At 41.6% G+C, this 72089-nt stretch overlaps 1 protein-coding gene across 1 annotated transcript; it reads left to right on the plus strand.

Moving 5' to 3' along the window:
- Positions 1–2015: 2015 nt before the first annotated feature.
- On the plus strand, positions 2016–58068 carry SLC7A11 (solute carrier family 7 member 11). The gene is made up of 12 exons (XM_081876125.1): positions 2016–2812; positions 5905–6031; positions 9749–9864; positions 17350–17475; positions 20529–20628; positions 26718–26762; positions 49307–49430; positions 49602–49705; positions 50540–50636; positions 52138–52287; positions 53918–54095; positions 57565–58068. The coding sequence occupies exons 1-12, from the start codon at positions 2536–2538 to the stop codon at positions 57630–57632; spliced, it is 1512 nt and encodes a 503-aa protein (XP_081732251.1). The 5' UTR covers positions 2016–2535; the 3' UTR covers positions 57633–58068.
- The last annotated feature ends 14021 nt before the right edge of the window (positions 58069–72089 follow it).

Raw genomic sequence — 72089 nt, forward strand, 5'->3', positions numbered from 1 at the left:
AAATATTTTGCGGGGAACTGTTTGTTCTTCATTATGGATTAGGTGCTTTAGGAATTGTTCCTGCTAACTTTTCAGCTAGCAACCATGAATTCCTTGCTTCAGAAGCAGACTGGAACACAGAATTACATATTACATCAATGCAAATGTTAAAGGAACACTTTAAACCAGGGCAATAGTCATCCCTACCTTTGAGGTTATATGACTCACAGAGTTCACAAACAATGACTTATTTGTGATCGCATCAAAGATAAAATGTTTTGTAGATGATGCAACACAAGACGCAGGAAATCAAGTGATCGTAATTCATGTCTGGGCTTGAGCTAATTTCTAGATACTGTACAAGAAAACCAAACTTAGTCTCACCTCCTACTTCTAGGCTAAGTATAGGTAACAACTACACTGAATTCTAAGGCAGTAATGTGAACCTGCCCAAGTACTCTCTCTATACAAACACATACACTTTTACTTTCTCCACAGTTAAGATATGCACTTTTAAAAACTGCTTCTTCCCAGTGTTAGGAGTAGTAGATGCTCTGTGACTTTAACAACTGGAAGCACTTTTATAAAATCAGATGTGGAAAGTTTTGAAGCAAACTATAGAAACTGTTCAACCATTGTCTTCCCGTTTCTACCAGTGGGCTAAAATCCTATTGTCAAACCCTAGTCATAATAGAAGCTAGGCTGTCTTATGATTCTTGTGGGTCCTGGTGCAGTGCAGCTGTGGGTGGTGGGGTCAAGGTGTGATACGGTTGCAATAACCACAGGACAACCAACTGGGATTTTAAGCAGGCCACAACTTTATTGATGATAGATGTCAGTGAACTTTGGCGAAGATATTGGGTGTGTATCCTGAATCAACTGTCCCATCTGCTGGCTGATTATATTGGCAGGGATAACCAAGGTTAAGGATCACACCTATGAAGCATGGACATAGCCAGAATTTTTGCTGGGGGGGGGGGGTAGAACCTCAGATTTGTATTGATTTGTATTTTTTTTTATTGATGGGGGGCAGCTGCCCATGCTATGAAGTACATCAAATTGGGGTGACTGCCCCAAGATCATCATTGGGGTGCCATGGCCCCTTCTGGGGTGTCTGGACAGATGCAACCCCTCGAACCCTTAAACGGGATACCCTGATTTTTTGGAGTGGGGCCCCCCAACCCCCATCCACTTAGACTAAGAATCCAGCCCAACTCCTTGCCTACCGGCACCAAACCACTTACATCTGCAGCCAGTCCTTAAGGCCATTTCAAATGTTCAGGAACCAAATGTCATTGACCATTGGTGACAAATGCACCGTGCAGGGTTCTGTTATCAAATGTGATGCCTGGGTGCTGAGTCACCCTGCCCTCAAGTCATAGTACCATGATAGCAAAGCTGTGTTCATTTTCTTTTGTGTGCTGTTCTTTTGTGTGCTCCATGGCCCCTCTTCAATTCTGCCTTTCTAGCAGCTCAGACCACAGGATTGTTATTATGCTTGGGACAAATATGCTTGAGAGAGCACAAGGATCCTGCTTCCACTTCATTCAGGAATGCTGTCTCCACTCTGACAATACTTACAAGAAGAGACTATAATTGCCAACAGCCACTGGTGTGAGATCAACAACAACTTAGTCTTTTCATTATTGAAGGATCGGGGGGAGGGATTAATTCCAGGAAGAAAATTAATGTTAAAATCATGGAATTATAGGAGCATAGACACAACTTGCTGGAACTGACTGCGTTGCTAGGCAACATGGGGCAACCAAAGAGGCCAGCATGTGCTCTTGAATGTGAATGTACATGCTCTTTATGCAAAATGTTGAATTGGGTCCAAACAAAAATACAATTGAATTAGGTCCAAACCAAAAATAGTAAAGAATGCATACAATCTATGTTGCCATATGATAGCTGGGGTGGGGGAAAAAAAGTATTTGGAAAGAAACAAAAACTGCCACATTATCTTTGCTCTGTTTCTTCCCCGCTCTGTATTTTGAAAACAGGCATTTGCTTCTCATTAGGAGTCTCTTTAAATATTTGGGCGTGTGCTGATATAGTAAGTTGCTTACTAGAAATCACTTAGGACTCCTGCCTTTGTTGAATGGGACTCATGTGAGTTGTGCAACATCCTGCTACCGTGACGGGGAAAAGTGCTGAGTAATGCCAGAAGCAGAGCCCTCTCCTATGGCTGATGCAAACCTGGAGAATTTGCATCATCATCACTCAGCAAGAGTAACTTGGTATGACAGGAGCTTATATACAAGACCATGCGGAAGCTGAGCTGGCTTCCAGTGAAAGAACAGCACCAAGGTAGTAGCTGTGTGTGAAAGGGCAGGTGTTCCTGTAGCACTGAGATAGCAGTGAAAAGTAAAAGACACCTGAAGAATTTTATACCTGTTGGCACAGGTGGGTTGAAAGGCTACAGGCAGTGAATGTCTCTCTCTCTCTCTGTGTGTAGAAGCAATTAGCTAGACAAAGGCAGAGAGAGGAACGAAAGTGCCTGCTGGAGAGTTTTACAAAACATTCATTCTTGGAGAGTGCTGGTAGCACTGAAGCATGTTTAGGAAGCCTCCCGGACCAGTAGTCTGTAATGGCAGCTACCTGCAGGAGCAATCTAACGGCAAGTTGCCCTCCAAGTGCAAGACCAAGGCAGCCGAGGGAGACAAAGTGGTTTTGAAGAAGAAAGTAACTTTACTGAGAGGGATTTCTATTATAATTGGCACTATCATTGGAGCAGGAATCTTCATCTCTCCCAAAGGAATTCTCCAGAACACAGGCAGCGTGGGAATGTCATTGACTCTCTGGACTTTCTGTGGCATCCTTTCACTCTTTGGTAAGTTTGTGAAAGTTTATAATTGATCCTTGGGGGGCGGCAGGTGGATTTAAAAAATCACAAAAGAGACAAAAGTTTGATACTGGAGATCAAAAGCCTGATTTGAGACCCAGAACTAACACTGCTTCGGTATTTTGGGGGTTATTTTGCCGCTTGGCAACCACTGTAAGTTGCAAAGATTGCCATGCGAAACTCAGTACAGCAGGACTTTAAGACCAAAATTGTATTTCTTACGACTCCCTGAAGGAATTGCAGAGAGAAGTCTCCTTTATCACATCATAAAGTTTGCTGTTTGTGTTGGTTTTCAGTTTAAGCTTCGAAGAACAGGTAGCAGCACACTCACAGAGGGGCTAGCAGCTGGGGGAGGTGAACCGCTTGGTTGGAAGAAAACCTGCGAAATGTACACCTAGATTGACCTAGTTCCCCATTGGTTAGATTCTACTTTTGCATGAACTAAACTTCTTTTGAACTCTCAAACAGGAGCACTCTAACTCAGTGATTCCTAATTAGCTAAGTACTGTGGACCACCTGTTTTTCAAAAGCCAAGCCATGGACCCCCTACTTTTGAAAATTTTGATATCTCTATGGTGTTTTTTTGTTCTGTGAAAATGCCATGGACCCCCTTGGGTCAGTTGTGCAGACTACCAGTTGGGAACCACTGCTCTAGCTAATTTGATTTTTTTTCTTTAAAAAATACTAAATCAAAATCTCATTTGAATGATGACTTGGAACCCCTCACTTCTAACCCTTAATCTTAAAGCCAGACATTCTGCTAATGTTTAGAAAAGCTATTATCTTGATAATGGCATCTGTAGTTTGAGCATGGATATTAAAATTGAAATTCTATACTTATTTACCAGGGATCTTGCTGGAGCTTACTTTAAAGTAGACATATATAGGATTGCAGAGTGAAAATAGATTCTGGAGATCTCCGTTTAAGACTAAATGGCCAATGTATATACCAGGTTTTTAAAACTTTTTTAAAAAAATGATATTCCCATTTTTAAAAAGAATTTATAACATTTATCATCTATATAGATGAAGAAATAGCCTGGTCATATCCAGAACCTCTAAATCTATCAAAGAATGGGCCTCTTGATTGCCTTAATAAGTTAATCTCAAAGAAGCTGAAGTCCCGCATGACCTTAGGTATTACTATTAGCCCAGACGACTTATTTTCTGGTATTAGGAACAGTGGGCAAATGAGAGGGGAGTAAAAAAATCTCTGCTCAAGAAGTGCAGTATGTGAATGTTGCCCTGTGTCAACTTACTGTGCACTTGAAAGATCAGAGACAAGGCTTTATCCACCCTTGCAAAACATTTTGATCAGAATCAGAACGTATAGCTGTTGGACCAGCAATAATTTACAGGGTCAGCATAAGGGTCAACCTCAAAATAATTTCATTTTAATTAGGATTTTGTTTCTGTTTATGCTATGTTCTAATTGAGCATCAGTGTCCAGGAGTGATGTGATTTGAACAGAAGAAATAAAATGCATCCTTCTTGCGTTTGTAACGCATAAATTTACATTTTTGTGCTAAATTCTCTTAAAAGTATTTGGCCAGTAAAGGTCCTCTTAGTGTTCTCTGCACAGCTTTGACAACAATTTGATAGACACTGCCTTCATACTGTTTCATCTTCCACTCTTCTTCCTCATGGATTATGCAATAAGAGATCCAGTTACAGAATTCTTTAAAAAAAACAAAAAAACAAAGCACAGGTAGCTGTGTAACCCTTAAATGCAATTCTTTGAAGTTAATTTTAGAGGAGAACTTTCAGATAGCACTGACTTTTTCCTCAGAAAAGGAGCTTAAGTTGATTGGCATATGTTAAATAATTCCACTATCTGTATATACAAAATTGGTCTGCTAACCGTTATGTAGATTGAAGTGAAAAGAAGTAAAATTTGAGATGCAAGTGACTTTATCAGGTCTATTGAAATGCTCTGGTGGCCCTTAGATGTGATGCTTTAATAAATACATTTAAATGTAAAAAGAGAGAGACTGAAATGCTCAAGAGTAGCCATCAGAATATTCAGTGAAATTATGAAATAATGTTAATGCAACCCATTGATAAAAATCTCCAGTAAAAGGAAAGATGATTCCTTGTGACAATTTTACAACTGATTTATATTGATTATGGATTGCATGGGTTATGAATGGAACTCTCTTCAAAAAAATAATAGCACCCAAATTAATATAATACAGTGCTACCTCGGGTTACATATGCTTCAGGTTACATATGCTTCAGGTTATAGACTCCGCTAATCCAGAAATAGTACCTTGGGTTAAGAACTTCGCTTCAGGATGAGAACAGAAATCCCACGGTGGCAGTGGGAGGCCCCATTAGCTAAAGTGGTGCTTCAGGGTAAGAACAGTTTCAGGTTAAGAACGGACCTCCGGAATGAATTAAGTTCTTAACCCAAGGTACCCCTGTATTGTTGACTGTATTTTGTCTCCTAATCACAAGTCTTCCCTTTTTCAAGACAATTTTAATAATGACCAACTGTCTGCAGAGGCTCAGGGCACCCACAATTAATTGAATGAAGTAACACAATCAACTGCAGGACTTCTAGTCCTGGTTGGAAAGGGATGTTTGCACACTGAAAGTTGCTGGATTGTGATTCAAAATAAACTGGGCAATCCTAACCCCACTTATCTGGAAGTAAGCCCTGTTGAATTCAACAGGACTTACTTCAGTGTAGACTTGGTTAGGATTGTGCTGTTTAGTCATATCCAGAAAAGGCCAATTGGGAAAAAAAATATCATAGAATTGGAAGGGGATCCGTGGATCATCTAGTCCAACCAATGGACTTAAGTCCATGAATCTCAGTGGATCTACTCTGATTGTGCCTTAGTTGGATGCCACCCATTGTCAGAAGATAAGTCAATAAATAAGTTTTTTTAAAAAATAATCTCCTGAAGCATTTGCATGAATAGGCCTTGTGTAGTTTTCATGGGGCGTGGAGCATGAATGTAAGCAAATGCTATTGGGCTACATGCATGCTAATAAAATGTATGAGGCTGACTATTCATTATAGATAGGCATGGCTATCTTTCAGAAATGATGCCTTAATATTTATAATTTTGCAGGTGCGCTCTGTTATGCTGAACTGGGCACAAGCATAAAGAAATCTGGTGGGCATTATACATACATTCTGGAAGCTTTTGGCCCTCTACCTGCTTTTGTAAGAGTGTGGGTGGAGCTGCTCATTATACGGTAAGTCAATTCTGTCTGCATTTGTTTTGTTGTCTTGTACTCCCAGTATGCTTTTGAAAGTCAAAAATCAATTAAAAATATGGTGTGCGTGGACATAGTCCAGCTGTGTTCTGTCCCTTAGTTTGTGCTTCCTGTTCTTGCTTCCCAAGATTTTCCTTTGTGACATAGTTGGACCACTAATTGTTAATTTGTAAAAATTAAGAAACTCTAAAAAGCAATATTTTTTAAAATAAAAAAATGCTTAATTTTGTTTGCTCTAAAAAGCTGAAGCAGAACATTAATAATACCCAGACCTCATGTTGCATCATAATGTTGGTTTAAAACTATCCAAGCCTTGTAATTTCCCCCCAATAAATCACAGTGTCTGCTGGCTTTTATGAAACTTACTTGCAGGTAGTAATCATCATTTTCCAGCAACTCCCCTGGTGCATCCATGAGACATGCACACCTGCGCTTGATTCAGATTTGGTCATATGGGGCTATACAATATGAAAGAACCCTCCCATGTGTCTATTGCACATGGAATTGTATGCATGCAGAGTCTGGCTTTGTGGCAAATATGGCTAGGGCTAACATTTCAGTATGCTTCGTGCCTCCGTTCTACTTCAGTATAGTATTGACTATGTAGTATTATTTCTAAACCTTTGGTAGAAAAGAAGCTGTAAATCAATGCCCTGCTTTCTCTTATAAAAGGGAGCCCCACTGGAATTTCCAGTGGGTTGGGCATGGCAGGTGTGGGAACTTTGTGAGGGGGCACAGTGTTTTAGACCACAATATGCACCAAAAGTTGACAAGGAAGAGGGTGACTGATGGGTGTTCAGGAGCAAGATCTGGAGTGGTACCGAACAAATTTAAAGCTTCACTTGTAGGTGTCTTTTAGTAAAATGTGAAATTCTATGTGAGGCTGAAATTGTGTTCTGTTGCCCCAGGGTGATCTGAGAATATTGCATTACCTCTAACACTTTAGTCCCTGCGTGAAAAAGAAGTAGAGCTGGCTAAACTGGTTTCAACCTACAAGTTCTCCGGCCCCCTAGCCCAAGAGATTCCATTTTTATAGTCTTAGTGGCCCATTTACAACACTGTTGATCTACAATTTACACTGCCAGTTGGCTTAGTAAATAAGCACAATGCCTTGTTATGTTATGTGAATTGCTCAGTGTTTACTATGCTGTTTAAAATAGCTCTCATATCACAACAAATACAGTTTGAGCACCTGTGGGAACTAACAGGTTTATCTGTAGGCAGTTTAGCTTGTGGATGTAGTTACTCTAATTCTGCATCTGAGGAGCTTGTGTTACTAAAGATAATCCATACAAGTGAAACAAATATGCGTTCTCATTTCCTCTCCCTCTCCCGCCCCATGCCACATGTATTTACGTAGCTTATTTTAGTTGTTCTTATTGCTTCATATGCCTACGTAACAAGCTGTAGCAATAAAGGATTTGGTTAACAACAATTGTGCTCAGTCACTCTGAATGGGATATATATTTGAGGTGCGTCACTCTCCTGGGAACACACTGAATTGATTAGCAAGTGTTAATCCACACCCAACACAAAACAAATAAAGGCAAGATCCTTTCAAGCCACGATATGGCATGCATCCTGGGATACATGCTTGTCCAGATCTGTAGTTATCAAGAGTGCCTCCCCTGCCAAAATAATGCTTTAAGTTTCTGCTATAAATTGATTGGCGTTGTGTCAATAAATTTGGCATCTATTTATTTTTTTAAAGGATGAGTCAAGTACTTTAGCATAGTATGCAATGTATATAACAGAGCCCCAATCCTGGCTTTGCTTTCATAAAGAAAAGCAGTTTTGTGAGCCTGGAATTTGGAGCAAAGAAGTGGGCAGGGACTGAGGTGCTTAACTCTTTCTCCGCTTCTACATTCATAATAGCCTTAGTGGGGAATCATTTTCAGCCTGAATGCAACTCTCCAGGTGTCATTTTGACCCTGAGGACCCTGCCCAGCAGAGCCGTCTTTCCCAGTGGTGTTAGTGGTTCGTTGCGCCAGGGCGCGGGCCTCTCAGGGGTGTCCTAGCGAGTGGGGGAGCTGCGCGGCTTTGCCGGCAGCCTCCCCTTTACCTGCATGCCCACCAGCTGCGCCTCACCAACTATATGGCTGGCAGGCATGCAGCTTCCTTCCCAAGCCTCCGCAGGAGGAGAGCGATGTGATGCCCGCAGAAGCTGTGTGCAGCTTCCCTCCCAAGCCTCTGCATCTGCTAAAGGCGGCCCTGCTCCCGGCCGTTGTTCTCCTCCTGCTTCTTAGCGAAAGGCAGCACACAGCCTTCCTGGGCTGCCTTCCTGGGCGCCCCGATGCCAGAGAGCATGTCCGCCAGCATGTTTTCCTGCTTGATCGCTGCCACCACACTGGGGATCGGGGTGTTGGGGGAGGCAGAGGACATTTTCCACCACCCCCTCCCTTGTTTTGGAGTTGCCGAGGGGGGGCACCGGAGGGATCTTTGCACCATGGCACCGGATATGCTTAAGACAGCCCCGCTGCCCAGTTCCCTTATTGGACGATAAGGCCACCAGTGGCTACTAGCCACAATGCCTATCCTCTGCCTTCAAGGTCCTGGGAGCCATGCATGTGCATGAGCCCTGCTTGAAGGTTTCCCATGAGCATCTGAGTGTCCACTGTGACAACATGATGCTGGACTAGATGGGCCATTGACCCGATTCTCCTGTTCTTCATACAGTTCTTGAGCACCTTTGCCTGGCTGGAATTTGTCCTTGGACTGTAATATTACCTCTCACTTGCCTGTCTCAGCTTCCACCTAGCCAAATCAGTTTACTAGTTATGGTTTCTAGTTTCTCAAGACACTTGACACACTTCCTCCACCGAATGTAGCTGGGTTAGTCAATATGCCGCCCTACAGATGTTGGACTACAACTGCTATCTTGACCATTGGCTAGGGATGTTGATTAGGGATTTTGGGAGCTGGATTCCACAACATCTGTTCTTGCTTTGTTTAAGAAAAGGGTCTAAACCAGAATTGGTTTAGAGCAGGAACCAATTCTAACATCACACCAAGCCACGGTTATGAAACACCATGCCCTATAGTGTTGGCATATGTTCTATGTATTTGAATTCTACGTATTTGAATTCCAGCAATTATTTATAGCAATCGGTTTCGTCTGCTTGTAGATTTTTGTGCAAAGTAAGTTTCTTTAGGGATAGTTCCTCATTTTAATAAGGCCTGGTGACTGTGACCGTCACAAAATGTAGAAATGACGCTTATGAAAACCTCAAGATTATGAGCCAAGAAAAAGTCCCAAAATCACAGGAATCGCAGCCACCAAGAGCACAAAAGGGAGAACAAAAGAACTTGTTCCTGTTTAAATGAATTTCATATATATATATAAAATCATTTTTATATATAGTTCACGTGACTAGACTGTTCACACAAGCAATTCATAATTGCAAATGTTATCCAGCCTTCATAGGATGAATACTTTAATGACAATGTCCTAAAACTCTGGAAGTAGGGATGGGCAAATCTATTAATTTCTGTTTTTCTCAGCTTCACATATTTTAAATGTTGTTCAGTTCTCTACATTTCCACATCAGTTTGCATTCATGAAAATTCACCAGCAATTTGGCATGTGTAATATATTTGACACAGCCTGACATGTCATGTAGGCATGTATACTGTAAATAATCTCCATATCTACCTGTAAACTGACCAACCTTTCCCCCCTTTCTTTCTCTATTGCAGCCCTGCTGCCACAGCAGTGATTTCCCTGGCATTTGGACGTTACATGTTGGAACCATTTTTTATCCAGTGTGAAATCCCAGACCTTGCTATTAAACTGATTACAGCTATGGGAATCAGTAAGTATCAGTTTTTAGGAGAAATGGGCTGAAGCAGGTGAAAGGCAGAAGAAAGCAAGAATAAATTCTGCACTCAATTAATACAACTCATACGTGACAAATTAAAAATGTGAATTTGTAGCTGAATTGTTTTAATAGTCTTAAAACAGACTGTTCTCAGAGATACTTCATGATGACCAAGGGGTTTATATTTGAGAGTGGGAGACAATATGAAATCAAACACTCTTGCTAGGAGTTTGAGTTGCAGTGGCTGGGTAAGGCTTTTCTTCTGAGGTATGGTAAAGGGTGAAAAATAACCCAGCAGGGTAGGCAAGGTAAGGTACAAATGCAGAAAGCAGCAGCTGGCTGATATCTTTTATTCAGACTAGAGAACTGACCAGATATGGCAATGATACTTATTAGATAGGTGAAATCTGTAACTGGAATTACTGAATCTGTCAGACTCAGAGCTTTCATCCCTAAATCTCCTAAGACAGCTTCTTGCTGAAATAGAATAGCTCTGTCTTTCTGGCCCGCTGTCACGATGGTGCAGGCAACAGGGAAATGATGTCTACTCTTTATGATCCAAGATGTGAGACACTTGGCACATGACACCTGGATTGTTTTAGATTGCCTGGAAAAACAAAACACGTTAGTGGTTGGCAAACATTAGCTCAGCTGCAGAGTCTGAAATTTTGTGGCTTGTTTAGCACTGCAGAGTTTATGGCCTACTATTGTAGACTGGGAGGAACCAACTATTTAACTAGTTGAGATGGATTGGTGTGTCCAGACTGATGAAGACACATTGAGAAAAGCTAGGCCTATGCTGGGCAGTACTTGCTTACACACTTTTCACACAAACTTGTGATATTTTTCACTCTCACACTTAACCTTCCCATTTAGTGTAAAGTGAAATGAGTAGGTCACCTTGTAGTCACAGGTGCATCTGGGGGACACAGTATTCCAGGCCCCATTGTGGTGAAGTTTCCTTTGTCAGTAGAGTATTAAACTTCTGATTATGAGCCTAGTCAGTGTTCAGTCTTTGGAGGTCAGCAGTGCAAATTATGGGCTATGGATACTAAGTCCTGTCTGTGACCTTTGATATTATTGAATATCATTTGTTTCTTGACCAATGTGGCAGCTGACAGGTGCTTCAATATTTGCTCCAGTTTTTACACATTTATCTTCTTCCCAAGCCCCAGCAATTATGCAGAGACTTGATATAGGGGTGAGACTGAATATGAAAAAGGTGACTGTAACTGAATCCAGTAAGGACTGAAATATTAATGTATTCAGGTTATGAAGAGAGCATGGCTACTTGGCATAAAGATGATTTTGGTCTTTTTACGGAGGCCACTACGCAACATAGATTCCACATGTGCTCTAAAGCAGTGTTTCCCAACCTTGGGTCTCCAGCTGTTTTTAGATTACAATTCCCATCATCCCTGACCACTGGTCCTTCTAGCTAGGGATGATGGGAGTAGTAGTCCAAAAACAGCTGGAGACCTAAGGCTGGCCAACTCTGCTTTAAAGTCAACCTCTGGCCATCCTCTGTTGAGCACAATTAAATCTTCTTGGGTTTGACATAGAAAGTCAAACCTTGAGTCTGGATATATCTCAGAAATCCCCTTGTTCCACATATCACTTTGCCACAAGACTGCAATATTGCATTGACTTAATATAATGGCAATTGGACCCAAGACTGGATGAACTAGGGCCACATTTTATTAACAACATCTATAGGAGAAATGAAAAGAACTGGAAGCTATACTTTGAACAGATCCATTAAAATCAATGGAACTTAAGTTAGGGCTTGATATATGTTCCATTGATGTCAATTGACCTACACTAAGTGTGAATAAATCTGGATCCCTAGATTACATCTTTTGGAAATTATATAATTACGTCCTGTGCAAGCGACATTGCCTAACAAGTGAGCAAAAGGGCAAATCTTCAATTTCTGTTTTCCAGCTGCTGCACATATAGTTTATCTATCTATTACAGAACTCTTTGTACTAAGAATATGCCGAAATAGTAAGCTGGGCCCTTATATTAACAGATATTACAAACAGGCAGCCAGACCCCACATTAGAAAGGAAATTAAAGGCATCAAGAAGGAGTGAAGTCATGCAAGACAATTCTAGTTACACAAGGAAATGCACTCATTTTGCATTTTCTTCAGTTGGATTGTCCTTGAACTTCCAGGTTCCAAAGTTATTTGTGAGTGTGCTTTTCCACCAACCCAAAACGTGGAGAGAGAATCAATACCTGACCACCTTATTTCTCTCTTAATTATGTTAAAACCTAAAGGCTCTATCTAAGTAATTGAATTAAAGTTATGAGCTTTAGAGGTTAATGTGGAAAATATTTCATGGAAAGATAATAGTAAAACAGATGTTTGATCCTGCATTTGCCCCTGGGACAGCGTTGGTGGCTGGATGCAGGAAAGGATTCCATTGTAAACATTTGCCTAGTGTTTTTAATTTGACCACAATGTGTGTATAATTTGGAATGGGATTTCATCACGATTAATTTAATGGGGCAATCTTTGAGATAAACCAGGATTACCGTATGTGCCTTAATTAAAAAGAAAGAATCAGTATGGCAGAAAGGTGGAGTCCTCCTAAAATAATGTCACCTGAGGAGGGAGATAGGAGTTAACAGCAAGTGGTTGGCATGGAGACCAAATGAGAGCCTGGGAGTGAGCTGGAGGAGTTGCTGCTTCAGAATGGAGTCTCTTTTAGGAAGCGCTTTGAGAACAAGGCAGGCTGCTGTCAGGAGAGACACTGAAAGATGTGCATGAAGAAGCAATTATAGTAAGGTGAACTGGAATGACTCCAGGATGAGGCATGCTAAACCCTGCAGGGCAAGCCTATTTGCCCTTGGAGAATAAAATACTGATCACCAAATACAGTAGAATGTCAGCCCTGCTTTGAGCACACAGGCAAGAAGAAGCACTATCTGGGTCCCTTGAGGTAACAGCACCATTACCTCTAATGAACTGGGATTGGGAGTTTGCTATGGATCACTTGCTGAGCTAAGATAATAATTTGAGAATTAGAATAAACAGGAGACCCACTAAGATAAACCAGGGATTTCCAAGCTGCTGCTCTCCAGATGTTGTCAGATTACAATTCCCATAAGCCTCAGCTCTTGTGGCCAATAGTCAAGGTTGATGGGAGTTGTAGTGAAGATTGTCAGCACATGAATTACTGTGTCTAGAATGTCCTTATCCAGAGGCAGTTGCAATTGGTGCATGATCTTCCATTGGTGAATGTGCCACAGAAGCAGCTTGGGGTGGATCAGTCAGACTCTACCCTTCCCCCACAACAAGACATCAATCCTGATCTTTTAGGACAAGTCAGATTCTGTCTAGAATAGTCTGAATACCACCTCCATAGTCAGACAAACTTCCACAAGCAGTACTTCTGTTTGGATGCCTGATGAATTCAATTTTTGTAAATTCCAATTTGTACTGTTCTGTCCTGATCTTCACTTCCTTGACTCATGTGCAGATCAGTACATAATTTTTTTACAATTTTGCAGTTCTGTGAATCATGCAATACAGTTTTTGGCTCACAAAAATATCAAAATGTGTTTACATTTTTTTATTTGTATATTTGTGATAGAAAATGTTATTATAATAGATTAAAATCACTATATTTATAAATGTTAAGTAGCTCTATTATTTTTTTTGGCAGTGCCCCATACATATCTTTAAATACAAAACTGACACATATGAGATTCCATATCCATTCCATACTTTTCATACTTCCATAAATATATTCTATGTAATTCTTTGTACCCCTACGTTGGTTTTTTAGTTTAACATACACATCCACACTCCACATTAAACTTAGGAAGATTGTGCAAACTTTGCAGGTGGATGAACACACCGATGTAGTTATAAAAGCAAACCCCATGTGCTGTAATATTAAATGACACCTTTGCCCTCTTTTTATGACTAACTACAAAGCCACAACAGAGCAGCCACAAAACAGGCTGGCAGCCTCACGACCAGTTTGAACATGGCAGAACTTACAATAAAGCCTTGCTATAAATACTGATAAACTGTTCTCAAACAGATGCTGTTTCATTGCAATAAGCATGACTCACTTAAGAAGAGTGATTTATGATTCATTCCTTGGACTGCTCAGAAAGGAGGCCACAAGATGCTGTGTGAACTTTTGTCATCCACATAACTCAGGTTCTTGCTGGCTATTAACTAACGGAAAATCAAGCACGTATTTCTGCAAGGCAGGTCGCTGTATTGAAATGTTGCTACTAAGTGCTCATAGGAGCAAAGATGCTTGGATTACTCATTCATCCCTGAGTTGTATAACTGTGTTCAAGGCAGAGAAGCTGAACTCTCTTTATTCTGATCTTTCCTTTAAAAGACCAAGTCGGTGTTTAAAGTCCTTTCATATACTTCACCATGGCTTCTTGTCAGCCTATATATCATTGTGCAATTAGCCTGAAAGAACTGTGTTGCTAACAGATATTACAGATTAATGTCTTTCTCCCTCAGCATATTACTGAGTTGCTGCTTCTCTCCCACCAAATCATCATTGGATTCCCACACCTCTTTCAGGGATCATCTATATTTCTGTAAACACTCCCCCCCCCGCTTTCCCCCCGGGAAAACCCACTGCTTACTATTGAATTGGAGCATAGTTCATTGGGTTTTCTCCAGATTGACGTTCACTCCAATTTCATGCTAAAGAGAAGGTTTTACAGGGGAAAGCCATTGGACAAGCTGCAAACCACTTGGACCCAAGGTTTCTTAACTTGGGACAAGTGTGGACAGGCCCTTAGTTTGTGGCATTGTAACCAAGGATGTATTCAGTTGTGAATCTAAAGAATAGTTCAAGGTTAAATTAATCCTGAGGTTGTGAACTCTGTTGTTTCATGTTGAGGAAGCTGGTGGCCAAGTTGTGTAAAGAAACACCACATGCTGTACACCTATAAAAAAATCCTGTACGTGTGAAGATAATTGTGAATCAATATTCTGGCAAAATGAAGCATTACACTAGTTCAGTATTTTTAGTATGCAAGTTCACAGCCTCCATCTTGGGTAGTCTGGATTTATAGATCTAACCAGGGCAGATACACAAGGCTTCTGTTGTGTCTGCTAATCTCCATGACTCTGCATGAATCTGTCTGCGCAGTAAATGTGATGGTGGTTTTCCAGTTAACCCAGCCTTCCAGATAATCCTGAATGAGTAGCTGGATGGAAGAAAATAAACAATATTTTCTTTCTTTGGCTACTGATTGACCATTAATTGCCTTTTTCTTTAAACATAAGGATTAAGTCATTTAATTATATGCATATTTGTAACAACCAAACAATCACTTCTCTGGGCCCAGTGCAAACTTCTAAACATGTTATTCTCCCCCTGTAATCCTTTTTCTGTTTTGGAAAAATTGGAGATTGGCCGGTGTCTTTTTAAGATTTTATTGTTGTTGTTTCTTTGGTTTAAGCTCCTTAATCTGACTGCCTACTTTATATTTATAGCTGGTCATGGCAGCATTGCAATGTATATAATATATTTATATTTATACATGAAGAACAGATTCCTCTAGGCCCCTTCACACATTACTCTAGTTCAGTGATGGGCAACCCTGGCCCTCCAGATGTTTTGGGACTACAATTCCCATCATCCCTGACCACTGGTCCTGTTAGCTAGGGATGATGGGAGTTGTAGTCCAAAAATAGCTGGAGGGCCAAGTTTGGCTAGTTGAATACCAGGTGGACTGCACCACTTGCCCTATTCCTACATTGCATGGTTTCCTCAGCCCTGCCATTCATGCACTGAGCAAGGACAGGCTGCTTGCATAGACTTTCCCTATGCAGAGGTCCATGCTCAATGTGTTTTCTTGCTCTCTTGTGGCTAGCCAGATGCCACTGCTCATTCCTGCTTGCCCTACATCTGCACCTGGAATCCTTGGGCAGCTCCCAGGGCCTCAGCATCCTAGCAGTGACCATGCTGGTATCTACCCTGCCTCCCTGAATTCTTTTTTTCCCTGATTGGTTACTCTAGGCATCTAGCTGCCCTTTTAATTTCCCCAAATACCCTCAGCCTAGCATCACTTTGGAAGACTGTGAGAAAGTAAAAATGTAGCTACTGTGCAACCAGGTATCCTCATTATGGCAGAGGAGGAGTGTAATTACTAGGGATGTTAGAGAATTCTGACTGAAGCAGAAATGGGGGCAGAAATCGCCACTGTTTGCAAACAACCTTTCAGCTCAGTTATCATATATGACATCCCTGACGTCATATATAATAGCATCAGGCATAGGGCAGGTTGCTTGACAAAATGTCCTGGTGGGTGAAATCAGTGTGTTTTAGGTTAAAAAAAAATTTATGTTTTTTTTTTTAAAAAATGTTTTAGATGCCTTGAGTCCTGGTCTGTGAAGTGGTTATTATTATTATTATTATTATTATTATTATTATTATTATTATTATCCTCACCATGCAAATAGGGTAGGGAGAAGTGCGTGTGTCTCAGACATGTGAAGGCACTTGAGGTCACCTGCTTGCTAAAGCTAAGCATGTCTGGACCTGGTCAGTACCTGGATAGGAGACGACCTGGTAACCACAGGGAATTCTGCCTTAGGTTCTAGAGGGAAGAAAGGCAGGATACAGATGCAAGAAAACAAACAAATTAATTCATCAGATGGAAACATATTTTTTTTTTAAGTCATTCCCTCTGCCCAAGAAACTCTGGGGAATTCTTTCCAGATTTCCCAGTGTTCTTTGGAAAATGTCATTACAGTTGAACTGATACAAAACTGATGTAACTTAGTGGTAATAGTCTTTTGCTCATGTACTTATTCATACTTAAGAATATGGAAGTAATTCAGGCTCCCCAAGAGAGCTGAAAGGTTCCTTATAACCACCTTGCTGAATGCACATTCCCCAAGGCATCTCTCTAGAGGAAACCACACAGAACCTTTAGGAGAAGAAATGAATGTGAACATTGAGCCCAAAGGGCAATGTTTTGCAGGGCGCATAATTGCGAGGATTTGGCACTCTGATTGTTTTATTCCCTTGTTCAATGTTTTCAATGCCATACAAATCTGCAGTTAAATCAAACCAAAGATTACAACTGAAATGGGAAAGTGACATTAATTTTCAGTTTAAAGGCTGAGTTATACCAGTTCATCAATTATCAACACTGAATGGTTCTGCCAGGAAGGAAGAAACTTTAATATCTGCTGTTGAAAGCTTGCAAAGAGATTTATGGCTGGTAGAACGACAGTGGTGGTGGTGGGGGGGGGGGAGGAGTGATTTAGAAAAGGCATGTTGAGGAGAGTGGGATGATGAAAAAAAGTGTGTGGCAAGAAGACTAATGAAGGAAACGTTTATAAGGGTAACTCCACTTCTTCTGCAAATGCCTAGAATGCATGCTGGGGAAAGCTTTCCCTTGATGAAGCTTACGGTGCTTTTGGAGGGATGAGTAGCACTTTCTTTTAACTATTTTCTCTTCTTTTCCCCCTTCCAGCAATTGTAATGGTCCTGAATAGCATGAGTGTCAGCTGGAGTGCCCGCATCCAGATTTTCCTAACCTTTTGCAAGCTCGTAGCAATTTTGATAATTATAGTCCCTGGAGTTATGCAGCTAATTAAAGGTATGAAGTGAAAAGTAAATGCTATTTTAAGTGCTTTTATTTCCCCCTTCCCACCCTTGTCCCTACCCATATAGTGCTGAGGCCAGCAAAATCTCTTAATTAGTCTCTGCTTGTTCAACTTAAGCTCCATACTGTCATGTAAATAACTGGAAGTGGAACTATGCTGAGAAGAACTTATATTTACAGCAGCATGCTGATGAGAGTGTATTGAGGCTGGATCCATAATGTTTTAAATGAAGGGCCAATGAGTTGCTCCTCTCAAGAAAAAAATTATTAGGAGGGTAAATGCATTGGAACGGAACTTCCGATAGGACATTCAAACAACTATTTTATACTGTATTCCATTTAGCTCTGTGTGTGTATGCGCGTGCACACACACACACGCATGCACACACACACACACACACACACACACACACACACACTTAGAAGACAATACATCTGTGAGCAAAACTCTTCCACAATGCTCTTCATTCATCAAATTCCATTGCAAAAAGCCTTTCCTCCTGCAAGAGGGGAGGGGTTGTGGGTGGGATCCAATGCCTGCCTCATGCAGGGGGCGTTAGCCCCCTGCCACCCACTCACCTGGCTGGCGCACCATGCCCACAAGTAAGCGCCCAACCAGGCGGCTTGGAGGGGGCGCATGCACCATTGAATGCTCCTTGCTGTATAATTTAGAACAGGGCTGAAGGGGACTTCAAACCCATGGGGCAAATTCAGCCCTTGAGGTCTTCCTCAAATGCTTCTACCTCTCTGGACTGTGTTTCTTGAACTGCCATCATTCCTGTTGTTTGCCTGAATAGAGAGATGTGTCTGTGTAAACCTCTGACTTTTAAAAGGTTTTAAATACATCTTCTTGTGCAATCCAAACCCAGACAAATGGTGATTAGTGGCCTATGGATAGATGAAACAAGCCAAGTTCAAACAATAGCTTTTAAATCTGACTTGTTTCAACTAACTGCACAACAGGCTAAACTGTGGTTAATCTAATAGAAGGGTAGAAGTTTCCACTTTCCTTCATTTGACCATGAGAAAGGAGGAAAGGAGGAGGATTGTGTGAACCAAGGCACATGTAGAGTTATTTTCATAATGCTAAACTGTGGTTATGAGTTACATCCAAACACAGCCAAACTCTTGATTTAAAATTTTCCAGCTTCTTCCTTCAGGTTTATATTCCCACTGATTGGCTTTCACTTTCAAAACTTTTCTCAGCTTATTCCTCTATGCTGTTTAAACAGATGGCTAATTCTTTTAATTAAGGGTTACTTTGAATCTAATAAGATAATCAATGTGCCAGCTGTTTTTAATACCACATGTTTATGGATATAATGTGAATAACTGTTATTGTATTGGAACAAACTGCAGTTTCCTGTTACATCCAAATACAAGAACCATGGTTTGTATAGGCTGCAGTAAATTAACAAACCATGATTTGAAACTATGTTATGACAAACTTCTCACAATTTTCCATATTTGGACATCATTGAAAACTGCAGTTTGTTCCAAAATGTAAATGGAAGTTTCATTTTTGCCTACTTTGCATATGAAGGAGGAAAAGGGAAGCTGAAAAGCCACAGGAGCTGCTGGAATTGGTGCATGGCTACTCCCTGTGGTGAACCACTGAACTTCACATGACAGCCTTCTTAGTGAAGAGCCTGCCAAACTGACCCCACCCGCACAGGCTCACCACTGGATCTTTCTAGAATGAAGGGACTGTCAACATATTCCTTTCCTAACTGAGCCTTGATTGAGCAATAGGCCTCCCTCAGTTCTACTGTAGATTAATAGTAGGGAGAACAAATTAACTGTGCTGGAAGAAAATTGCTAAAAAATTACAGGATGTGTTCGCAGTGTCCAAATAATGCCCGTAGCAAATTTTCTGACAATTTTCTGTTATACGTTGTGGTGGATATAGCTTTAAGCAAACATATGTTTGTTTTTGGAATTCTGCCACTCCACCCCCCCCCCTTCTGAAGTAGAAAGTTGGGGAACTGCGTTCTGTAAGTATAACTGCATGTGCTCCTGAGGAAGGAATTGTTTTGTCAGTAGGTTTTCTTGTTAGCTGTTCTTAAAAATTAGCAGAACTGCTTTCAAAACAGTCTTCACTGGGAATTAGGGTGAAAGGGTAAGGGACATACAGCCTGTTATATGTTTGTAGCCACCTCCTGGGGCCTATTTCTAATATGTTTACCCTTAGGTGTTGGTTCTGATGGTACTGATGTTTGCTTAAATATAATGTGGCTTTTGCTAATTATTGTGTGTCATGTAGTATGTGAAACACCTGCAAGAGTATAGCCATTAGATTGAATGATTATGCCCTTGTTTATCAAAGGCACTACTTTTGTATCCAGTGTTTCAGTAGTTGTTACTTCTTGTATATGTTATCTCTTACCTGATCTGTGACATTTATTGCAAAGTTGCAAGAGCTTTGTTGAAGTCTGTGGATGTTCATTTGTAGCCAGATGGTGCTCATTTGTAGCCAGCCAACAGAAGGATGCCTCTCTTCACATGCTTCTGATGTCCCATTTGTCTAAACTTAAAGCAGGGGTAAAAAGGTAAAGGTAAAGGTAAAGGTAAAGGACCCCTGACAATTAGGTCCAGTCGTGACTGACTCTAGGGTTCCGGCGCTCATCTCGCTTTATTGGCCGAGGGAGCCGGCATACAGCTTCTGGGTCATGTGGCCAGCATGACTAAGCCGCTTCTGGCGAACCAGAGCAGCGCATGGAGGTAGTCAACCTTTCTATACCTACTGTCCACTAATGCATATTTCTTGATGGTAAAATTTCCTTACTGCCCACCAGTGCTCAATGGAAGGAGGATTCAGCTTGTGCCGTGGAACCCCCTACCGCCCAACTAGACTCCTGAAACTCCCACTAGTGGGTGGTAGGGACCAGGTTGACAACCTCTGGTCTAAAGTATGGGAGGCTGATTACTAAGCTAGAATTAGAATGATTTTTTAAGAAAAACAATAAATGGATTTATCTCATGGGTGATTATGCTGGTGATTTGCACTCTTTGTAAATTGTTGATATATATTTTAATCTGCTTTTCAGGAGAAACTCAGCACTTTAAAGATGCATTTGTGGGGAATGCAGCCAGCGTCAAAGGATTGCCTCTTGCTTTTTATTCAGGAATGTATGCCTACTCAGGCTGGTAAGTGGTATGACAGGTTGGATTACACTGAATGCCTGACCACTGTATGCTCAATATGCTATTAGGTAAATCTCAGCCAAACTGATGCCCTTTTAAAACTTGGAGCATGGCAGGAGTCTATGATATAGATGTTAAGCTTATGAGATAGACGTAAGTGCTCTAGCGTATGCTTTGTATGCAGAGGGTCCCAAATTCAATCCCTGGCATCTCAAGGTAGGACTGCAAGAGACTCCTGTCTGAAATCCTGGAGAGATACTCAGGTCAATGCAGAAGACAATGGCTATCGAAATGAACTAGCGGTTGCACTTTGTATGAGGCAGCTTGACCAGTGCACTCTTGTATGTGTCTTCCCTGACATAGGCCTCCCACTAAGTTCAATGGGACTTATTTCAGGATGAGTGAATATAGGATTGTAGCCTGTGATGGGATGATGAGCTGCTTGTGCGTAAAAGCTTAGTCCCTCAGAGTTTGCCCAGATTAGCAAAGTTCTGTCTGTAGCGGAGCCCCTTAAGCATGGCTCCCTCAATCGCTGGCAGAATCCGACAGTGGGCGTTTACGGAATCTACTCCAGCATAAAAGCTCCTTGACGGAAACGCGTCATCTGGATTCTCGGCGCGACAGTTTCCGTCGAGGAGTAGGTGTACCTATGGGAGGTCCTGAGACTTCTCTGCTGTTTTCGCTAGAAGACTCCCTCAGCCATTCCTTCGCCTCCCTCTCTCTCTGATCTCCCACTCTCCCCCTGCTGGTGCCTTCCTCCGCTGCTGAGTCTCTCCTGGCTTCTGAGAGCCCCTCCACCACCTGCCTTTCCGATGGCAGTTCCCTGACATCCACCTCCCCTCCAGGGCCCCCTTCACCCCCTCCCGCCCCCTCCCCTACTGGCGGTGAGGATGGAAAACCCCGGAAAGAGCCCTCCTCATCGTCCGAGGATTCAAACACTTCTCTCCACTGCCTCCCGTCTCTTCTCCCTGAGTCCTCCTCCTCGTCGGAGTGTATTCCCTCTTCAGCCCTGATTCTGGGAAACCTTCAAACTCCTCTTCCTCATCGGTGGTGCCGAAGTGTTCCCTCCTCAACCGTGCCACGGGCTGAGGTTTCCTTGGGAACCGTTGATGAAACGTTTCTATTAAAACCTCGTCACTGACCTCCTCTGCCGGTACCCATGTGTTTTCTGACTCCGGTTCCCCTTCCCATTCTACCAAATACTCCATCTGATTCCCTTTCCACCTGGAATCAATGATTTCTGCCACATGCATGTTGCGTTCCCTTTCTTCTATGACTGGTGTTTGAGTAACCTCCCTCTCACTTCTCCCCCACTCTCGCCCTTCTCGGTACGGCGACAGTAAGGACCTGTGAAATACTGGGTGCAGTTTCATGTGGTTGGGCAACCTGAGTTTGAATGCTACCGGGTTGACCTGTTGTATGACCTCAAAGGGTCCCAGCCGTTTGGGTCTCAATTTCTTACACCCTCCCTTGAACGGCAGTCCTTGGGTGGATAGCCACACCCGGTCCCCCACCCTTATGGTTTCACCTTCCCTTCTGCTTCTGTCTGCTTGCTTCTTGTATTCTTCCTTGGCCCTCTCTAAGTTAAGCTGGAGTTGCCAGTGAATCGCTTCCATCTCTTCAACAAAGTGTTCCGCTGCCGGCACACTCCATCTCTCCCCTCCTTCTCCAGGAAATGCCCTGGGATGACACCCATAATTAGCCAGAAAGGGACTTATCCCTGTGGACACATTCTCCGCGTTGTTGTAGGCAAATTCTGCCAGGGCCAACTTATCTACCCAATCATTTTCTCTGTCATTTACATAACATCTCAGGTATTGTTGTAAAATCCCGTTTGCCCTTTCCGCCTGCCCATTTGTTTCTGGGTGTCGGGCAGTCGAAAAATTGACTTCTACGTGCAGTAAGCTCATGAGCTTCCTCCAGAACCTGGAAGTAAATTGTTTCCCTGTGTCTGAGACCACCCTCAAGGGGGCGCCATGCAACCTGAAAATATGCTTTACAAACAACTTGGCGGTTTCTTCCGCTGTGACCGCGTGTGAACAGGCTATAAAATGGCACATCTTGGTTAATAGGTCTACCACCACCATGACAGCTGTTTTCCCTTTGGATTTTGGCAGATCCGTCATAAAATCTATGGATACTGCCTCCCATGGCCTTTCTGGTGTGGGTAATGGTTCCAATAGCCCCGCTGGTGCCAGCCTCTCCCCTTTTGCTCGCTGGCACTGGTCGCACCCCCTAACATATTCCCGTACGTCTTCCCTCACCTTGGGCCACCAAAACTCCCTGGTAACCAACCACATGGTTTTGTGTTGACCGAAGTGCCCCGCTGTGGGGCTGTCGTGCAATTGTTTAAGTACCCGACCCCTCAATTCTCCTTCCGGTATGTACAGTGCCCCCTTGTAATACAACGTTCCGTTCCTTTCCTCAAACCCCCCTGTGTTCTCTCCCCCTCCCCGGAGTCCTCTGATTTTATCTTGGGCGTATTCATCGTTCTCGGTTCCCTCTACCAGTTCTCTTTGCCCCACCAATGCCGCCCCACACACCCAGTGGTCCTCGGGAATGATATGTCTCTCCTCTGGCGCTCCCTCTCCCTCTAAATACTCTGGTTTTCGAGAGAGAGCGTCCGCTCTGACATTCTCCTTCCCCGGCACGTAGCAAATTTCAAAATGGAATTTGGAGAACTCCTGGGCCCATCTCACTTGTCTCTGGTTCAGTACTCGGGCAGTTCTCCAGTATTCTAGATTTTTGTGGTCGGTGCGCACTTGGACCTTGTGCTGCGCTCCAATCAGCAAGTGTCGCCATTTCTGGAACGCTTCATGAATGGTGAGTAGTTCTTGGTCGTACACGGTGTAGTTCCTCTCGGATTTGTTCAACTTCCGCGAGAAGAAGGCACACGGTCTCCATTCTGACGTATCTTTTCCCGGCTGTAGAAGCACCGCCCCCACCGCTCGGTCTGATGCGTCAGTCTCCACTCTCATTGGTTGCTGTAGATCCACGTGCAAAAGTTGTTCTTCCGACGCAAACGCCTTCTTTAATCTTTCGAACGCTCGCTGCGCCTCTTCCGTCCAGACAAATTTCTTCTTGCTGCTGAGACAATCAGTGATGGGCCGTTAAGTGGGCAAAGTTCTTGATGAACTTTCCGAAGCCTAGGAACCTTTGCACGTCCTTCTTAGTTTTCGGTGTCTTCCATTCCAGTACCGCCTGCAGCTTGCTGGGATCCATGGCCAATCCCTGGTCTGACAACCGGTACCCCAGGAATTCCACCTCTCTGGTATGAAACTGACACTTCTCCAGTTTCACCCACAGCTGGTTTTCTTGCAGTCTGCTCAGTACTTCTCTTACATCTCGCACATGCTGCTCCTCATTCTCTGAGTACACCAGGACGTCATCTAAGAACGCTACACAGTTCTTGTAAAGCAATGGTCCCAGGACGTGATTCATGAACGATTGAAAACAGGCCGAGCCCGCCTGTAGACCGAGGGGCATAACGAGGTACTCAAAGGCCCCTAAGGGGGTGAACATCGTGGTTTTCCACTCGTCTCCCTTTCTCATACGTATCAGGTTATACGCCCCCCTTAGGTCCAGCTTGGTAAAAATTTTCCCTTTCCTCACCCGGGTCAAAATGTCATCGATTCTGGGCATGGGGAAGGTCACTGGTTCTGACACTGCATTTAGGGCCCGGAAGTCCACAACCAATCTGGGTTTATCAGTGTTTTTTTTGTCCACAAAGAACACTGGGCTGCCCCCCACCGCTCTTGACTCTCTGATGAAACCTCGCTTGAGGTTTTTGTCAATGAACTCTCTTAACTCCTGCATCTCCCTGTCTGACATTGCATACAGCTTGCCCACTGGCAGTTGTGCTCCTGGGAGTAAGTTAATTTGACAGTCAAAGGGTCTGTGCGGGGGCAGTTTATCTGCTTCTCTTTTGCTGAAGACGTTAACCAGGTCGGCGTATTGTCGTGGTACCTTCCCTTTATCAGCTACTTCCATCCCTGCTAGGGTGGCCTTGGCTCCCACCTGGGCTTCCCCTTCCTTGCAGTGTGCCAGGCAATGCGCTGACCCAAATGAGACTACCCTCTGGTGCCATCCCACTAGCGGATCATGCAGCGCTAGCCAGCTCATCCCCAAAATAATGGGCGCTCCTCCCAAGGTGGCCACATTAAACGCTATCAGTTCTGTGTGTCTTGCCACCCTCATTATCATTGGGACAGTCTGTTGGTTAACTTCTCCCCCCAACAGCTCCCTCCCATCAATTGTGGTCACCTGCAAAGGGTTACTTAAAGGGATAGTCTGTATCTGGTGTTCGGCTGCAAACTCCTTACTCATAAAATTACAGGAGCTGCCTGAGTCCAATAGCGCCTTTATCTTTAGTGGGTGTCCGTTTGGCAGCTCTAGCGACACCTCTATTACAAGTGCTGGTCTTGGGGGTTCCGGCATGGGCACATTCACTGCTCTTTGGCCTGGCTGCTGTGCCCCGATGGTGGCAGCCAGGCGTTGGCTTTTACTTGCTCCTTAACTCCCTCCTCCTCCCCCCCAACAGCTCCCGCCATCCCTTGCCATTCCTTCCTTTGCGGGCAGACTCTGGCAAAGTGACCTGGCTGTTGGCAGAGAAAACATTTCTTGGCGCTCTTTCCCTCCTTCTTCCGCCCTTCACTGGGGTTTGAAACTGCGCGCGCACTGTTCCAATTTCCATCGGCTCTGCTGGCGGGGAATGGTGCTCGGGAATCTCTGGAATGCGGAAATCCCTCCAACGTTCCCCCTTCCCTTCCCGCTTCTCCAAAGCTCTCGCCTCCTGGCGTGCTCCTATGGCCAGCACGGATTTAGTCAGCTGGTCCATAGACTCCGCCCTGGGCGCCCGGGAAAGTTCGTCCTTCACCGCCGAAGATAGCCCTTCTTCGAACAGCATTTGTATCGGTTCCGCCGACAATTCCCATCCCAATTTATGGATCAACATGGTGAACTCAGTCCAGTACTCACGGACAGATCGGCTCCCCTGTTTACACGCCATTAACTGTCTGCGCACCACTCCCTGCTCAATCTCGCTGGAAAACATCAGATCCATGGCGCGAAAAAACTTCCTCGAGTCCTTTAGGGCGTCATTATTAGCTGCCATCAGGGGCCTCACCCAGTCTTTCGCCCCCCCTTCGAGATGGCCAATCACAAACGCTACCCTCGATTCCTCATCAGGAAAGTCATCAAACTGCAGATTGAGGGCATATTGCATCTCTGTCCTAAAGGCTTGATAGTTCCTGGGATCACCCCCAAACTTCTGCACCAATCCTGGCACCTTCCTTGTGAGTGGGGTGGTTTTTCCCTTTTCTGCATCCTGAGCCCTCCTCTCCTTGAGCCTCGCCGTTTGCAGCGCTAGCTGGACCTCCAACACCCTGTACCTTTCTTCTAGGCTTGGACCTGCTCCAGCTCCTCCTGCGGCTCCGGCTCCGGTTGGGTTGCTCATGATGCCTCCTCTTGCACAAGCGGCTTTCAGAGACTGTCAGATTGCTGTGATGGGATGATGAGCTGCTTGTGCGTAAAAGCTTAGTCCCTCAGAATTTGCCCAGATTAGCAAAGTTCTGTCTGTAGCGGAGCCCCTTAAGCATGGCTCCCTCAATCGCTAGCAGAATCCGACAGTGGGCGTTTACGGAATCTACTCCAGCATAAAAGCTCCTTGACGGAAACGCGTCGTCTGGATTCTCGGCGCGACAGTTTCCGTCGAGGAGTGGGTGTACCTATGGGAGGTCCTGAGACTTCTCCGCTGTTTTCGCTAGAAGACTCCCTGAGCCATTCCTTCGCCTCCCTCTCTCTCTGATCTCCCACTCTCCCCCTGCTGGTGCCTTCCTCCGCTGCTGAGTCTCTCCTGGCTTCTGAGAGCCCCTCCACCACCTGCCTTTCCGATGGCAGTTCCCTGACATAGCCTAACTGACTTTTCCTGTGGTGGGGCCCACTTACAATTTTATGGGAGATTTTGGGGCACTCTGAGGTGTACTCAAAAGCCTAATCTGCTGTACAGAGTTATGAGTATTAAGTAACAATTATATTGCATGTGAAAAATTCTATATTGGTAAATAAAATTGATTTAATCTTTGCTTTTATAGGTTTTACCTCAATTTTGTTACTGAAGAAGTAGAGAATCCAGAAAGGTATGTTCTTCCCCTCACTTCCTTTTCTTTAAAAAACTGATCTTAAAAGTCCCACTGCTCTAGAAAATAAATTAATAAACCTATGCTCTTTCAGATAATCTTGCATGCCAGTCAGGTTGCTTTCTCCTTGCAATGATGATATCAGTTTGAATATGCTTTTGTTTGAAATTTTGCTAATTATTAATTCGACCTGACTTGCGTAGGTGTGTATCTTTTCTTGTATACTGAAGACAAAAAGAAAGTAGTTCTCCCCATTTACAGCATGTCAGCAATTTTCTATGGGAAACATTGAATAGATGCCTCTGACATGTCACTGGGAAAGGATAACGCTTTGAATGCAGATTTCACGGCATATTTAAATGTTGATTTGCTGTGTATAAGGTTGCTCAGTCATAATGTGATCTCAGCACACTAAGGCCCAATTTAAATTTATGTGGAATACATCCATGGAAGTGTTCCATGTAACTGCTGTTTGTGGATGGAGGTTATACTGAATGGATGTATAGATGCCTTTGACTGGACTTAACTGTCTAGGGGCCTTTTACCTTTACCTTTACTAAATGGATTTGTGTGGATGTTATGTGAATGTGACTCTGGCCCCAGAAGGTTACCCTTGAGGAAATGTGGGTCTCAGGGTAATAAAAGTTCTCCAACTCTGATGTGTAGGGTTGCATATTTCCCCCCTACATGGCCTTGTTATGTTTCTGAATATACAGTTATTTGCTGTCCTGATATGCTGGCAGCTCTTTGATGCAAGGGTGATGCTGTCGCCCTTCATTCTGTGTAGGTAGGCTATATCATTGTGCTGTCAGTGTGCTCAACCTGCATTAGGTGCATTGCTATGTGAGCCCCATGCTATCACATTTATCTGGCTATTTCAGCCAAAATGGATAATACCTAGAAAAAATGTAGACTAGCTAGAATTTGACAGAGTGTTGCTGCACATATGCATTGCTTCTTTCTTGTTAGAAAGCCATTGGGGTACTGTAAAATATTCAGATGAATGCTATTAATGGAAAATAAAGTGGAAGACAATGTGTTTAATTCTGCATTCGGGGAAGTATTCTCCATATGAAGTTAGAATGTTGAAAAAAAATAATCAGGATTATTGAAGTAATCATAAGCAGACTCCCTCCAGTTACTACTTGTGATACAAACAGAAGCCTTTGTAGTAAATCAGAAGTGTTGGCTTCTTTAGAGTCCTGACACAGAACCAGTTAAATCAAGCAGTGGTTAGTACTTTAAATTTAGTTTCTATATGCACTAATGGGAAGATGCAGTATAAGATTCTATCAGCACATCTGCATCCCAAATAGTTGAGACATTTTTCCAGCAACACAGAGGAATGAAGTGCTTCTCTGACTCAAGTGGAGGAAAGGCGCTTGATGATTCAACAGCTCAGCACCAACACCCAATAAAAATCAGAGCTAGTCTTTTTATTGGCTTCATTCATCTTTGGATGAGGCCTCTAATGCTGAACAACTGGAGATGCGGAGCTTAATTATTTGAACAGGCAGGTTTTGAGGCTCATAGCCACAGGCAGTTTTGTATCACTATCTTGTTTGCTTTGCTGTAGGTGTTTTATTTAAATCTCCCACAGAAGTTCACACTGTACATAGGACTTCTCTGTAGAACATCATTGTGGAACTGTTGCTATTGCCATAAAAAAGGATTATAATTCTTCCAGATGTGTAATTTGTAATATTTTGTGAAGAGCTGTAGATGCAAATTACTGCCTGGAACAAGGAAGTGTATAATGAATCCTTCTGTCTCGTGCCGTGCCAAAGTAAATGTTTGCTTCAAAATCAGTCACAGTTGTATGTTTCCAGGTGCACTTCACCATGTAGAATAACTGGCAGCTGGTATTCCTATAATCAGTTCATGCTCAAACAGTGATAATTAACCTTCTGCAACATTTAGGGTGACAGAGTGCCTGAAAAGAACTATGTGGCAAACACAGATATTTGCACCTCAAAATAGTAAATCTCCATGGCATGGGGAGATGTTGAATCAGTAATTTGGTACAGGGATATGTGGAATCATTTGCAGAATTATATCTGCGACTGCTTTAGCCTGCCATATTCAATTTTTCCTTGCTTGCTTCACTTGAAACAATCCCGTACAAACAGGTTGTGTTTTCTGTTTATCCAATGAAAAGAGATGAGGGTGGCAGATACTGAGTTGCAAAAGTCCATCTTTGGAATTCATGACTGGGCAGCTGTCCATAACCAGTGTTGCATTTATCAGAATACTAGTGTTTTGGGAAACCTTAACCTTGTCAAGGCTGTCCTAATTGACAATGGCATTATATTGTATTCCCCTCCCTCATGTATGTTTTAGACCTTCATCCTACCTATGCTGCAACAAGCATATTGGAAGGACCAGTTCCTTTGAGTTTGTTATATGGAGTATTGGGATGTGGAAACCATCACGAGATTTCTCTATTGCACTATATACCAATTTTGTTGCTTATTAAGGGAAATTTCTAGAAACTGATCTCAATGTTGTAGCTTAGAAGTCACTGTTCATAACTGGAAACATTGGTGCAAATATATTTCCTGGGACATTAATGGGAAAAAGTATAGCATAACTCATCACATTTGACTTTGTCTTGACCTTTGTAGTAGATTGTTGTGTCATTTTGTCTGTTACAGTCAACTCTCTAAGCATGGGATAAACTGGAATGTAAACTTTTAGGCATTGATTTCTTCAAAACATTTTGCTGTACAAGAGTAGAAAACATTGGCTAGTTTGGAATTCACAAATTAAATCCAGGTGTATTTGAGGTTTAATACATCACTACACTTTGATTTAGGATATTTGTGAAAGCTGCATAAGGAATATACCACTTGGGTGTATTGGTGTTTGTTATTTCCTGGTTTCTCATGTGACTTGGGCTAATCCATGACCCCTAAAAAGGATAATTATGCAGGATAGGAACATAGGATGCTGCATACAGAACATACAGAGTGAGACTATCGGTTCATCTAGTTCAGTACTTTCAACACTGACTGACAGTGCGGCTCTGCTGGATTTTTAGATAGGAGTTTTTCTCAGCCTACCTGGAGATGCCTGAACCTGGGACCTTTTTCATGCAAAGCATGTGCTCTGCCACTGAGTTACAGCCTTTCAATTATAAATTAATGAAGAATACAATAATGAAATAATTGAATGAAGAACAATGATCCAGTAATGAATGGTGCAATCTGTTGATTCACATAATGAAGTACATGAACTACCTGCTTAAAAACATCTATTTGTACACATTTTAGGGCATTTTAAAATTAAAACAATAGGTAAAATTAAGGGGAGACATGAAACCTTAAAAATGAAATTTCAGGAAAGTGCTGCAATTATTTAGCGTTAAGGTGAAAATTCCAGTGCTGTCACTATAAAAGAGTAAGGGCCTAAACATAAATAAAATGGAGAGACCCAAGGGCAAAAATTCTTCAATATCTATCAAAGCTAAAGCCGGAAACAGTTTCTCAAAAATTCCTTTGTCATAAATCCTTGCTAGAATTTGTGGCAAATGTACATAGAGCAATTCCTTGTTTAAACATGAAAGTTTGCAAATGTTCTGTTTCCATTTGTTAAATAAGTTTGAGGCCATCCAGGTAATCAATCATTGTTTAAAAAGTTACACTGTGCAAAGAATGTATTATTGAGATGTATAGTGTTTGTAAGCCTACTCTCAGATTGATAAATCATGTCTAGTGCCTGTTGGAATACAGAGAATGAATTGCTTTGCTATGACCTTGGGGTGTGAGATTAGTCAGTTTGTCTATTAGGCTTTTCCAGTGTTCTTCTCACTTCATTTATTCCTTCTGTCCTTTGGAGCCAAGATGCAGCAGACTTGGAGCAAGTTGCCAGGGCTTGATATAATCACTCATTTTGGGAAAGCAGAATATCAGAATGGCCTGAATGATCTTTGTGGGTTTTAATATCAGATTTAAATAATCTGAGTGTCATATTTAATTAATGCACTGTCTGCTTCCTATTTATATTAATTAATGGCTGAAAGTCAACACATCTTGAGTCAATGAGAAATGAAAAGACGAAGCATAATACTGAGGATATTTCCAGACTTGAGGAAGGTGATGTCGACATAGATAAATGAGAGGTGAGCAGCTTCCCAAATGTCACAGTGCTTCCAACATGTTGGTGAATTCCAGCCCTTTAAATTTTTTGGCATGCTGCAATCTGATGTACTATCATTCTTAGTTAAATCAATAACTCACACGATACTTTAAATATCAAGCCTGATAGGTCTAACTTCGCTCACATGCCCTGAGCTCTTTTGAAAGGTGGACAGTGACAGAATGGGAACTGTTGGATGCTCAATGTTTTAGAAACATCATTTACTTTGGAGCCTAACTGGTAACAGTTCACCTTTGGAAAGTGTATTCATATTTTGAGATGTGAAGTTTTGAAGTCTTCTTTTGAATATAGGGCTGATAGCATACCCCACAAGTGTCCCAGAAAAAAAAGGGTTGTCCCATCCCGTTTTCTCTCACAAGAGCACAGCAGCCATTTTGGGTGCTATTATCTCGCATGATTTCATACTGAGATCCCTTTGTTATCACTTCATTGAGTGGGGGGTAGAGCATCACAGGATGTTTTGACTTGCCAAAATCTAGAGCCCTTGAATCTACTGCACTCTGCCATAGTGCCTAATTTCTAGACACACATGCACACTCGGCCATGGGACATTCTCAAGTACCAAGGAGTAGAATGGGGTTGGCAGAAGACAGTAGGGTGGCCATGCACTGTGGAGGACAGCACTCTCTATTTTGAAGGCTGTTCAGTCCAAGTCTAGTTTAAAGATGAAGAACCATAACAACAGGAGCCCAGGAGCCCACCCACAGTTAGCAGCTTGTGGCCTGCGGTCCAAGCAGGTACACAAATCACCCAGTGTCTGCCACACTATGGTGAGGTGTATTGTATTTCCCTTAAAATTTGTGTCTATATTTATAGATGACTATATGGGAAATTTGTGCAAATTCTTATCCTCTTTTTGGGTGATGCATGACTGGCTGGTCTAGAAGAGAGAAGCAATATGCTTTGTGCACTCCTTTATTTAACATATTGCCTTTTCTCCCATTTAAAGTACATGGGTTCCCCCAAATAATCCTGGAAATTGTGGTTTGTTAAGGGTGCAAATTGTTACTCTGTGAGGGAGTAAACTACATCTTGCAGAATTCTTTGTGGGGAAGGCCATGACTGTTAAACTGGGGTGGTATAAACATGCTTTAAAAGTAATGTGGACATGAGCTTCTTCTGCAGGTCTTCTCTTCAGTGGATATGACACATCGCTAGCCCTCCTCCTGTAGGAATGCATATTTGGGGGCACACTTGAATAAATGATAACCTTGAAATGCAGAATTGATCTTCTGGTTTGGATCCAGCTTAGAGCTGTTTATCTGCTGTTGGTAGCTTGGGGATATTTATAGATACTGTGAATCATAGGGAGACCATAATTAATGGCATGCAGGTCAAACTTTAAGTGAATTTTCCTTGTCTTCAAGTTTGCACCTCTCTGCAATTTCCTGAGACTGCTTCTGAGGAATTTGTTAGGTAGTTTAACTACATCTTCAGGCATTGGTTCCTACATGAAGGTCTGTGTGTATCCTCACTTAGTTATAGCTGATGAGTCAAAGTGAGATGGCAACTCACCTATAGTGGGAAGTAGTGCTGGCAGCAAAACCACATAACTTTAAAAACTAAACATTCCCCTCGCCACAGGCAAGATCACAGGAAGGCGCAAGAAGAAAGCAAATGCATTACATACAAGTGCCTGCGGCACAAATCATCCTAGATGGCTCAAACAAGTGATGCAAGTCACATGCTAAAGAGTCCAGATGAGACAAGACAAAACAAAACATTACTTCTAGAAAGTCTCAATCACCAACTTGAGGAAAATTCCTTATCTGCGTCAGATAACGTTGATTGCTCAGACTTTGCACATGAGTAAAACTCATTCAGTGAGTGCATTTCCATACTACCCTTTCACTTTCTTTGTTTTTTACTGAATGCACAAACTAAGAAATAACACAATGATCTAGTCTAGGAGTGTGGAATCCCAGATGTTGCTGGACTGCAAGTCCCGGAATCATTGACCTTTAGCCATGTTGGTTGGGGCTTGTGGGCATTGGAAGTTCAGCAGCAGCTGGAGGGCACCAGGATCCCCCTTTCAGATTTTCGTCAAAGTTAAGTACCTCTCTATAGAGTCAAACTCTATCAAAGCTCCATTGAATCTGAGGGTACTTAATTCTTAGTAGACATGTATAGGATTACACTATGAGCCCTGATTATTTGAATAGGGAGTTAAGCAGGTATAGATGAAACCATATATTCAAACATTTGGCATATCATTTTTTCAAAAAGGAAATATTGCTCTTATCTATTGAGCATATGAAGGAAACTTTAGCTGGATTTAACATGAATTATAAGCTGTTCCTTAATAAGCAAAATTATTTTTTCTTTTCAAATCACATATGTAAATGGTAGACGAAAGGAACAAGCTATATTTTTCTCTTAGTGTCTTTAATGTAAGGGGCATTTCCATGCACAATGTGTTAAATATTCATGCTGCCCATCAGCTATCATCAAAATATATTTTTGCTTTTTTTAACTTCTTATTGAGACTAAAGTGCCCTGTTTTAAGGAATTGTTTGAGTACCCTGTGCTTAATTGTTTGTGTGTGTGTGTGTTCTGCTTCACATATGCATAAAAAATACATTTGGCCCAAAGTCAATTTGTTCATTCCTCTAAGGCCACTATGCCAAGTAAATGGTATAAAAATGGTAGGATTATATTGTAATATTTTATCTTGAGGTAATCAAAAGTGACATACATTAATCCCTCAAATGCTATTCTATAGCTCATTTGCTCATGTAAATTTAAAAGGTGTCCAGGTACCTTAAAATTGAAGGGCAAGGCTGACATTATTTCCTTTCACTTTTATTCAATATGGTTTATGGTTTAGAAATACTTTTAGGCTTTTATATCCGGGTCAATGTAACTAGCTGGGTTGTTTATTTTAAAAGTAACTCTTTCACACATAAATCTTAACTAGATGTTGACTATTACCTGTGCAGCACACATAGAACTATTCCAAATCCTTAGGTCAGACATCTAGACTGTACAAAAAATAGCCTGATTCCCACTAAGCTATGGCTTGATTAACAAACCACAAGTTGTCCTAATATATGGTTATGTTTTCCAGCTGCTCTTGCTTTGTGCCATTGTAATTTGGTGAACATATGGGGTGGGGTTTGACTGGGTTCACATGTTAACAACCAAGCCAAAGATAAAATAAAATAAGGTTTGTAACCAAAGGTTTGTATTCAAACAACAAACACACCAGTATACTTGTTGCAGTGGCGGAACATTGCTGTGCAAGGGAAACAAAAGCACCAGTGCACCAGATTGTGCAGCATAAGCGTATACACAAGCACATGGCCAAAGATGGTGGCACAGCAGATTTCACAATCTGTTGTTGTACAACAAGCTTCCACTCGCACAACTGTTGCACTGGATTCCTTTGATACATAGCTTTTAAACTGCGCCATCTGCTAGCACAAGGTGTCTTGCACTAATGGACAGAACATACTGGATACGGCTCAGTGTTTGTTGTTTGAATACAAACCTTTGGTTACATATCTTATTTTATTTTATCTTTGGCTTGGTTGTTAACATGTGAACCCAGTCAAAGTTACTTTAACTTAGCACTGCACTGGATAGAACTCCCTGGTTTCCAGGTTGTGATTTGTTAGCAGTAAGCATGCCCCATAGCTAAACCTCTGGGCTGGGTTCACTCTTAACGCCAAGCCATGACTTAATAAACCATAGATTAGTGTTATGTGCAAACCAGACCACCCTTTCTTTTGCACTGTACTGGAAAGTGCAATATTGTTGTATGTGAGTAGATTTTATTGCATTTATTTTATAAACATTTCTATAGTACACTTTTGCTCCAAAAAGAGCCCCCCCCAACAACTTAGAACAATAAAACATCAAAAAAATACTGAAGAACATTGAAACCAATATAAAACAGTTAACAAGGCCATAAAAGAGTGATGGAACAAATATGTCTTAGCTATCCATCTAAAGGACTCTAGAAGGGCCACTTGAATCTCTGTTTGTAGGATGTTCCTCAGGCAAGGTGCCACCACTGAAAATGTCCTATCCCATACAGAGCTGGCTATACTACTAGGCAGAGTGAGGCAGCTGCCTCAGGTGTCAAATTCTGGGGAGTAATGGCAGTGAGATGTTGAACAAGAGAGATGGGTGTCACTTATAGACTGCCATGTGCCTCCAAAGCTAGACTGCTACCCTCAGGTGTAGTGGAGGGAGCTGTCCTATAAGTAAAATTTAATTCCTAGAAAGTTGGGTGAAAAATAGATCTCTTTTATCATGGACCATCCCATAACAAATGGAAGCTGGAATACACACACAAACCTAGCCTGTAGTCACGTGGCATCCTGTAGGGACAAAATATTCATCCGTTTTGCCTCTGTTGCAGTTATGATGCATGAAATCTTAGCTTTTCTTCTCCCTGTCCATCTATATGGAGTGTGGGGTCCATTGCATGTTCAGGATAAGCTGTGGTAGTCTTCCAAGACTGGGTTGGGATGAGCATTCTGTTTAAATGGAGGATCTTACCTACATCAGACCAAGCATGATGACTAACCCAGCTCTGGTAAAATAGAATGCATAGGACTGGATATGCATAGGTTATTAAGCTAGTAGCACTTAATTTCCACTGATTGAAATTGATGGGACTTAAGTCAGTATAACTAAATTTTCACATTCATTTTAGTGTGTCATAAATATGATTAACTTAGTCTGGATTCAATGCACACACACATACGTCCTCCTGAAGCATTAGGAAGAGGGCAAATCAAACTTTTAAATGCAGTGAATATGAGCTTTACCCCTGTCACTGTTCTCGTTCGCTTCACCGTCTGAAATGGGAAACCTTTTATATCCATGGAGGCTTGTGTATTTTTGAACCCAGCATAATTGGGGCTAATGTGCCTGCCCCTGCTGACCCTCTCCTGTGTTTATATTGCCTTCTTCCTAATGCCTAAACAGGACTATAGTTTTAATACAGTTCTGCTTTTTATTAAAACAAAATAAAAAAATTCCTTCCAGTAGCACCTTAAAGACCAACTGAGTTAGTTCTAGGTATTATAAAAGTAATAACTGCTTTTTATTAGATATTAATATTCTTTAAGCCATAAGAAATTGAAGCTTTGACTGAAGTTTCAGAAGCAGCCAGCTCTTCATGCACTTGTAATATATTAACCCAGAAAGAGAACCTGCCCAGTATGATAAACAAAAGCAGATTAACTTGGCAAGTACATTTTCTGCCTATATAACCTGGTCATTATTAATCACACTATAGTCATGTATAATTGTGCAAATAGAAATTCAGCAAATGTGTGTCTTATAAAACTAATTTCCTGAAATAAAAAAAAAACCATTTCTTTCCAAAAGGAGCATAGTGAATGTTGTTGCCCAGCAAATCTGGCTGGTGGCCCACCACTAGCAATATTAGTGATCTGTTTGCATTTCCATTACAGTCCTTTATCTTTAGAATTTTATAATTTACCAATAAACTCTTTTTGCAAAACAAAATAAAAAAATTCCTTCCAGTAGCACCTTAAAGACCAACTAAGTTAGTTCTTGGTATGAGCTTTCGTGTGCATGCACACTTCTTCATTTGAGCTTTAACTGGCCTTTGAAAAGGCCATAGGAGATGAGATAATTTGTTTGAAAAGTGACTATAGTAATGTTAATTTAAAATACTTTTCAGAATTTCACATTTAATGTACACATCTAGAGTAGACCAACTGATCCAAAATACAGGCAACATTTGGACTAAACAGTTCATAAAGATTTTTAGATGGTTGAATAAAAGTGCAGTGTCTTTTATTTTTAACCCATTATTTCTGCCTGCATGATTATATACCATTCCCATTATCAATACTATACATAGAGTCTATGCATGTTCTCATGCTGGCACCCACAGAACGTATCTGAAGGATTGTTGTTTTGGTGGGGCTGCATGAAACAAATAGGGACTAACATGTGATGGAACTGTTGAATTGAATTTAATTTACAAAACAGTTTCATTTACAGCACAATCCTAGATATGTTTACTCAGAAGTAAATTTAGTGGGGCTTACCCCTACCAGTGTAAGATCACAGCCTTAGCACAACATGAGCTGTGGAGGACTGGTATAGTATTTAATATTTGTGTACTTACATTCATTTCCATTTACAATATGGAGAAACTATGAGGAAGGTGTTTCATTTTGCTATGTAACCCTGTTGCTTTAACCAAAATGTACAGAAAGAAGATCATTATACTATTGATTTTTTTTTTTAATCAAGAACTTGTTTGTTTGTTTGTTTTAATCCTTGGGTCCTACTTGGGCAACAGCAGTAGAAGGAGCCAGTGGTAGTTAATGCTACATAAAGCACAGATGGAAGTGGCAACAACTTCCTGCCAATGGCAGTAACAGTAATTACAGCAGATTGCGTAAACCAGATGGGCAAGCTAGATGGGGGCAATTAGCATTACAAAACAAGTAAACGGAAAATTAGGGTGGGGTGTGTAGTAGTGTGTATGTGTGCATAGTGGGAGGGGGTGTCAAATGTTTTTGCTTTGCCTGCTTGACCAGAATGTGTAGAATCTTTAGGGTACATCTGTTTGGCAGTTCCAAAGAGGGATTAGATATGGGTCCAAAGCACAGTTGATCCTTGCAGCCTGCATGAACTAGTGACCTTGTCTCCTGCTGGTTTTGCGCTGGGTCTTGGCAATACGTTTGTGAAGGGCGCTATAGAAATGGTTTATAAGAGCCCTGTACAACTTGTGCCACACTGAGTTGAGCATGACCCCTACAACGTACAGGGTAGTTCAGAAAAGCTTGAGAAACCATCAGTTGTTGCTACCTGACTGAGGCTGCAAAAGAAGGCATTTTGTGGGCACCTGGGTGGTTGATGCAGCATGGGCTGGCAGGCTGTTTCAAATTGGGTCACAATTTGAGAAGACCTGATGTATGCCAGTAATTGTAGTTGGGACTATAATATTTGGGATAGAGAGAGGTTTCCCCCCTCACTTTCTGTTGTTTTCCTTTTCTCTTGTCCTGATTTCAGCTTTCCATTTCTGGATTTTGTTGTCTGTGAAGAGAGTCATTTGCTGTAATATCATATCATGGGAAATGGAGATTATTTCCAGCCGCAGCTTTAAGGCTTTAGTAATCTCAGTCACTGGAGGGTACTTTCTGAAAAACCTATCTGATTTTTTTTTGAATTGCTTTTCTGAGAAAAGAGCCCAAAGCACTTTAAGATCAGATGACTTTCTAACCTCCTGTTTCCAGCTTCAACGGCAATTGTCTCTGTATTTTAATGCAAAAATTACAGGTGTGCAGGTTCTCTTTAGCAGATAGTTTGCCTTTCTACGCTTTATCTGTGACAAAGGGTGTGTTGATATGCCTGCCAAGGGTCCAGATGTCACCATGCCAATCTTCGGTCAGTGATTAATGAAAATTCTGGGCTGCATGAATATTCATTTCAGTCAAGATCTATTTGTTTTGGTCATAAAAAGTACCTACAAGATTAAAATGTTTTGGAAAAAGGCTAATAGTATACAGTAGGGCTGCAAGATCATGTTACACAAGATCATGTTACGCAGCATTCATTAATCCAAGTAACAGTCAAACACATGGACATCCACAAAGTTTTACATTGAAAAAATGGCCCCTTTCTGGATGGGCAACAGTGGCGGAAGAAGCTGCTCGGGTGCCTGGCTGCTCCGGAGTCTGCCTGCCTCCTCCCACTCAGCTGCCCTACAGCTGGGGAGGAGGCAGCGAGTGGACTGCTTGGGCAGCGTGGAGCCTGCGCTAGCTCAAGCCACCACGTCTCTCCCAGGAGAGACGTGTGGCTCCGCCGCTTCAGGCCCCGCAGTGAGTGCTACCTGGCATTTTGTCACCACCACCTCAGTGGATACACCTGGGGTGGCCAGCGCCTACCGCACCCCCTTCCTCTGCCCCTGATGGGCAAGTTATTGTTTGCAAGCAAGCACTCCTCGTCACGCCTTTTGGTGAGTCTGACCAATACTTGTGACTTTCAGCAATCCAGGAAAGAATTGTATCCTCACATTCAAGGCCAATGTCAGCAGGCAATGTCATGAGATCCCAGAATGCTGACAGGACCACTCACTGAAGCCAGTGGCTCTTTGTCTTCACTTATTGGTCCAGATTCTGAATTCCTGTTTTGTAGCAGCGGTGGATTTGACCTGTCCCAATACATACCAATTCCTCAAGTTGTGATTGGCTGCATCTCCCTGGTGATTGCAAACTTTGGAGCTAGTCTTGCTTCTGCTTAAATGTGTGAAATGTCTTGAATGCTCTCCAGTTTCTTGAGCATTTGAGTCCCCTGCAAAAGAGGTTTTCTGTATTTCTGACTCAGCTGGGGAATATCAGCAGGTGTGGAGTTACTGTATTGTTGCCCCAAGAATTTCAGTGGGTGTGGAGTTGATATTGCCCTGCTGTTGTGAAATGCCCAAGAGAGCAGTGTGTGTTTTTTTATTTCATAAAAACATTTCTCCATTCCTCAGCAGTCACCCTGGTGGCCCATGCTACCTGATCTGATAAAGACCAACGAGAAAAGTTAGCTCCCCACTTCAAGGGCTTAACTGAAGAACAGGAAACCACAGAGGCTCTCTTATCAAGTGCCTGGGATATGTACACTTGCTGGGTTTCTTTCTTTGATGCCATTCTTTCAAAAAGCATCATTACTAATTTTAAAAACTAACAATGAATAGCTTATTTTCCCTTTGATAATCTTCAAATTCAACACAGGACTCCTAAAAATAGAGCTTTGTTCAACATTTAGCTAACAGAACTTTCTCATAGCCAATTTTTCTGATTTTTCTGCAAATCCTGTTCTGCAGTATTGCTGCCCAGAAATATTGTGGAGAACTTGTTGCAATCAATGGATTAACATTGGATATTACCCAAGGACAGGGATTGGTTTTACCTCCTTTCCATTGTTATGAGGTGGCCAGGAACTTGGGGCCAGGAACCTGTGGCTTTACAGATGTTGCCAAACTACAGTTGCCACCATCTTTGACTGTTAGCCATATTGGCTAAGGCTGCTGAAGTCCAGTAACATCCCCTAAGCCAACTGGTTGCTTCCTTGACCCCCAGTGCATGATTACTGCACAAAGAACCAGTCAAATGCACACACTAACAGTCAAATGCAACACAAGCTCTTGTGTTTCATAGCCCTCATTTTCCCTAGCAGAAATGCCTGATGACTTGCTGCTATAAATTTTGCACTGAAGGGGGGGGGGATAGTATGGATTTTTAGAATACCCATTTTAAAAAGGGAACTTGTTGCTTGTTGAGCTTCATATAGCAGCACTGAACTATTGCAAGACAGGTGGCTTCATATTTTATCTCTTGAGAGCCCATGGCCATGCTGATCTCTCTCACAGAAACAGCGAAAGCTAAATTCCTCTGTCAGCTATACTGAGCCGATTGCAGACAAATTGCTCTTACCTTGGCTGTTATGAAACTCTCCTGGAAGAATTTTTTTTTTAAAAAAAATTCCTAGTAATTCTGAGAACTCAGCTGTGCAATCGTTTGTGAATCTCTAGTTGGGAATTGATCTAGACTTAGAACACTGAAGTTCAGATGAAGGAAGTTCAGAAATTCTGGAATAAATTGTTAAATTGAATTAAGAGCGCTTTTAGATGAAAGCTTATGATCATGTTAGGTCTTTTGGGACAGTTATGTTGGGAAGGAATATGAATTAAGAATTCGGGGGGGGGGAGGAGGAGGAGGACTGATCGCTGAAGAATCCTACTTAGGAATGAAGGAGTCATAGATATAAAGACTTTTCTGGGAGACTATTATTTATTATTATGTTGCTTTCTGCAGAAATGATGCATCCTTCCAGATACATGGAATAAATACTATTGACATTTTGTAGCCTTTTAAAAAATGCTTTTAAATAGAATTGAATTAAGTGGTAAAAGTCTATCCTTTATATTTTATAATCATGGGCAGTGCTTTTTTCTGGGGGTACGCAGGGGAACGCATACCCCTCAACATTTTGTGAATCTTTGTACTTTTGTCCATTTACTGTATTTATTTTTCCCAATTTCAACTATGAAATGGTGATTTTCTTGAGTCAAAATGAGAGTACCCCTAAACATTTTATTTTTTTGGGGGGGGGGGAAAGCACTGATCATGGGCATATTTGATAGCTCTCATGAATGTGTTAATTTGGTAGATCTTGAAGCAGCTGTCCCAGTGTAGGCTGCTCAGGGGCAAAGGATGACCTTCCTATTTATTTAAGTACTTGTGCTTTGAACTTTAAACTATAGATGCATAGAAAATGAACCTTTTGGCAGATGTAGCTTGGCACACAAGTGAGAAAGTCTGCACCTGCTGAATCAAATTGCCCTTTCCTATGCACTTGTTAAAGGTATAGGAGCCCTGTCTTCCTGTTCCCTATATTCATGTTACAAATAAAAATTACTATCTCCCCATTCTCTCCATTGTTGTCCTCCTGTTCTCCATCCTGCTCATCTGTAAACTCACTGTTCCACATCAGTTCTGCAAAGAGAAATGCCTGAGCCCCCTATATTTTCAGTTCACAGATTCTGCCTCCCATCTTCCTCTCCATCTTGCTTCTTAAAACTCTTCCATTGTTCTCTTCACACAGATAAGCTAGATCATCTTTAGCTGCCTTTTCTTCAAAATAAAAAGGATTAGTTTATGCACAATTTTTTTAAAAACATGCTAAATGCAACATGTAGTTTGGCTATGAGCCTGACTGGTTAATAATGGCAAACCTGTGACTCTGCAGATTCTGCTGTACTTCATCTCCCATTAGCCTTGGCTAGCAAGGCCAGTGATCAGTAGTAGGAGTTGTATTCTAGCAACATGGGGAAGGTCGCGGGTTTTGCATCCTTGTGTTATATTCCATTAATTTTTGAATGATACTATTTCAGTGCATGCTGGACTATTATGTTGCAATCCTATGTACACTTGACTGTGAGTTTCACTGAAATGAATGAGGCTTCTAATTGAGTAGACATGTAAAGGACTGCAATGCACATGGCAGGATACAGCAGAAAATCACCTTGTGATCTTTGTTGGCAGCTCTGTTAGCGATGATGGAGTGTAATGTAGCAAACTGGAAAATGGTGATTCTATTTTGGTTTTTGCCTATATGAACTCAAGGAATTGTATTTTGGAGCCATCAAAATCTATTGTTAAAATACAGGGCTGCTTTAAAGAGAGAGAGAACTGTTAGAAACATTTCCCTCACTGTACTACATCTGAACAAAATGTTTTGTATGCCCATTACTAGTTTCAGAAGCTCCATCAGAGTAATTGTCAGGTTGAGCAGCCTAGCCAGCCTCTTCTATTGCAATGAAAAGGTTTGGGGTTTTGTCCTCTACAAACATTTGAAGCAGGTTTTCACGATAAACACAACCCGCAAAGCAGTCTATGTCACAAGCTCATCTGCAGGCAAAAGGCTGCAATAATTACAGTGGCAGGAAATTGAAATCTGACAGGCTAGTTTATTTCTAAATACCATCATCCTCCCTTTGCTATGCTTCCCATCCCTTTCCCCTGGCTGTGAAGTTATTGATATGTGGCATACAGTCTCTCTTGGCTCAGTTTCCCAGTGCTGTGAGACCCAATCTGTTCTTTCCCTGGTTCAAATGCCCTTATTTCTACCTCTAAGGTCCACAAGAGTGAATGCCAGTTCATTGCCTAGTGCTGTTCATATAATGCTGCCGGTAAGTTTGATATTAAACTTCGGTAAGCTTCTCTTTCTCTCTCACCCCCAACACTCTCCCTACTAAAATGATTTTGGCTGGGGGCACTGTAATTCTTGCTCATAAATCAGGTGCTCAGAGATTTAATCATTCTAAATTCACATGAGAATCTAGCGCAATAAAATATTTCTCACTCCTTCCTTCATCCTTTTTGTAATTGTGCCACCATACTTTTATTTGTTTTTAAGACTTGGGAAATCTGTGCTCGAAGATGTGTCTTGGGGCTGTTCAGTGTAGAAAAGCTAGAACCACTTGATCCTGTTTGGATTAATGGTCTGAATGTTACGGATTTCTAATGCATCCTTAATAAAATATTTTGGAAAGTTGCCACAATAAATTCCCTTACTCCTTTATATATAGATTGGCCCCCTTTATATATGAATTTATTTCAGCTTTCCATCACAGTGCATACCATAAGCCACTGAAGGCAAAATATCACTGAGTGACCTTAAGTCTGTGCCCATGGGGTATGGATAATTTGAAAGAAATACTTGTGTCCCTAGTCATGGTGTTTCCATGGGAATGCCTTCTGGTATGTTGAAAAGACAAAATATTGCATTTCTAGTCCCATTTCCACCTCTTATTCTTCAATTGCTTTGCCTTATTTATTTACTAATAATATTTGTATACCACTCAATATGCAAAATCCCTAAGAGGTTTACATAAAACACAATAAGGTCATGTTGATGGGTTTTTTTATGAAATCATTTTTATTGGTTGTACAAATACATAGTCCAGGGATATCCCTGGAAACAAATGAGAATGGAGAGGAAAGATGAACCTTATGAGCCAGGGAAAGCCTGAACCAAGAGGCATTTGAAACCTGAGACTGTTTATGCCTCACAAACAGCACATGGAAGGCGATTCCAGAAAGTGGGTACCACTACTGAGGCCACATTCAAGATGCAATAAGAAGGCATCCTGCCAGTCTGCAATATGATCAGGAATGCCTCCTCCTCAGATCTGACCAGGTATAACCAGGAACATAATGGATAATAAGATCTATCTTACTATCAAGATGCAAATTACTACGATTGCTGTGATGTACTTCTTACTCCACTGCTCCATAGAGTAGAGATGGGAAACATGTGGCCTCCCAGATGTTATTGGACTCTAACTCCCCACCAACCCCAACCAGTTTGGCCCAACAGTGAGGGGTGATGACAGATGTAGTCCAGCTATATCTGAAGGGGTACTGGTTCCCCCATCCCTGCCATAGAGGTTTGGGGTCAAAGTTTTATTTGTACCTCTTCTGTCCTAGTGTTGCCAGGGGTACCAACTTGAATAATCTTTTTTTTGGGGGGGGAGAGGTAAGTCCCGTCCCACATGATGCAGTGCATGCACACCATTTGAATGGCAATGCCCATCAACTTTGGGCCTCCCCAGCCTCCTCAAATATTTTATCGGGGGGGCAAAGCCCCCACAGCCCCTAGGAGTTGGCTCCTGTGAGTGTTGCTATCTGTTCATATGACATGTTCACATTCAGTGAGCCTATGGAGAGCAGGATGGCATTTTCTGCCCCTGAGCTTGACACATTAAAATGAGCTCATGGAAGTTGGCACAGAATCTGCAATCCTGTTCCCTCTCCCCTGTATTTGTTCATGCTGGGCGAGAAGCGGCTTTTTGCACAGCCTCCTCAATTTAGAGTGGATGAGCTGCTGCAAGGCCATAAACATCCATTGTCGTTCAAAACCCATTGACACTAGGAATGAAATGTATTGACAGTCACTGAAGGGAAAGCAAAATGTTTTTCTTTTCACACTTTCATAATAACCAATGTAACCATCACTTATAGCCTAAGGCCACTGTAATAAAAATTACAGGAAATACATGCATTAGCATTTCAAATATGCATCAATAAGGGTCAGGAGTACTGGTAAATACATATCTTTAAAATAAAAAGCACAGTCCTTGTCTTCCTAACTAGCTTGTTTGTGCAAGATTATTCTGGAGGGTGGCACTTGTGTCCTTTGTGATCATATTCCATATAATTCACTGTTGCAAAAAGTGAAGGGGAAGGACACAACTTAAGAAGAAGGGTGGGAAGCTACTGAAATAGCTTCTTTCGTAATAATGCATGCTCTGAGTTGAAGAATGCAGGAGGAAAGAGTTTAGGTTAACAGAGAGCAATCTCACTTTTTCTGTAAATAAGGAGTGTAGAATGATGGATTGAAATTATGTGTGCAGGCAGAACAGCAGGCTTTGAAGAGAGCCAGTGTATGCTCTGTTTTCATCCAGATCTCCATACATTCTCAATTGGTTCTGGAAATGCAGATAGTGGGCACCTGCCACATCGCAACTGGCATGCTGTTCCCCAGAAAAGGGGCAGCTACACAGAAGGCCCTGCTCCGAGTTTATACATACAGGCCATGTATACACCAGATTGAGGATGGTTTTGAGTACTACCCAGAAGTGCTCAAGAAAATATAAAGAATGTGACTGACTATCCATAATAATTTATGTCTACCCATCATAATTTATTTTTGTATGGACACATGACACTGGTAGGTGCCAGTGTCCTGCGTGTCACATATGAAGCTTCCTGAAATCTCTGCAAGGGAAATTGAAAGGGGATTATATTATGCAAGGGATTATATCATACTTATTGGCCTGGCAAAGAACATTTTTTTTTTTTGCCACCAGCTCTTCCCAAAAATTTCGGGGAGAGGAGAAGGCTTTGTTTGCTTTTTCCATACACATACATACACAGTGCATAGGAATGCTTGCCTTATTCTTTAAAATAAAGATACTTGAGATCCTTTATGTAAATTCCTGTAGGAAAATATTATACAAAAACATCTTGAAATGCCTTTGGTGGTAATTTTTTTTTACATACTAAAGTTGTAAATGGTCTGGAAGTACAGAATAATGGCTCTGACTTCATTTGCTGTCATTGTAGCTGTGTGAAAGAGCACAAGACGCTTGCTGATTAAGGTTTACTCAGCTGTGACGTTAACTTCTGGCCATTACTGCAAAGCTCGGTTGATACTGTCCCAATTTATTTTGGATTTCTTTTATTTTGACATGGTAGATTGATTCAGTAATTTTTACTGGGTAATCATCCCAAACCTGCTTAATTTAAAAACAGGAACTACAATCCCATTGCTTAATGGCTATGGGGCATTGCTTTATGTTAACAAGGAAAGGCAAGACTTTCCCTTGGGGTATGCTAAATGCTGTCGGAAAGGTAGCAATAGGGTGGCCACATGTCACAGAGAGCCAGTGTGGTGTAGTGGTTAAGAGCGGTAGACTCGTAATCTGGTGAACCGGGTTCGCGTCTCCACTCCTCCACATGCAGCTGCTGGGTGACCTTGGGCTAGTCACACTTCTCTGAAGTCTCTCAGCCCCACTCACCTCACAGAGTGTTTGTTGTGAGGGAGGAAGGGAAAGGAGAATGTTAGCCGCTTTGAGACTCCTTCGGGTAGTGATAAAGTGGGATATTAAATCCAAACTCTCTTTCTTCTTCTTCTTCCTGCTTTACAGCAGACAGTGTTCTGTTTGAAGGCCCATAAGAAGCATCAATTGCCCGCCAGCATTACCTAACTGTCAAACTAAGCAGATTCCATACACCTGGTTGCAGTCTTCCTAAATGAGATCTCAGTCGGTAGTGCATGAGACTCTTAAATTCAGGGTCATGGGTTCAAGCCCCATGTTGGGCATTTCAGTGGGTTGGACTAGATGATCTTCATTGTTCCTTCCTACTCTACAATTCTGATTCCCCCACTATGGTGAGATTGACTGAATTCCTATTAATCCTATGATGTTTATGTGTATGTATATAGGTATATACCTCTCCCTCCCTCCATCATCATCTCCAGACATTTTGCATTTGTAATTTTTCTTTTAAATGCTTTCTATTTCAGTGTTTCCTTTTGGGGACTTTAGTTTGTACCCCAAGAAAATGTTCTGTTGTATGCCCATGTACCTGTTCAGGGTGTGTGGAAGATAACAGACACGGCTACTTGCTACTTGCTTGCAATGAATGCTGTTGGAGACATGGAAAGGAATTTAACAGCAAATAATTAACTGATGAATCAGTAATTGGTGCTGGGAATTTTAGTTTAAAATGACTGTGTCATTACACAAAGCATACCCTCGCCAATTTTAATACCTTGGTGAGAGAAAGGGTGTCTTTTAAAGGTGCTAGATGGTATTTTAGCACCAGAGCTGTGATGTTGGCTAATGCACTGCCCAGTGATTGAAAGGGAAGTATAACTTTTAAGGTGAAAATAAAAACGTCTCATTGCTGAAATCAGGAAACCAGGTCTTTCATATTAGTATTAGTAGTTGCTTTTTGTCAAAGTTTTTTTTGTTTTTTGTTTTTGTTTTGCTGTACGCCACCATCTAACAAGTAACACTGGCTGGTGTTACATGCTAATGGATTGCACCCCCTTAGGGACTTGGTCGTATTGAGAGAGTGAAAGAAGGCAGGCGAGGTACCACTTTTACATTAAAGCATTCATACCTCAGAGGTCACGAAACCTCTTATTCTGCTCAAGGCTTCTGGGGACATAGAGAGTCTCAGTCTTTTAGCAGAGAGTAATGAATGGCACTTGCTGACTCGTTATCTCTCCACCCCCACCCGTCTGTCAGCAGGGGTTAGTGCTACTCAGCATAATGAGCCTGGACTCTGCCTGCCAAATACATGCAGGTCTGAGAGTGCTTTCTCCCCAGTTGCTTTATAAATCCACTTTTACTCTTAGAGAAGATGGTGTTAAGATGTGTACTAGAGTTGTCTCGCCAAGCTTTTTCTCTAAAGGTTGATAAGTGCTGTAAATGTGATCAGAGAGTCCAATATATGGAGCTGAAAAGGTGGCCTGGCTGAGCTTGAGATTGCGACAGGGTAATAATGCCTACCTTAAATGTCTTTGGGACTGGGTTATTTGAAGGACTCCTTTGGAGGCTGCTCAAGGGCTCACCATCTTGGAACCCAAGATGGCATACATGTGGCCCTGACCAGCACTAGTATGTGGCCTCTGGAAGGTTGACCAAAAAATGTTTCCCATCCCTGCTTTAAAAGCATAGGAAGAATTTCTAGGGTATAATCCAGGCATAGGCAAACTCGGCCCTCCAGATGTTTTGAGACTACAATTCCCATCATCCCTGACCACTGGTCCTGTTAGTTAGGGATGATGGAAGCTGTAGTCTCAAAACATCTGGAGGGCCGAGTTTTCCTATGCTTGGTGCAATCTGACAATTCTAGTGTGTGCAGATTGGTTTTATCATGGCATAAGCACAAACTGAGGGAAGAAGTGCCATGCCAGGAGGCTGCTGTGGATGCCATCTTCCACTCCCACAGAATGTCTTGGCCTCAACTCAGTTGAGGCGGGATGCAGGGGTGAATGATGAGCAGAAACAGCACTCACACACCTGTGCAACTTTGTTTTATGGGTTTGAGAGGTGATGGGAGAAGCACCAGTCTGGATGGATCAAGTAGATTTTGCAGACTGGTTGTTGAGGGCACAGATCATTAGCTTTTATTGCATGACTTTTGTATTGTAATGCCTTCCTTTTGTATTGTAATGCCTGTCCTCAAAATGGCAACGTGACTTTACAAAGCCATTAACATAGGGCATTTTGAATTCTGTCTTTTGGAGTTCTAGTGAACTGTTGTGCCTCCTCAAAAAAGAAAAGAAAAGCTTATATTGTGTTCATTCAGGATCATCCCGCTTGTCGGGTGTGAAATATCATAGCCATCTTGTTTGTGTGTCTTTCTACATCTGTTCAGTGCTATCCATGCTATCTTATGATGTCCACCTGTGAGATTGTGTTGAATACTACAAACAAATCTTTGATTTTCCCCTTATATAGTTTATATTTAATTCTGTGGTGACTGTCAGTTTTGGAATTTCTAGAATACATTGATCTCACTTACTCACTTATACACACACTTCTCATGGGCCTGATTTTTCCAATCATATCTTTTGCTGGAAATTTACTGGAGTTGTACTTTACATCCAACCAGTAATATTCACAACTGAGTTGCCGGGAGACAGTAGTGTTATTAATAATCTATATAAAGCACTTTAAATGTGTCAAGTGCTTTAGAGCCATCCTCTCATTCATCATCGAGGCAACTGTTTGAGATAAGTATTAACATTTTTCAGAAGGTGAACTGAAGCTGCTAATGATTTGCCTAAGGCAACCCAATGGCCCATAGCTGAGCTCAGATATGATTCCTGGCTTCCCAGGTCCAGTCCCTTTGATCTCATAAATAAACGTGAAGCTACAGCTTGAGGATTATTCTTTCGAGTGTCTGTGTCCCACTGACTCAGAAACAAATCTTATGCTACCTGTAGAGAAAAAGGTATTGAGGAAAAACTTTGACTTCCGTATCTTTGCATATTAACAAAATGGCATGGCTAATTAGGCCAGTTAGAATTCCTTACAGTATGGTCTTTTCTACAGAGTAAGCAACAGCAGGCATATAATAGTATTTACGAATAAAGCCAAGGCAGAATTTGTGTCTTGTTTGCAATTTATGCAGTCCTGATTATTCATATTACGGTGTTTGAAATATGTTGCTTGACCTGCAGTATTTAATATTTTTCCAGTATATAAAAGCATCAGTCACAATGGAAGTGCAGTGACATACATCAAATATATTTGCCAACCAGATTGCTTCAGTTTTGGACTGCAGATGGATAACAGTAAATTTCTTTCTGTCTTTCAGAAATGTGCCGCTTGCCATTTGCACATCAATGGTTATTGTCACAGTTGGCTATGTGTTAACCAACGTGGCCTATTTTACAACTATTAGTCCTGAGGATCTGCTAGCTTCCCAAGCAGTGGCAGTGGTAAGTCATAGTAGAATGTATCATGCAAATGAGTAAAATTTTCAGAATAAGTTTCTTGATCATGATGGAAAACAGAGTTTACTGGATGAACTCCTTAAAGCTGAAGAATGGGAGAAGGTATTGAGGAATTCTACCAATTAAGTTGATATGTCTTTCCTTCTCTTTTGCCAGACTTTTGCTGAACGTTTACTGGGAAGTTTTTCCTTGGCTGTCCCAATTTTTGTTGCACTCTCTTGCTTCGGATCTATGAATGGTGGGATCTTTGCTGTTTCCAGGTGAGTCAAATGTGGGGTGAGGGTAAAGTCATAAAATTTGAATTTAGCATGAAAAACTGGGAATATTACTTCAAAGGGGGAAAATCAACATTAAATAATGGCATTCATTTGCAGTGAATTTTCCTCTCCTTTACTTCAATACCACTGAATACAATTCAGTGAAATGAATAGAGGCAGGGCAAGAATACAGCTATAATCTTGCGAACTTCCCATTCATTTCAATGGAATTTAAACAGCAATTTCTGTTGGAAACCCCCCACCCCATTTGCTGTAATATTGCAGTGATAGTGGCTTAGCTCAAAGGAGAGAAAAGAAAACTGTAGTTTTCAGTAGTCAGTATGGTGTAGTGGTTAAGAGCGGTAGACTTGTAATCTGGGGAACCGGGTTGGCGTCTCCGCTCCTCCACATGCAGCTGCTGGGTGACCTTGGGCTAGTCACACTTCTCTGAAGTCTCTCAGCCCCACTCTCCTCACAGAGTGTTTGTTGTGGGGGAGGAAGGGAAAGGAGAATGTTAGCCACTTTGAGACTCTTTCAGGTAGTGATAAAGCGAGATATCAAATCCAAACTCTTCTTCTTCTTCTTCAACTGAAGCAATGCTAACTGGCCCTTGTTTTTTGAAGACTGACTAAGAGTGGCTGAAGGTAGAAATGTTCATGCTGATTTCCCAGGCTTCTAAATTTCTTTTACATCAGAACTTCTGATGCTTGTCTTGCATAGTAAAAAACCCCCAGCACTGCTGAGGATTTGAATGTGTTCTACACCTCTAGTGAGTTGCTTCCATTCATCTTGGTAATGAGTGTCTTTAAAAGCTGTCCAAATTTATTTTCCCACCAGGATGTTCTACGTCGCATCCCGCGAGGGTCACCTTCCTGAGATTCTGTCCATGATTCATGTTCGCAAGCACACTCCTTTACCAGCTGTCATTGTTTTGGTAATTCCTATAAACAAATGTCCCTGTACAAGGCTGCATGGCATGAATCTGCACTGGAGGATTCAAATGCCATTTAAATACTTCTTGAATCTCAGTTATTTATTTCTATCTCATACTTTAGATGCATGTGAGGGGTGGAAAGTAATTGCAGAGGTGATCTATTCTAGAGACTCCTCCTTTTGACTCTCTGTTAGTTGCATTTAACTCTCGCTGGCTGGTGCCTAAATCACACCTCATTATGTTTTATTTGAAAGGTTGAAAGAGAGTGATTAGCTAAGCTCCTCTCAATGGAATGAATCTTCCTAGATAGGGATGCAGAGTAATAAAATTCTACATAAAAGCTACACACTAGTGTACTGTCTGGTATGACCCTGAAGTCACATTACAGGTATCTTGCAGAGAAAATGCAAACAACAGTAATAGATAGATTGGTATTGCCACCTGCCTTCAGGGCACTGGTTCCAGGTTATAAAATAATGTTTGTTTTCTGATTTCTATGCTTTTTTCATATTTTTGTTTTGGAGAATCCAAAGCTGTACTCCTTAGTGTGCTGGCTTGGATACAGGTTCTTTAGAAACAATAACACCGATTCCCAAATAAACATATTTATCTCCTCTGGTCCTGTTGAAGTAAGATGACATGTGGATTTTTACAATGCAATTCATGTGCAATTCATATGGTTGTGATTCTGAATTTTCCATTATCTGTGTCATCTTTATCACAGAAACATCCTCACAACAGGAACTATGGAAACAATGCTGCTTTCTAAATCACATAATTTGTAGCCTAGGAGAGGGCATTCTTGGGGGCAGCCCCAAGGTTGTTGAATTCCCTCTCCACAAATCACTATATAGCTTTCAGCGAATGCTAAAGGTACACTTCTTTACCTTAGCCATTGACATATGAGATATGATTTTTTCAGTGCCCGCCCAATTCCTGTTAAGGTAAATTGTTTTAACTGTTTTTAAATATAGTGGTACCTTGGTTCTCAAATGTAATCCATTCCAGAAGTCTGTTTGACTTCCAAAACATTCAAAAATCAAGGCGCAGCTTCCGATTGGCACAGGCGCCCTGGAAACAATAGCTGACAGCCACATTGGACGTTTGGCTTCCGAAAAATGTTCAAAAACCAGAACATTTACTTCTGGGCTTTCAGTGTTTGGGAGCTGAAATGTTCAAGTACCAAGGCATTTGAGAACCAAGCTTCCACTGTACTGAATCAATTTTTTTGGTAACCTACCCAACACCGGATTTAACTTTGTCCTCCCATCCATCAGCTGGCATAATGAGTTGGGTTTGCTGATGGGCAGGTGGGCGTGATTTTGGGAAAAAGGCTTTGTGGGTCAAATTGGACCACTAGTAGGCCAAGAAGGGCTGGAAGTTCCCCACCCCTGATGTAGTGTGCTAAGAGCTATGGGGGCACCACAATGTTAATATAAGGAAATACGGCAATAACAGTTTGGGCAATAAAGCACACTTCTCCTTTTAATTTATTTTGCAGCACCCTCTAACAATGATCATGCTCTTCTCCAGTGATCTCTACAGCCTCTTGAACTTCCTCAGTTTTGCCCGGTGGCTTTTTATAGGCTTGGCAGTTGCTGGGATGATTTACCTCCGATATAAGCGCCCTGAGATGCCTCGTCCTTTCAAGGTAACCTCAGGAATATGACTGTTTTACATAAATGCCATGTTTATACCATGTGTGCCTCCTCTTCCCCATGGGCATTTTAATGGAAATATATTTTGTAGTCACACACTTACTTCTATACAAACTTGCCCATTCTATGAGATTGATTTCTAAGGCCTTTTTCTGGGTCTTTTCAGTGGGTGGCGACTAGGAATAAGGCTAGGTCAGCTGTGGTACCACTGTTGAGCAACGCCTTCACAAAAATATTTATTTGGCACTAACCAGGGCGGGTGCAAAGATTGCAACACCTGCTGCTGCGTTCCTCACTCCCCCTCCTTTTCATGGCAATAGCAGCGCTGCTCCCACTCTCATTTATTTCCTCAGCAACGTTAATTTCCCTGTTGCTCTAGCAGCACTGCTAGCGCTAGCGAGGCACCCCACCTCCTCTCTCCCAGCCTTGCGCTAGGAAGGTCCAAAAGGGTGCTTCCTCAAAGTGGAGCATTCTGGGAAGTGTGGCTGTGAGACTGCCTTTGCCACTGCCCCTCTAATTCTAGACATCATTTGTCCCTGCTGCAGCAAACTGCAGGGGCAGCACTAGTAATATCACAGCCAGCCTACCCAGAATGCTTTGTGGAAAGATCGCCTTGGTCCTTCCTATGAGAGTCAGAGGAGGTGGAGTCAGAGAGCCTTGCTGGGCAGTTGCTGCGTCAGCCAGGCCAGCAGAGGCAAACAACAAGCCAGTAGGAGTTGCCGTCTGCCACCTTTCCACATCCGTTGCCTGAGGCAGTTGCCTCAGTTTGCCAAATGGTAGCTCCTGTAGTCCAACACCAACTTAAAACTGCCTTACTGCCCTGAGCATTTGATGGATGATAGTTTTATGTTGTTCCTTGCTGTTGCTATCCCCCTCCGCCCCAATTAAATTTTGGTTTGGATTTTTTGACAGTTTACTCAGATTTTATTGTTAATTGGTTTTTGTGGTTGTGACAGGCATCGCTGTTGGAAACCGAAGCTGTTACTCATATTGTAGCATTTTCTTGCTTTTAAAATCATCTCAGATTATGTTATCAGTTGTGATGACAGAAGCACATATTTTCCCAAGTTTATGATGGCTGCATAATGCTATCAGCCATCAATGCCCATGTCCAAAATGATATTTAATTTGGCAGTCTCTTGCCAGGTTATTTATTGTACTTGGGAAAGAAAATCAATATGTACTTAATGGTTTTAAAAGGCAGCCCGTAACTTAGGCACCTCCCTTCATTGTAAAATTGATTCTAATGAGCAATTACAAAAGGCGCCATCTTTGCTGCAGTTGCTCCTGCCTTCTACTCCAATAGAAGCTTGAGAAAGGGACTCGGTACTAGAAAACGCATTTACAAGACTTCCAATTTAAAGACTGTGCATAGCAATGTAGTGTTTGTCTGAGTGGGTAATTAAGCAGCTGTTGGGATGCCTATTACATAAAAGTGCATTTAATTTGCTCTCTTTAGCTACTTGTATTTGAAGTGCCTGTCCTGAACACCTGTATTTCTCTGAGACTTGCAGTGTGCCCCTGTGTTTTATCCGATTTATATTTCATGGAACATTAAATACCAGCGTCATTCAATAGCCAAGGTCAGGGTATTGCAATAACGTCTTTTGGTGTGTGTTCCAGGTGCCGCTCTTTATTCCTGCTCTGTTTTCTTTCACCTGCCTCTTCATGGTTGCACTATCACTTTATGCTGACCCTGTCAATACTGGCATTGGCTTTGCAATTACACTGACTGGCGTCCCTGCCTACTACCTCTTTATCATATGGGACAAGAAGCCAACGTGGTTTAGACGGCTGTTAGGTGAGTAAACGCCAATAGGAAATCATTCCCTTTGTTGTACATTCAGCGTTAGACCATACAGTATCTCTGAAAACTGCAAGTTTTAATTTTTTGGGGGAGGCATTGTATCCACTAGTTTCATTGCCACAGTAAGGCATCTACCTCATTATTTTTAATGTAAATGCCAATTTATTAAGCAGTTATTCTGTACCAGTAGAACTCAATACTTGAAGTAATACTCTTTGAACAAAAGCTGTTTCAAATTACTGAATCTCCCCTCAAATTCCCCAAGTAAGGATATATCTAACAAAAGCCATGGGGCCATGCAGTAAATGATACCGAACTTTTATTTTACCTTACTGGCACTTATCATGGACTATCTCTATCTGTTTGGAAAAGAACATATAGTGAAAAGAACATACCATATCCCCCCACCCCCAATAGCCTACTTTGACCCAGTTTGTTTCTGTCATTGTCCCATGTATTGACATCTGAATTTTGGTTGTGTTTGATCAATGTTAAAGAGAGCTGTTCAGCTGTAAAGCAAATGCAATTAATCTCTGATCAGTATTGATCAACTACTAGGAGATGTCAACAGCAGCCAATATTTCCATGATTAGTATTAAATACCACAAGTAATTTGTGCAAATTCAGGGCTGATTTATGACCCAAACTTAGGTGCTAAAGATAGCAACACAAAAAATAAGTATTAATTTTACTTAAGCATAAGAAGAGCCTGCTGAATTAGTCCAATGGCCCATAGTGGAGCATCCTGTTCTCACAGTGGCCAACCTGATGCCTATGGGAAACCCAAAAGAAAGACCTGAATGCAGTAGCACTTTCCCTGCTTGTGATTCCCAGCAAGGCAAAAGGCAAGTGTCAGCCACCATTTCTCAAAGGCACTTTTCACCTGTAAAAAATCCACACTTAGCCTGTTTTTCTTTCTCACCCAGAATCAAATTAGCCATCCCTATACTGAAAACACAAAGTTTGCTTTTGTTTTAAGTGTATATGCTAGTATAACAGAGTTTCTTCTGAAGTTGGCAGCCTTCTCACAACTTGACTTGAAAAATGAACTTTTCTACTTCTCAATTTACTGCACTACTTCAAGGTGTACTGGATCTTTTTCAATTATCTAGTTACATAAAAGCAGAACAAGAATCTTATAAGATAGATACAGTGGTACCCCTGGTTACGTACTTAATTCATTCCGGAGGACCGTTCTTAACCTGAAACTGTTCTTAACCTGAAGCACCACTTTAGCTAATGGGGCCTCCCGCTGCTGCCGTGCCACGGCGGCGGCTGCGTGATTTTTGTTCTCATCCTGAAGCAAAGTTCTTAACCGGAGGTAATATTTCTGGGTTAGCGGAGTCTGTAACCTGAAGCATATGTAACCTGAAGCGTATGTAACCCGAGGTACCACTGTAATTCCACTTGTAGCTTAGCAGCAGAACACAGCAAAATAGTTATCAGTGAAATTAGCATTAGAATTTGTGAAATAATTTGACTCGGCAGTGCAGATTTGAGAATAATGATCTGTCTTCTTAACCATGATAAAATTAGATCACTTAAAAACAGTGCCATGAGTAAAAGGAATATAAAATTAAAATGCACATGACATTCTGTAGGAATCTTTCCTGCTATTAAAACTGATGTCTATAGCAGTTTATTTTTCTCTGCCTGAGAATAAGGCAATGGAAGCAATATCTTTCACTCGATAGTCAACATTTCCACAGCTTTTGGATCATATTTTTATGAATCATTGTGGCCACAGGATGCCAGTATTGAACCATTTTATGCGAGCAAAAAGAAAACATTCCCTTCCAGGGAGTTACTGGAGAGACTTGATTTCTGCTTGCTGTGGCAATGCAGCTGATTCTTTGAGCTCTTAAAAAGAAGCCTATTGTTTTCTCTGGCACAAGAAAATACAAATACCTGTAAATGATACAGACATGCATTGCAAACCTGGCTAAGATAATATTTACAGATATTAGTGTATTTCACCGTATATGATTAATGCCTGGAGAACTGTACAGTGGTGCCCCGCAAGACGAATGCCTCACAAGACGAAAAACCCGCTAGACGAAAGGGTTTTCCGTTTTGGAGGTGCTTCGCAAAACGAATTTCCCTATGGGCTTGCTTCGCAAGACGAAATGCCTTGCAAGTTTTTCTGACTTCCCCCCTTCCCCCCCTTTTTCTAAGCCGCTAAGCCGCTTATCCGCTAATCCGCTAAGCTGATAAGCGGCTAAAAGCCTCTAAAAGCCGCTAAACCGCTAATAGCGCTAATCCGCTAAGCCGTCAATGGCTTGCTTCGCAAGACGAAAAAACTGCTAGACGAAGAGAATCGCGGAACGGATTCTTTTCATCTTGCGAGACACCACTGTAGTTTGTTAAACTATGTAATCAATTTTAATTGAAATATAATGGTTATTGTTTACTTAAATATGCAATGCTTTGTTAAATGTAGTTTGGTACTGGATGAGATTATCAAAGGATATCAGGATGGATGCTCAGTTTGTGTCTCAGTCTAGACTTCATGTCCTTGAGGGTCTAAGCTACTGTACATGAATTGTATGCTTTTCTATCTCAGTGACTGGAAGATTGACTGCACTTTAACAGTGTTCTAACAAGCTAATATAATGTTACAATATAATGTTACACTGAGTTGCACCCAAAGACCTTGGTGAACCTGGGTTTGGAAAACATGTGAGCTATAGTTTAGCTCATAGTAGTGGTGCTGTGAGTTAAATCACTGAGCCTCTTGGGCTTGCCTATCAGAAGGTTGGCGGTTTGAATCCCCGCGATGGGGTGAGCTCCTGTTGCTTGGTCCCTGCTCCTGCCAACCTAGCAGTTCAAAAGCACGAAGTGCAAGTAGATAAATAGGTACCGCTCCGGAGGGAAGGTAAATGGTGGTTCCGTGTGCTGCTCTGGTTTGTCAGAAGCGGCTTAGTCATGCTGGCCACATGACCCGGAAGCTGTACGCCGACTCCCTTGGCCAGTAAAGCGAGATGAGCGCCACAACCCAGAGTCATTCACGACTGGGCTTAATGGTCGGGGTCCCTTTACCCTTTACCTTTACTAGAGCAGCTGCAGTAGTACTGGAGGACGAATAAAGTGGCCTAAGTCTGCTCTCCAGGAGCCTCCAAATTTTTATGTTCATGCTAAACTAAGGTTTGGCTTAGCACTCTGTGAGAACTGGACTGAAGTTAGTTTACTTTAGGTCCCATTGAAATCAATGGAGCAAGTTAATCCGAATGTGCCATTCAAATCAATGGGAGCCTAAATTCATCTAATTTAGGCTGCAATCCTAACCTCAATTTCTTTGCAAATAAACCCTATTGAATTCAGTAGGATTCAACTTCTGAGTAGACATGGTTAAGATTGCACTGTTAGTCCAGAGATCCAACCCTCTGTTGCATGCAAGATTAATCTTACAAATGGCCTTTCATAGAACCTTTCAAAAAGTCTCTTCTATTTTTGTCCTTTATAGACAAGACAACGTTAACATTGCAAATCATCTTGGAAGTTGTTCCATCAGAGGGGGGTGCCACATCATGATCTTCTGCAGCTGAAAGTAGCAGAGAGGCCAAGCAACCAGCTTCTTCATCAGTCAAGGAAATGTGTGTGTGTTCACCTTCCTAGGCAACATGGAGAAATAATGAACTGTGGAGGGAACTGTTTTATAGTGTCAATATTTTTATGTGTGGTTATCTGGTACTGTGGACTCAGGCCACATTCTTGAAAGGAGAAGCTATGGAACCTTTGTGGAACAAAGTGCATGCTCTCCTATGAGAATAGAGTCAATGTAATCTGAAATTCCCTTTATCATACAAGGGAAGGGATCAGTTTTTAACACTGATGATTTGTACTGTAGTGTAAATGAACATTTGTTTAAAAATGTTCAAGACAGCTAAAAAACAAGAGAGATAATGTCTGTATTGTGTGTATTGGGTCTAAAGAAAGAAAGGAGTAAAAAAATGTGAGTGCAAAATTACTCCATCCCTTGTTAATATCTGTTTTTGTTTCATTGAGAACACTACCAAGTTCAAAACTATGTACACTCTATTTACCTTTTTAGTTCTTGCTGATATGGATGGGCTTCCTGTTCTTTTATACCAGGGGTAGCTAATGTGATGCCTTCCATATGTTGTTGAACTACAGCTCTCATAATCCCTGACCATTGACCATGTTTGCTTTGGTGGGTGGGATTTGGAGTTCAACCCTGTCGGAAGGGCACCACTTTCCTTACTCCTACTTTAGATGAACCTAGCAATGTATTTACAGAAAAGCACTCTCTGAATGAACGGTGCCGACACAGCCACAGCAACATCCTGCATGAGGTCACTTGGGCAGGGTGCTGTACTCTTTCTCAGCTGCAGATCAGCACAAACACATTATATTGGATACACTGGATTGTGCTGATTCAGCTGAATTACTGGCAACACTTTATTGATGACTGGTAAGCCTTTAAGAAGATGGAGCTTATTGTCTCCAATCCTAGCCTCAGTCCCACCATGCCCTATCTCATGCCACAAGCCCAGCAGCAAAACCTGTGTTGCTTCAATGCAGCTGTCCTTCTGCCTCATACTTAAAAGCACAGAAGCTTATAGGGTTAGACCATAAGGGAGGTTAGCATCTTCCCTGTGTTTGTGATAAAGCATCTCAAGAACAAATGCTTTCATTAGGCATATAGATTATTTCCCAGTCTTAACAGTTTCTTTTAAAAATGACAGCTACCAAAACTTTGGTTATTTCCAGTCTGGAAATTTGGGAATTATGCCCAGAAGCTTAAGAACCAAGTAATGAATGGTGTATGCCTCAGACAGCTTTGGAATTCTGTTTGCTATGGACAAAAGCCAAATGGCCAACTGTTTTTGAAACTCAGCGCAGAATTAAAGACTAGCTGGTGACATGTTGTATGGTTTTACTTTTCTTTGAACAAGAAGCACACACACAAACCCACTACTCACTTTGCACACACAAATCTTGGTGTTTTCTTGTGTAGCTTTGGTCCCAACCCATATCATGTAAACTTTAGTCCCAAGTTATCAACTGAAATCAAAGAAAATTCTTCCTCCAAACTCTTTAATCAGTTTATTACAGTCATAGACCAGCAGTCAGAGAATAGAATATTAAGTGGATAAAAAAACTGATAATTAAAACAGATAAAAACTAAAAACAAATAAAAAACATTCAATTAAAACAACTGTAAGAGCGTAAGAACTAAAAGACTCGCAGTTAAAACAACTGTAAGAGGCTGGAGAGTAGAAGCCTCTGAAATAGAGGACACTCACAGTATTAGAAACTGATGTGCAAATATGGTTAAAACAGACAATTAAAACAATGTACAACAATAAATTTAGACACACTGTGCAACTATAAACTATCCCAGGGAGTTGACTCAGAGTCACCCATGGAACGGGGTTTGGGGATTTTTATGCCGGGCTATTTTGAGCTGGGCAATGGTCTGCGTCTACAGATTTGCACACAGAATCTGGTGACCATCCAGGTCTTCTTCTGGTCTTTGCCTAACAGCAAAAGGTCAAATTTTTGCTTTTGCGGGAGGTCGGCGAGCCTCACCAGTAGGGGATCAATGAACTTACTGCGTGCCTCTTCGTAAAAGGGACATTTAAAGAACAAGTGTTCTGGGCTTCCTATCTCTCCCAATGGACAGGTGCAAAGTCTCTGGGCATAGGAGACTTTTCTAAAGGCTCCTCCAAACTCAAACATTTCCTAACTTCCTATTGCAAAAATATTAATATTTAAATATTCATCTTGAACATCATATGTTGTTTGCCTTTGGTTTGGAGTAGAGGTTAACCTCTCACTAAAACCTCTGTTGCAAAGTAAGTTGCTATTCTGCATTGGTAATCTTGCTTATAGCCATAGGTTTCCGGCAACAGGAGAAAGAAGGAAGTAGTTATTCACACAGCATATATGGAATCCAAAGTTGTCGTGATGTGATGATGACTGACATGGATGGCTTTAAAATGGGATTATACAAAGTCATGGAATATCAGGCTGTCAATAACTGCTAGTCAATATGTCTGTATATTACCTTCAGTATTGGAGACAATGTATTTCTTAATACCAGTTGCTGTGAAACACAAATTGAGAGTGCTGTTGTGATCATGCACTGCCTGTAGGCTTCCCACTGGCATCTGGGTAGCCACTCTGCTGATATTAAAAACAGTCTTGCTTTTGTTAACATAATTCCTAACTTGAACTATAGTTAAATAGTTGGCTTGTGTGTATACTTAAAGGACACCGTTTCTCAAACTTCTGCTGCTCCTCAAGCCCCTATAGTTGGGAAATCATTCTAGTTTATTTGTGTCATAGTAGTTTTTCCTATTTAAACATTATTTATTTACAGTGTCTGTGTTCTGCTCTTACTGGGGAAGGTTTTGCCCAGTATCCTCTGATGTCAGCATCGCCCTTGAGCCAGTGTCACCAACTGGACTCATGCACTTCAACCCCGACTGGGCTAGGCGAGCTGGGTAGCACTTCCAGAGACCACCAGGTCAAAGTGCTGTGGACTCACAGCTTAGAGTTGTGAGCACCGGATTCACTTCCACAATACAGTCGTCGCACAGCAGAGTATAGCAGAGTCTGGCAGTGTATAAACAACTTGGAGAGCAGCTCTGTAGAATATCTTCTTTTATTCTATAACTACAACTATAATACAAAACTATATACAGAGCTAAATAGGTCTAAGCATAAATGAATGCTGCACTGAGTGTCTGCAGCTGCTCTTAGCAGCAACCTTATCTCTACACACGATCTCTAACACTCAGTCTCTCTCTCTCTCCGACACACTGACTGACTGACTGACTTGGTTCTGGAGCTGAATAAGTAGAAAGCAGAACACTGCTCCTCCTCTCTGGAGAATCAGCAGACTCGTCAGGAGATTCTTGGATATGGGAGGGGTGAAATCTCCTCATCCTCTATGTGTGATGGGCTCATGGGAAAAACCTATCCCATGAGCCCTTGCTGAAGAGGGGAGGGGAAAGCCTTTATAAGGCTGCTTCCCCTGGAGCTCAGGGACAGTTTGCTTTGAGAGCTTCCCGCCCGCCCACCATCAGGTTAGAGCCTTCACTGGGCTGAACTGATCCTGGTACCCAATGCCATGTCAACATTTGCCCTGCCTGCTGCTGTCAATAAAGATTTGGTCTGATTTTATCCCATCAACATTGTATTTTGCTGCTCTCATGGGTCATATAATGTTCTGCCAGGGCAAAAATTTTGACATACAAGGGAAATGAAAGGAAGGAAATAGGAAAATCAGAAAAACAGGCACCAATTGTTCCTATAATGACCAGCTAGTACAGAATATGCTTTCTTCGCCATTAGTTTCAGAGAAAATAACCTCCCTCTCCAATTTATTTCACATATAAGTAATCTCAAGGGTTAACTTGAAAGCAATAGCTATACAAACTGATGTTACTTATACTGACAGTATTCAGTTGAGTTCTTCTATTCCAAAGTTTCTTGGTTTTGTTTTTGTTTTTTTGCATTTGGAAGCATAACATTAAGAAAAACTGTTATAGACATCACTTTTTAATAGGATTAGTGGCACCCTCACAAGCTCTGTGTCCTTAGAGAAATTGCCTTCTTCATTAATTGTGCAATTGCACATTCTGTACAGAGTGAATAATTTGTAAAGTAATAGTGTGACTTTTAGAAAGGCACACAGGAGACTTATTATTCTAATTAATAATTCCATTGCATGAATATTTACTATCATAATAATACGGAGCTATATTAATGAGGTACCCTCTGTGTGATAAAACAAGAAGAGTAGGTTGCAAAGAAATGTATAGCTGAAAAAGCCCAGAGAGTAAACAGCATTGCACATAAAACAAATCCTCACATTTGGGGTCCTGGAGATTGGTAACACACGCATGTCTTACAACCCAGTGCCATTCAGATGGCTTACTGAAATTCTCATCAGCACCATCTGGCACAGCCATGAAGGATGGGGCTGATGGGATTTGGCAGTCGGAAACACCTGGAGGGTTGGCAAAGGCTACCTTACAATATGGGATGTGCCACAGCCAAAACGCAGGGTGTGGAAGAGGTGATCTAAAGGGGAAGCACTGTGGGTGGGAGAAGTTCCTCCACCCACTGCTAGATTTAACTCCAGTCTCCTCTGCCTGTTTCTTTCAGCTGAGCTTACTATCAGCCTCAAGGGCCTTGCCAGGAGAAATGTGGCTAGTTGTTGGGGTTGTTGGGATTAAAGTGGCAGGCAGGGCAAGGATTTGGCACCCCTCACCCACTTGATACTCCTCTGCTTTACATCACTCCCTGCTTTACAACCATGTGGCAGAGCCACATCTAGTTAAAGCCCAAGTATGTGTACGGACCTAATTAAATGCCAGCATGCAGCAGTACAGCAAGAGGGATTCATAACAATACCTTAGAGCTCAATCTGATAGACCTGCTTACATGAATAAGTGCGGGAAGGACGAATGCTGTAAAGTTCTATCCATCTCCATTTACCATCTGCCTATTGATTTTAAGCTGCCTGATACAGTGAGCAGGTGTTGGTCAGGAGCAAAGCTAGAAATATCTGCTATTACTCCATTTGTTTTTCACCAACAGTGAGTAATAGAATATACTCTGACTTTGTTTATACAGGTGTAATCCAATGGGAATTGGTAAGAATTCAGCAACTGAATCTTCTTTTACTTACAAAAAGCTGTGCAAAGCCTTGCTGCTAATATAAAAAGGCTGATTAAGATCACATAAACCTAAGAAGAAAATGATAAACTTTGGCCAGAATAATTAATTACTACATATACATTCCATTATTAATAGGCATTTGTAGTGCAATTCTTGGCACATGAACTCAAAAGCAAATCCTACTGAATTCAACAAGACTTATTCACTGTCTGATGGGGAAAGCTGACCAGTTTTGTAACAATAGCCAGTTTGGAACTAATTTTATTTGAAGAAATTATGCTTGATCTCTAAAGAGGAACTTGAATATCTTAATTAATCAGGATCTTGCCTTTTACATTTATATCCAATGCATCTGAAGAAAAACAGACATATTGCTGGAGACTGTTTTGTTTAATATTGAGAATTTGAGATAGGCACCTCAGTTTTAAAGAAGTAGTTGGGCAGTGGTCAAGAATTTCCTTGACAGTCGGTTAATGTTCTCTATTAAATGTTTGCATGAGTTTCATCTTTTCATTTCTGAGTTAAAAATGATACATTGGGAGTGGGACGTTTAGGTTGTTGTTTAAAAAAAAACTTAATTTCCCACTGTCACTGGCTTAGCCAGTGAGAGATGTTGGAAGGGAGTGGGGAAAAAGATGAAATTTTAGCAGGTAATAAACTATCTGCTGTCATTCCTTTATATTATATAATGAGATCCAAAATACACTGTAGATTATTGGCAACAGCACATTTTGCCTAGCTTAATTATGATTTCAAATCAAAACAGTGGATGCGTATTGATTGGTAACTTCTCAGGCAAAGGCAGATAAGTGAAAAGTACTCAACATTCTCTTTTCAATATACCAAGCAAACAAATCTAAAAAGTCTGTAGTGAAAATAGAACTGCTTATAAATGTTGCAAACTGAATGCAATGAAATACGGTGTTTCTAAAATGAAGTGCAGTGACTAAATTTCCCTGTTGGTCCTGTAGCTGGAAAACATGCTGTAAGGAGAATGTAAGTTTTGCAGACATATTGCCCCTATTCACGTTACTCATAGCATTTACAGCTTGAAGCAGGAGTGGTGCTGCTACTCACAATGTAAGGTTTCTGCATCAACCATCCTTTGATATCCACACATCACATTTGTCATGAAAAGCAGCTGTTAACGCACAGAAGCTTCACATGAACAAAAGACTTATGCAGCCATACTCAACACTCAGACAATCTTTGGAGTGAACCACATTCAGTGTGAAGACACTAGAAGGTTGAAGTAGCCCAGGGATGCAACATCAAGGATGTGCCTGGAAGCTTATTTTAGTTCTTGCTTCAAAGCATGAGCGCCCTCTTGAGTAATATATGAATAGGGCTGGTGCCTATGAGAAATAAAGCAAACTAGGATTAATCCACTAATTTAAAATGGCACTATAGTACTTCAAGCAGTAGAGATATTTTCTAACAACAGAGAGCTTCTATTCAGATGACTTGTCCTTGTTTGCACTTTTTCAATTTCTCCTTTGAAATCTTGACAAGCCTTTTCATTACTGGATACATCCTGTGGGGTTCCTGTTCCTATTTCCTCATCATGCAGAGAATCTCCAAGCAGATTAGCCACATCGCTGGTGTAGCAGTTCTGGGTTGGAGAAGATGCATGTCGCGAGGAACTGGAAGGTGGGGGTGGATGCTGCAAGCTAACAGCAATGGGTTAAATTGTCACAGGAAGGCTGCTTTTGAGTGGTCTCTGCTAAATAAGAGTAACTTGGAGATCTTTAAACTGTTGTAGTCTTGATATTAAGGACTTTGCATTGCAAGCAGAAACATGTTGGTCTGCAATCACTGTCAAACAGGAGTGCATGGCTAATGTGTGCGACACATACAGGGCCTACGAACATGATGCTCTGCAGTTCCTTTAACGTGCTCCTGGATCTGTTTGCTATTGGAAATGGGTGATATACACCTGTAGTTTTGGAGAAATCCATGTCAGCCCATTCCCTTCCCCCTTTGAATCTTAATTTAAATAGGACCATGTACAGGCATCTCTTTTAAAAAGCAAGCAAGACTGGAACCCTCAGGGACAGCTCTGATGTGGTGTAGGAAACCAGGAACAAAATGAATTTCAGTCTAAAGTAAATATATAATAGTGTAATGAAATAGCCATGGAATTGTCCTGAACTAAGGGTAGAATAGCATCATTTCCTTGATCAACAGATGGATGAAGCACTCTTTTTGACCCTTATTAGACCCATTTCCTGGACATATAACTGTAATAAATATGCAATTAAGTTTTACTGTATTGCTGTTTGATGGCTAGCAGTGATGCCTGCTCAAAACATCCAGCAGCTATTCAAACGCCCACACACCTGACAAAGTGGCTGGAATAAGAGTTATGGGAGCAGAAATTGGTCTTTTTTGGGTGATTTGTTTGATTTTTGTATGAATTTGGAGATAGTGCTGAAGGTGATGCTGTTACTTCTAATTGTACAGAAGAGAATAACATGATAGGCCAATTCCAGATTCCTGAACAAAAGCTCTACATACCTCCAAAAAGTGTGGGAAAGCCCTAAAAGTATGACAAGGATGGGTGAGAATCTATATATGCATCTAAAGCAGTTTCTGGTTGTACACTACTTACATTATGTAAAAAAATTGAAATATATTTATCTTCTAATTGTAAAGCTTTTAATTGAGCTCCTCTTGTACTGTTGATGTGTTAAATATGTATATACATGTATACAGTTAAAACAAGTTATACAGAAATGCATTTTTGCTAAAAATAAAAACGCCCATTAAAAAGTCTTCATATTTTAAAATTCAGTTGCCACCAGGAACTGTTATGTGGTATTTAGGCATAGTGAATTACTGTGCACTGTCCCCATAAGCACAACACAAACTCTTCTCTCCCTTTTTCCCCTTGGCCTTAGATGAATCTGCTGCAGGCCTGTATTAAGAGCCTTGCCAGGAAGCTGTGTAGAATCCTATAAGTCTTTCTACAAGGAAGCCTAAATTTGGCAGGGGGTGTTCAACTGAAAACCAGGGCTTCATTTCATAAGAAATTTTTAAAAACTGAACAAATGGAGGCAATTTATTTTATTCATTTCTTGTACAGAAATGAATGCTAGATTTATGAATAAGTGTGCCTTGTCAATATTTTGCAGAAAGGTTTCTAATGCATATTGGGAAATTTAAGTTTTTACAATCAAAGTGTTCTGTTTCCCAAGCATAACGAATCCACTTTAAAAAAGCAGACTTTTTGCAGTTGGGTAAGTGATGGGAGGTTGCGGTCATCGCCTGCCCCTCCTCTTTAAGGGTATTCCGTTAAAGGGATCCAGGGGTGTGGATCTTATCCGAAGCCTGGGTATGGGCTAGGGCCATGCCATGACCCCATTGGGGACCCTGGAGGTGCTCTCAGTTGATGTACATTGGAGTTGGCAAGGTTTTACCTGCCTGGGCCCGTCAAGTCCTGTGCAGATTTCTCGGTGGGCCGGATCGCGTGCACGTGCGTGATTTCCGGTGTCTGCGCATGTGTGATTTCTGGCACCGTGGAAGTGAGTTCCCGCGCCATGCCGGTTTAGCGCAGCATGCGGGGACTCACCAAGCAGGTGTCTCGGTTCGGGGGTGTCTCGTGGGCTGGTTAAACTGCCCCTGTGGGCCAGTTGCAGCCCATGGGCCACAGGTTGCCGACCCCTGATGTACATCAACAGGGCTCCCCCTGCTGGTGGTTGACCCTTACTAGACTACCTGCATGGCACAGAAGGAATCAGATATAGTTGGTTCAATTCCTATGCCTAAGCCAATGCCACTCACATCCTGCAACCAATAAAGTTGTGGCCTTTTTAGCCCATTAACCTAAAATACTAGTGTCCATGTGTTTCATTATTCAACAAATGGGGGAGGGCTCGGGGCCTTGACATGCAAGAAAATAAGGATGAGCACTCATTGTGGTGTAGCTCCTCACCAAACAAATATGACAAGCTATTCAATAAAGACTGGATATCATCTAACCTCCCCATAAACATTGTGCAAGCAAATCAGGATGAATGGTTAGTAAATAGGGCATCTGGAGAAGCCCAGCATTCTGAATGTCACATATCCATTTGTTGCTCATTCATACCCATTCAGAGTTCAGATGAAGGTTCCAATGAATGGAGGAGGGAAAGGGGGAGTGACACTACAAACTGTACAACCTTCAACTCAAATATATTTTAGCAAAAATATCCAACATTCTGCAAGGACTTCTGGCTGGAACTTTTCCCGCCCCCCTGCACCCTCTAAATCTGTTCTGAGGGTTTCTCTAACCCTCTGGAGAAGATGTGGGGAAGGTGCAGGGGTGCACAGAGAGAGGAGCAAAGGAAGTTCTGTTGTGCAAATGGCAATCCCTGTGCTAATGGAACTACTTCATTCGACAACACCCTGACTTGTCCAATAGAGCCACCATTTCTTGGTGAGTCTAGCTGTATGGCTTTCTAAGTTGCCTACAAAACAGGAACCTTCTGTTGGAAATTTGGCAGGTCTAAGCCCTTGCAAGGGTAATTGCCCGAGAGCAAAAAGTCGTCCTCTTTCCTGTCATCTGTGAGCCCAAGTAGATGTGACACTAAATGCACATTTGTATTCCACATCCACAGTTTTAAAAATGCAGATGACAGCTACTGGGGAAAGCCAACAATTATGGAGACTGCTGGACTAGGAGTTTCACGCTTTCCTTCACTGCAGGAGTCCTGTTGAAAATCACTCCTCCAGAGCTGCTCTTTGCCTTTAGAAGGAGGTTAGCAAAATTTCGCCCACCCTACATATGAAACAGGGGAAATCCTTTCCTTTTTCACAGTGGGAAAATTGTGCTCAGTGCTACCTTTATCTGGTTCCCAGGACTGCACTGTACATTCTGGCACCACCTTTTTAGTGATTGTCACTGACATAGAATCATAAATTTGGACAGGCTGCCTAGTCTCCTCCCCTGCTTGATGCAGAAAATCCAGAGCTAGAGCATCACCAACAGATGGCTGTCTAAGGAGGGGGAGCTCATCCCCCTTTAGGTAGTTGGTTCCATTGTCAAGCTTCTCTTGCCCATCTCAGTCGCTGATAGAAATGCTGATGTGTTGGACAGAGCCATGCTCAAAATAGGTCATGTGTTTCATGGGCAGAACCCTACATGCAAGTAACTATGTGTGGTGGCTCTGTTCAGATGTTCAACCAATATAAGTAGTGTGAAGGATGGACTCTGCTGTTTTTCTGCCTATGTATGTGAATTGCATCTGAAGACCTGAATGGGGCTTACATATCATATCACACACAGTGTTTTCATGAAGATCCTTTAAAATTGTTTTAACTGTTTTTAATTGTTTTCAAAGGGTTTTAGTATGTTTTTATTTTGTTCTGGATATTGTTGTTTTTAATTATTGCTTTATTACTGATGTGTTTGCTGCCTTGGGCTCCTTTGTGAGGAAGGGAAGGATATAAATTTAATAAAACAAAATAGAGGCCCTTTTAATTATGAATGGTTCCCCCCCAGCCATTATTTCAATTGGGGAAGGGGGAAGGGGCCTTCAGGACAGCCTGGGAGCCATTGTCATAACAGCCTTTGGATGATTTTAGATTCTCTATCACTGGATCAATATCTATTGAATGAGAAAGGGCTTATGGCACACTGTGGGGGGACAACCCTGGGAATTATTATTACCTTGTACAACCTGCACTAAATATGTTATGTACCTAAGTTGTGTACCTGCCGACTACCTGTTTGGCCTCTTTTATGAATGCTAAGCTCACAAAGATTCAGAATCAATAAAAACAATTTCTGCAGGGAAAGGAGAAATGTTATTAGGGAAGCTGAAATATGTTTTTGCATTAAAGTGTCTCTTTTCCTAGATTATATGGATATTTTGGAAACAGGACTGCCCACGTTCAAAAATAAAACAAAATCCTCCAACGTACTATAAAACTTCTTTCTCCAGGAGAGCAGACTATGTAGAAGAGAGAAAATGGTTTTCTGGTGAAGTAAATGTACAACAAACAACATTGTGTACACTAATTCTGGGCTGAAGGCTGCTCTCTGCAGGGAATGAATAATGGCAGGGCAGCCAGTGAACAGCACCATCTAACTTTCACGTGAAAGCTCCAATATCAATGAATTTGCTCCTAAGCGCCTTCTGTGGTTTCTGAGATGCCGCGGCTGTAGCCTGATATTCTACCCAATGGTAAAATTAGTAGAACTTGAGTTCTTGAACTCTTGGGGTGAAACTAGACCTGCAGTACCAAGGAAAAGGTCACAAAGAAGTTAGCAAGATTTTGAGTTCATCAAAACTCTTCACCGGAGCAGATGATACACATAAAAAGAAAGGAAAGGAGAGGGGAAAGACTGTTTTTGAGAAAGATGGAGAAATGCTTTTCAGGTTGAAATGCTTTTTAAGACAGAATGGTGGAACCTAGTCGGTTCTGGTCAATGTTATCCTACTTCTAATGGGCCAGCATCACTATGTGAAATCTTGTAGACCTTCATGCTACTTATTATCCCAGTTTACTACACATGCTTATGCTACACAGAAACCATTAACTGTTTCCAATGACTAAGGAAGTTTACATTGTTTTCCACATGTAAAATTTGCCATGGAGCATACTTGTATTTTCTTAAGTAAGTGAGGCTGAATTTTATCTGTGTTCTCATCCACTGCCAATAATAATGCCCATTTTGGATTCCTTTATGCACTTTGCAATGGCATCTCTTGCATACTGGTCACATCATCTGTATGCTCATATGAAGTAGGCTTGACATGTAACTTTTTTTTTCATGCTTCTTGTCCATTTTTCACTATGGAGAAGGGTGTAGATTGAAAATGCCACGCAGAGATGGAAAATGTTTCAACCTAAATGCATTCAAAATGCACGTAATTCTAAAACTGCCCTAAAAACATTTTCTTGCTAGATTATTTATTTAAAAAGATAGCTGGCTAGGCTTTCTGATTCCTGAGCAAAATTTCCCCCAGAAATTGTTAATTATGACTGTTAATTGCAATTGTTAAGACCAAAAAGGTTACCAACCTTTATTATCCACACAATCCATTATGCATAGATTTGGTCTGATTTCTTATCTGGGGACAGAGCTGGCTCATTTGTGTAGCTTGCTTTTATGGGTGATTTACATGTGTTTGCTTGCTTGGAAGTCTGATCCTGAAAACTAACACAAATCTAATCACCCAGGTTATAAAAGCAATCAGGATAGATTCCATGTTTGCTTATTTTACCAGAATCCATGCAGTGACGGTTGTGTCCACACCCCACACAATCTCTTTGGGAATGCAAGCAGTAACACACTGCAGCAATGGACAACGCTTTCAAAATAATAAATCTCAGTGTGGAGACGATTATAATTGCTTCACATTTGGGAGCTGCATTTTAAGGAGACATACAGATCCCATTCCAGTAGCAGTGGTGTGTGAGGAAAGCCCGATTATGGATTTTGCATTAACATTCTATTTTGTAGAAACCCCATTCTCTTCATTAACAAAACGTAGCCCTGATTTGTTTCATGGCATTGCTGCTCTTTTGATTTATGAGTCTGTTATTGTAAGAATTGATTACTGCAACTCTGTTTGAGCTGGTTTTGCTATAAATAACTATGTGCCACATTTAATAGGTTTTCCAAACAATTCATGTTCACCTGATATGGGTCAGGAAACCTAGTAATATTTCTTCATTTCCCTCTTAGGCTTCAAAATATCAATGTTTACTAGCTGATAATGTTTAAAAATCCAGAGAATGGGTTCCAGGGGTTTGGTTGTTTTTTGTGTCCTTTATGTCAGATAATCTCAGTATCATTTTAATTTGTTTGTTAAATAGCTTCTTTTCCTGTTCTCTGCCATAAGCCTTTTTTTTTTTAAGACAGACTTTTAGCTTACAGTGGAAGAAATATTCATTCACAAAGAATAGCACCTTAGGCTCCTTATTTCTAGGTTTCATATAGACAGACTAATGAAACTTAAGCATTTTTCTTCCGAATAAATAGTAAGTCACACATTATGAAAGTATCAGGCCACTTTGGGTGTCACCAAATAAATAGGTTTTGCTAGGGAAGGGCCACAGCTCAGTGGTTAAAGCAACTGCTTTGCACACAGAAGGTGCCAGATTCAATCCCTGGTGCCTCCGTGAAGGCTGGGAGAGAGCTCTCGAGAGCTGCCACTGCCAGTCAGTGTAGGCAGTATTGAGCTAGATGGATCAGTGTAAGGCAGCTTCCTGCTCTGCAGTAAAGGCTGGTGGGGTATAAGGCTGAGAGACCAAAGTAGGCGGTGCCAGAGCTAATGACTTGTGCAACCACAGCCAATGACAGGCAGAGCCAACTAATTCTAATTTTGTCCCCACTGTCCTCCCTGCCGAGTTCTGCAAGAGCCACACTGGACTGAGGAGAAGGAAGCTGACAGCCAATGCTGGAATAGTTATAAGTAAGAAGGTAAGCAGGTGGGGGCTGGCTGAGAGGAGACCGAGATGGGTGGGGTAGCACGCCTTTCACCCTAATGGACCACTCTCTCCTGGTACTCTGAATGTGCAGAGACATTGTCTGGGGTTCCGTGATGCGGTTGGTATTCCTCCACCTGATTTTTTGGGTGACTCTGCACTCTCTCAGTTAGGGATAGGAGAGGAAGTCTGATTTTCATGTGAACTGACCTGATTTGCACTTTGCAATACAATATGAAAACCAGAAAAAGCTAACCTTCAAAATCCACTTGTCTCCAGATATTGTGACATGGTTTCCCCAGCCAAATAATTTTTACCGACATGTTATGGGAAAGTGTGGATTAAAATACATCTATTATTGAAAGCGAACCTTATTGGGGGAAATTGCTTGCAAAAATGTATGTACATCAAACTAAATTGCATAGAAATTGCATACTGTATCAATAGAAATTTGCACTAAAAGGCTGACAATTTTTCAGCCTTTTAAACTACAAGAGTCCCATACACAATGAAGCAGAAATGTGGAGAAATGAACCTAAGGCTGGGAAAATAAGAAACAGGGAGAAACCAAATGTGACACATTCATCCATCCCCTGTATGCCACTGTTCAGGACAACTGTAGACCTTAAATAGCTGCAGAGGGAGAGGAGCTGCAGAGGGAGAGGAGGGGACAGGAAACTTCCCTTCTGTGAACTTCCTTAAATTAACATTTAAGGATCTAAGCCATTGTCTCTCGATTGAAATGAGCATAGAGCCAAAGTATTCTTTGCTTCTTGTTCCCAGAGTTATATCTAGGCCATTAGTCTAGCTGTCTTGCTGAGCCATTAAAGATAGAGAAGAGGCTGGTGTTGTCCAGTCCAACTCAGGTTCAGCTGAGCTTTCCAAGACTGGCTGTGTTAGTTTTAGAACGTA

Source organism: Podarcis erhardii (assembly GCF_964252035.2).
Source record: "Podarcis erhardii genome assembly, chromosome: 9".
In the NCBI taxonomy this organism is placed as follows: domain Eukaryota; kingdom Metazoa; phylum Chordata; class Lepidosauria; order Squamata; family Lacertidae; genus Podarcis; species Podarcis erhardii.

What these genes read in the sequence shown, in the direction of transcription:
- SLC7A11 (XM_081876125.1), top strand. Translation starts at nt 2,536, where the DNA reads ATGTTTAGGAAGCCTCCCGGACCAGTAGTCTGTAATGGCAGCTACCTG. An exon ending in GTGGAGCTGCTCATTATACG is followed by an intron (nt 6,032 to 9,748) that starts GTAAGTCAATTC and finishes TCTCTATTGCAG; the next exon opens with CCCTGCTGCCACAGCAGTGA. An exon ending in AGTTATGCAGCTAATTAAAG is followed by an intron (nt 17,476 to 20,528) that starts GTATGAAGTGAA and finishes TCTGCTTTTCAG; the next exon opens with GAGAAACTCAGCACTTTAAA.